The following is a 64,612-nucleotide window of genomic DNA, read 5'->3' on the forward strand; positions in this document are numbered from 1 at the left end:
ATACAGTATATGTATATTTTGATTGCTCCACTGATTGACATACATCACACAATGACATACTGTTGTAAACTTGCAAATGCATTTTGAAAGTTTAAATCATTTGATGCCGTGTTCATGTTCTGATGCCAAATTTACACCTATTTGTTGTATGCAGGGATCAGGATTCTCCTTCAGTCCTGCTTATAATAATGTGGATGAATTTGATTCAAAAAGAGCAGAGGCGCCAACAAACAAAAAGTTACTCTGGGTGTTGATTCAGAAGAAATGTCTTGAGCGCACATAGTATAAAGAAAACAAATACTTTAGACAGAAATGTTCACCTCAAAGTAATAATAATAAAAATAAAACAAGAGTAATAATGAGTTCGAAAATCTGAAATTATTATTAAGAACATACAGTATGAATTTGTAAACAAACAAAGGAAAAAAGTATATATTTATCTCTAAAATGCTACTTCTTTATGGTAGTGTGCTCAGTGCAGTGCTATCAAAACAATATATATATAACAGTCAGGAAAAGTCACACAGAATGCATGTTGATTATATTCTAGACAATGTGCATAGCTTGGGTAAATGTGTATACGACTTGGGTTGTATACACGTTAGCCTTTTACAATTATACAAACATTTTGCCAATCGATATTTTAAATAGCTTGTACTACCTCCAGATAAAAAAACAACAACATCTGGCACAACTTCTCATTTGTCTGAGCACTAGATGGATGTTCATGAATTTGCATATGCTTATTTGCATTTTGCAGATTTTAGACATCTTGGATGCTGCAGGAATGTGCACACTACTAGGTTTTGTGTTCAGAATCAGTGTTGTTCTGGTGATGTTATTTAACTGAAGACTGCTCACTGCTGCATACTGAGCAATCAATTCAGCCAACCCGTTTTAGCCAAATGAGTTGGTTTTGGAATAAAGTCATGTACAATAGCCTAAAAAATAATTGTCTTTTTGTCTAAAACCAAACATCTCCAAACAGGGGGAGAAGCAGGTCTTCATTTGACGCTACTTTAGTCTATTCTAGTAGGGTTCATATGTGTATATTATATTTCAAAGTTGTTTTACTTTACTTAGAAAGGACAGTATAGGGGCGCTCACTGGCCTTGAAGTCCAGGCGCATACCACATTATGCTGGTAATCCCCCATCTCTCTCACCATTTCCTGTCAGCCTACTATCCTATCAATAAAGGCAGAAAAAGCCCTACAAAATATTTTTTAAAAAAAGAAAAAAGGACAGTATCTAGAGACCCAGCAAACTGAGGGCAGAGAGGGCGAAGAACATGGAACACAAACCAGGGGGTCAGGGACGTCACGACTATTAATGCAAAAAATCCTCCGATGTCCCCCGGATGCATCCCAGGATGTAGGTAGGGTCACACATGCACCACTGAAAGAGACATCCCGCTCACTCCCACTCTATGACAGCAAATGGAGAAGAGCTTCCGGCTGTGAATCATTGTCAAGTCACGTGCCATCATGTGGCGTTCAACTTCGTTGAACTTTGACGTGTTTGACATCTCTGAATACGTTGGCCACTCCCCTTCAGTCGTGCATGTGTGATTCTCTTAAAGTTCAACCAAAGGTATTCAATACAGAAGGTCATTCCAAGCCCCGCCAATGGTATGAAATGGTATAATACTCCCTGGTGTCCTACAGTAAGTGAACATGGTCACCCTACATGACTACATTTGTTGTCAGATCTTGTGAGTGTGTTAAAAATGGTAAATGGTGCATTTATATAGCGCCTTTAAAATGTGCATTACATTCACCCATCGATGGCGGATGAAACTATGCAAGGCACCAACCTGCTCATCGGGAGCAATTAGGGGTTCAGCGTCTTGCTCAAGGACACTTCGACACTAACTCTGGGGAAGCCGGGGATCGAACTGGGAACTTTCTGGTTCCCAAGCAGCAGCTCTATATATATAGTTATATAGTTAATATTCTGAAGATATATGTGGCTTGTGAAGAATGGGTCCAACATTTACTTCTGTGAGTATGGAGCAAAATAATCGCTCATAATCGTTGCTCATGTTCACTTCTCAGTAAAGGGAGTAACGTTCTCCTAAAGCAGCGTTGTCAAACTGGTGTTTTGTGGGCCAATTGCGGCCCGCGACGTGGTTCAATGCGGCCCGCAACGTTTGCTTATTCATCCCTTTTTAGGACCTAAAGGGATGAAGCGCAGATATAGGAAATAAGTTCTATAAAACTATAATTGCCCAGCAGGGTCCGCAGAGAGGGACCGCGGTCCACCTATTGAGGACCTGCACTAAACCGATACCCGGCCTATTAATAATTAAGGAATGATGTAAGTCAGGAACGATGCAAGTTGGGAATGCATGCCCCACCCAGTTATGCAATATATGATATGCCCATGTATGTGCATATCAGTCAGATTGTCCGTTCTAGACAACCGCCTATCCGACTGACTTGACCCTGGGCACCTCACTACCTTGGGTCCTCAGCGATACACGTGACCCTAAGTTGAATGATTAGACAGTTCTTGAGATACGCAAAGGCCAGATACGCACACATGCACGTACACCCTTTTATTTATGAATGTTTTTGCTTTTAACCCCTTTTTCCCCCCAATTTAGTCGTCATGCCAATTGATTCTTCCCCACACACAGTCTGTGTTGTCACTGCAGTTGTATCCTACTGACTCACATGCCTGGTAGGAACCCCCACCGGGAGGACGTAGAGTATTCGTCCTACTCCTCCCACTCAACACTCCCTGCTGACAGGTGCTGACACTGTGCACACACACTCCCTGGAAGCCACACCTCTGCCCCGCATTTTTTAGTTTGGCCGGTTAGAGCGCCACCAGGAGGCAGATTCTTGCACCTCCAGGAGGCAGATTTTAGCATTTTTTTGTATTACTCCTACAGATTTAGTCAAAACTGTGTTCATCATGCAAATCGGTACACAGTATCTCTATAGTCATGTGATCAACACGGATCTGTCCTATTTTCCATATTCCATCCTGATTGGCTAAGATTGGCTTCCAACGTTTGCAGGATTGGTTCGTTTTGAACAAAATGCCTCAAATCATGAACGCAGCATGCGATTTCCTTGACATTTTGCACGCACATTCCCACTAGGCCGAGGAAGAAATGCCACCTGAAAATGTACAAATCAGCCTCATGGTGGCGCCATAACAGGCCGATTTACCTATAACTGCACCGATCTGCGTGAAACTTTGCACACAAAACCTTTGCCCTGCATTTTTCATTTTTCACATTTGCCTTTTAGAGCGCCACCAAGAGGCTGACTTTTGTAAAAAAAAAAAAAGTGCTAATACTCCTTCAGATTCTGTCCAAAAATCACGCAAATCGGTACACAGTATCTCTATAGTCATATGATCAAGTCGGATGTGTCCGATATTTCCTCGTAATTGGCTAACATTGGCTTCCAAAGTTTGCAGGATAGGTCCGTTTTGAACAAAATGCCTCAAATCATGAACGCAGCGTGCGATTTCCGTGAATTTTGCACGCACATTCCCACTAGGGACTAGGCCAAGGAGAAAATACCACCCTTTTCACATTGGCCTGTTATAGTGCCACCAGCAGGTCTAATTTAGCAAAACACATTTTTGGAACAAAATGCCTCAAATCATGAATGCAGTGTCCGATTGCCATGAAAGGCCTAAGAAGAAATGGCACCCTTTTCACATTGGCCTATTATAGCGCCACCAGGAGGCCACAATAACCTACCTGACCTGGCGGAGACCTGTGCTCCAAGGACCACTTTTTCTAGTTCATTCTGTGACCGCGTGCATATACTGTATGCGCGCGTGGCACATGCCGTGCGTGAGGTAATAATTATGGTAGGGCCTATACCTTCTGAAAAAACCTAGACTACAGCACTGGATAGGAACCCATGTGTGGGTGCTCTGTGTTTCTTGATCTGAAGAGGACGTTTGACACGTCAAGTAACCATGACGTCCTCCTAACAAAAAGCAATACAATGGTTTCAATCCTATTTAATAAACAGAAAACAGTGTGTCATGGTCAACAGAGTTTCTGGCTTTCTGGATCATTGTAGCATTTTGGAAATGGTCATTTTAAAAGTCTCTGTTTTGTCTATAAAGTGTTTACATGGACTGGCTCCTCCTCCAGTGTGTAATTTTATCCACAGGAAGAGATACACTGGACGCACTAGGTCAGACACCAGAGGGGACTGTGAGGTCCATCATAGGCAGACCACTTTTGGACAGAATGTCCTTATAGTAACTCTAAGGGAAAGCCCTGCCTTGTGTACTTTTAAAACACAACTAAAACAGTGGTTAAAAATGCCTCAAACAAGTGACCATTGATACTTTTTAAATGTTAGATAGATGAGTCAAAATATGCTTTGATTTTTGATTGGCTTGGTATTAGACTACTATACAGTAGGTATTTAGGTTGTTACCAGGCTTAAATTACCGTAGGTAAGTTAAGTGAACCCTGAGCTGAAGTACTGGCAAATACTAACTGTGAATACTGTGTAGACACTTCAACAAAACACTGGAATTAACCATGATGTTTTCAACTTGACTACCATAGGCTCCATTCCCATCTGACCTCTACTAAAAACAACCAAAGATTCATAGTACTCTGCTAACAATGTCGAACAATTGCCATGAGACCGATTGCCATGACACGATTACATCACAGTCCATCAGATAAATGCAAATTATTTTTCAGATGACAGAAAGTGATCTATAAAAGTAGAGACAAAGGAAGAGGTCTTTAGTGTTGAAGTGAAGGTATTGTGCTGTAGGCTTTTGAATATTTGGAGATTGTTGATGTAAAGATTAAGGGAACAGAAGCAAGTAAACCAGGTATTATTACAACAAATTATACATTCCTCCTAAATTTGTCTTTTACAAACTTTGAATGAAATCATAATATACCTGTTCTGCAGCAGTATAATTCCAGCTTGATGTATAATATGGCTTCCTTAGCTGAATGGTCAAAGCTTAAATTAACTATTTTGCATTTGAATAATTGTCTTATTTTTTACAGATTGACTGCATATTGTTTGTGTAGAGTCATGCATCATCTCTCTTGTTGATGGAAAACTACACTTACAACAACCCCACACTCCAAATTGAGGCGTTAAAGGTCACAGAGAAATCCATGTACCCTGTTTTTCTCTTCTTCTTGATTTCCTACTTGTTTATTATGATTGTCAACGTGGGGATTATAGTGGTGATTGGCATAGAAAAGAGCCTTCACCAGCCCATGTACCTTCTCTTTTGCAACCTGCCATTCACCGACATCATTGGTAACACTATTATGGTGCCTCGTTTGCTTAAAGACATTCTGGTGCCTCCCTCTAGGCGCCTCATCAGTTACAATGAGTGTGTGATCCAGGCGTTCTTTTCTCACATGTATGGTACAAGCTGTCACACAGTGCTCATGATAATGGCTTTCGACAGGTATGTGGCCATCTGCAATCCCTTGCGCTATGCCACCATCATGAGTGGTAAAATGTTGATTAAGCTGACTGTGTTTGCGTGGGGTGCAGCCTTTGTTTTGGTGGGCATTCTCCTTGGCTTAACCATTCGGCTGAACAGATGCAGGACCGTGATCAGTAACCCTTACTGCGACAATGCTTCACTGTTCAAACTCTCTTGTGAGAGCGTATTTATTAATAATGTCTACGGCCTCACTTTCACTGTGGTACTCTTTGCATCCTCCATAGGCAGTGTGGCTCTCACCTACACTAAGATCACTGCTGTTTGTCTGACTAGTAAGAGCAAGACTTTGAACACTAAAGCCCTGCAGACATGCAGCACTCACCTGTCCTCATACATGATAATGCTTTTATGTGGAATGCTTACCATTGCTCTTCATCGTTTCCCACAGCTGTCAGACTATAGGAAGCTCTCAGCCATTATGTTTCATATCATCCCTGGTTGCCTAAACCCCATCATTTATGGAGTGCAGTCTAAAGAAATCCGTAAATTCTTGTCAAATGTATTTATGTCCAAACAAGTTTTTCCATAAGTTTAAGCTGCAAATGTTATTTATGTATTTAATTATTTATTGTAATTACAGTGATTGTGATGAATTACATATAAACACAATGCACCTTCAGTGTTTTGTATTTGTCTTTTGTCGGCATGCATGCATTGAATACCTATTATGGTTGCAGATAAGTGAATTTCAATTTTTGTTTGTTTGTTGTTTGTAAATCATGTGTTTTATGGATTAGTGCCAAATAGACATCCAACACACAACCATAAACCTGACTAAATCCTTGGTTTGATTCACATGTTTCGATAATAACATATACTGTACAGTATGAAGAAGAAATACAAGAAAATAAACAAATTGTCATCTGTTGACACTAGTGTTTACCTCAAAATAATAATAATAAGAGGAGCTCTGCAGAGCGGATATCTCCGCCAGGCTAGGTGGCCTCCCCGAGGCTGTGTACTTTGTGGTTTGCAGCCATAATAATAATACTATAACTTTATTTATATAGCACCTTTTTAAACAAAGTTACAAAGTGCTTAACAACTTAAAATCAAACAGTAAATCATAAATCATACACAATTTTTTAATAATTTTTTTAATTTAATTTAGATTTTAAAATGGTTATGGAGCTAGCAAGCCTGAGGTCCAATGGAAGGCTGTTCCAGAGTCTAGGGGCCCAATCTCGACAGAAACAGTTCTTGCTGTGAGATAAGAGCGCATCAGCTGGAGAGCACTGCCACCAAGACCCACCCATGACTCCAGTCGGCTCAACAGAGTGGCATGGTCGACTGTGTCGAAAGCCGCGCTCAGGTCAAGGAGGACCATGTATTGCAGCATCCCCAGCATCCAGTGTCATCAGTAGGTCGTTGGTGACCTTAACCAAGGCTGTCTCAGTACTGTGGAGTGCTCTAAAACTAGAGGTTACGAATGTAACCACGGTTTTAGTAGGTTCGGAGTTTACTACTCACTATGGGATATCAGCGCCCTCAGGCGATGAGACAGAGCAACACACACGCTCCCGGTGCCAATACTGATTGGCTAAGGGTATGTCACGAGTCCGGAAGACCCGGGAGTATAAAGCTCCCTCGTGACGTAGGCTCTTCCTCTTAACATTCTCCTCTCTGCATGCCAAATGCGCACAGAAAGGGGTGTCTGGTGAGTAGTAAACTCCGAACCTACTAAAACCGGGGTTATATTCGTAACCTCTAGTTTTACCACGGTTCTCCGTTTACTACTCACTATGGGATTCATAAACCCCCCTTGAGGTAATGAGCCACACAACCCTGATAACCCCGCACGCCCCTCAGCTCCTAGGTCACGTCCCCCCCGGACGTGACCTAAGACCCCCAGGCCATAGGTCCACGACCTCACGGCCCCTGGGCGCCCCCCCAGCCCACCGGGCTGGGGTGCGGGATAGATAACAAGAGTAGGCCCTGACAGACTCTAGAGTCTGCCTTATTCACTAACAGGCAGACACAGTCCGCCTCATAATAATGAGGAGCAGGGCCCTATCCCCAAGACACAGCCCTGCTGGTCCCAAGGAAACCTAAAGAGGAAGTCGGAAGATATGGAGAAAAGGCCCCAAGCCTACTCCCTATCCTCCACTGACCTGGAGGCAGCAGCCACACCCAGGACAGCGTGCGCCATTGATGACGCCGCCACGTCCAGACTGTAAAAAGCCGCAAAAGTCGACGGTGACGACCAATTTGCAGCCGCACAAATCTCCTGGATCGAAGCTCCCTTGTAGAGAGCCCAGGACGTAGCCATGCCTCTAGTAGAGTGGGCCCTCAGACCCCCCGGGACAGGGACACCACTACTCACATAAGCCAGCTTAATGGCATCACGGATCCATCTAGAAAGCGTCGCTTTGGTGACCGCCTTCCTCTGAACCCCCACGCCAAAAGAGACAAAGAGTTGTGTCGATGAGCGACTGGCCGCCGTCCTCTGGCAATAGAGCTTCAAAGCTCTCACCGGGCAGAGGCAATGTAACCGCCTGTCCTCCGCCGAAGCGAAGGGAGGCGGATGAAAAGCCACCAATTCAACCGGATCTGGGGCCACCACCCCGGTCTTTGTAACGAACGCCAGGTTTGGTTTAAGCAAAACCCTCCTGTCGTTGTTCAGAAAATTCATGCACTCCGGGCTCACCGAGAGCGCATGCAAGTCACTGACCCGTTTAGCCGTGGACAGGGCCACCAAAAGGACCGTTTTTAGACTAATGACCTTCAGGTCCATAGACTCAAAAGGCTCGAACGGGTGACGGCACAGTGCCTCCAGCACCACCGTCAAATCCCAGACTGGGAACAGTGGCCTGTTGACCGGTCTAGCTCTTCTGGCGCCGTTCATAAATCGGCGCACGAAGTTATGCTGACCCACCGTCTTGCCATCGTCGAAACCTAGGTGGCAAGCCGAAATGGCAGCCAAATACACTTTCACCGTCGAGAAGGATAAACCCTGATTTAGTCTTCCCTGTAGAAAAGTAAGAATGCTGCCCACCGGGGCCTGGACAGCCACCACCACTGGTGACTGCTCCAGACACCAAGATGCGAACATATTCCATCTGACCTCGTAAGCTTCCCTCGTGGACATGGCCCTCGCACCCTGGATGGTAGCCACCACGTCAGGGGGGAGGCCACATGAATTCAAATTCGCCCTCTCACGGGCCAATGTCGTGTCCACGGGCATGTCGACACGTTGTGGACCCTCCAGGGCAGATCCTTTTGTCTATGTTTATTCTATATATCTTGTATAACCCCGATATCATTCTCAGGGGTGTACGGTGTGTGGTTTGGATGTGATAAGTTAGCAGATCCCCTGGGCTAGTCCACACGTGGTAAACATGGTGAAAATATATTACTAAGGTGTAATATTACTAAGTGAAAATATATTACTAAGGTGTAATATTGACAATTGTGTGAAGATATATTACTAAGGTACACAAGGTACACATGTAATATTGGCAATTGTGTGAAGTGTGGATATTTCTTTAGCTGTGTTGTAGAGGACAGTGGCCACTACATTTAAGTTATATCCATTTGTGTTGTAGTTGTGTAGTGGCGAGGGCCACTGCATTTTACTGCATTTTACTGCTTTTATTTTATTTTATTTTATTTTTGTTTGCTTTATTGTTAAATTGGTTCTAACTGTAATTGTATCCTTGCTCTGTAAAGCACTTTGAGCTGCATTTCATGTCATGAAAGGTGCTATACAAATAAAGTTTATTATTATTATTAAACCCATAGGTCTAGGTCCTGAGGGCGCTCGTGGAACAGCTCGTTCCCTCCCTGCCTCACCAGGTCTGCCCTGGGAGGGAGGGGTAGAGGCGTATCGTAAAGGAGCGGAGCTATCTCCGACCTCCACGTGCCCCATGCTGGAGCCACCAGCAACACCGACAACCCCTGGAGCTTGACCCTCTCCAAGGTGGGGAGGATCAACTCCATTGGCGGGAAGGCATAAAGCAGTTCGCTCGGCCAACTGTGTGCCAAGGCGTCCATGCCCATGGAACGGTCCCCCCTCTTCACTGAGAAGAACCGATAACACTTCGCGTTCTCTTCGGAGGCAAACAAATCGACCCGTGGGCGACCGAATCTGCGCCAGATATCCTTCGCCACTACCGGGTGGAGTGACCATTCCCCGTACCGGAGACCGCCCCTGGACAGCAAGTCCGCTCCGAAGTTCAGGAGGCCCGGTACATGAGACGCCCGTATGGACGCGAGCCGTGACTCGCACCAAAGCGTTATCTCGCGTGCTAGACCATCCAACACCAGGGAGATCAAGCCTCCCTGCTTGTTGATAAAACACATGGTTGTCGTATTGTCCGTTCTGACCGCGACATGACAACCCAAGATCTGTGCCTCGAAATGTTTCAGAGCGAGGAAAACCGCCAGCAGTTCCAGGTAGTTGATGTGAGCCGACTGCAGTGTCGGATCCCACAGTCCCCTGGTCCACCTGCCCTTGTGGACGGCACCCCACCCAGTCAAACTGGCGTCCGTGGTGATGACCTTCCACGAAATCACAGCTCCTATACTGACCCCCTGGGACAGAAAGGCTGCTAGTGACCATGGTCTGAGTGCCTCCACACACCATGGAGACACCATCACAAGCCGACGACCTGAGGTGGGTGGGATCCGAAGGGCCCTCAGCCACCTCTGAGCGGGTCTCATGTAGAGCCTGCCTAAGCGGATTAAGTGAATGGCTGAGGCCATGAGACCTACTGCTTGCATGCATTGTTTGTAAGTAACATTCCGCCCCAGGCGGAAAGATCTCACACAAGCCAAAACGCTGTCTATCCTCTCCTTGGATAGACGTGCTCTGAGCGTGTTCGAGTCCAGCGAGATTCCCAGGAAGGTGGCCCGCTGGGACGGAACCAAAACGCTCTTCTTGACGTTGATTGTGAAACCCAGTGACGTCAGATGGGAGATGGCCACGGCCGTGTGCCGTGCCACCTCCTCCTCCGAGCCTGCGGCTATCAACCAGTCGTCGATGTAGGTCGACAGACGGATTCCCTGTCTCCGTAGTGGAGCAATGGCCGCGTTGGTACACTTCACAAACACCCGTGGGCTCAACGACATACCAAAAGGGAGAACCATGTACTCGTACACTTCCCCTTCGAAGCCGAAGCGCAGGAATTTTCTGTGCGGGGGATAAATTGGGATGTGGAAGTAAGCATCTTTCAGATCGATACTTGTCCACCAGTCGCCCTGACGCACCGTGCGTAATAACTTCACGGTCGTTAGCATTTGAAAATGAAAAACCCGCAGGAACCTGTTGAGTCCCTTCAGATTCAATATGGGTCTTACGCCCCCCCCTTTCTTTTTCACCAGAAAATATTCCGAATAGAACCCCAGACGGTTCTGATCCGGAGATAATTTCTTTATCGCGCCCTTGTCTAGAAGGGAGGCTACCTCCTCTCTTAAGGTTTTGGCCGCTTGGCCCGACGCTCGAGTGTACAATACCTTGTCTGTCATGGGCGGCTTCCTGGCAAACTGCAGTCTGTAACCCTTGTGAACGGTGCGCAGCACCCAAGGGGACGGCTTGCAAAGTTTCCATTGATCCAAGCATTGAGCGAGAGGCTTGTTGCTGGATGCTGCCGTCGTTAGTTTCACTGGTCGTGAAACCGTGACCATGGGAACCGGAGACGCTAAAACTCTGCTCAGCGGAGCTACAGCTGTGGAGCTCGCTAGAGACAAAGGAGGTCGCGTCGATCCTGACGTTCTGCGTGAAGAGATCACGTGGCCTAGTGCGGAAGTGTTCCACACTATTCCCTTGTTGCCTACAAGGTCCGCCGCCATCTTGTCTAGGCCCCTTGGCCTGACTAAAGGAAGCGACGGATCCGCCTCTACTGACGGAGGCACTCTGTTGCCCTCCAGAGGCTGGCGTGACACGGTACACGGCAGGCTGTAAACATTGGGGTGACCCTCGACCCGCGCCGCCATTTTGTAAACCTTCCTTCTCACAGTGGGCCTCTGGCGCCCTCTGCTGGATGGATGGTAAAAATGGAAATTTTGGCGTGACCCTTGTACATTGGCGTTTAGAATTAGCAATGGATTTAATACCTTTGTCTTGTTCATAGCATGCACAGTATTCATCCCAGCAGCGCTTGGACAGTCTCCAAAGGGACTGTCCAAGCGCTGTGGGCTTATGGTTGGAGGGCATTGATACGGAGGGGCCCCCCCAAGGGGGGTCCCTCCGCATCGCCGCTCTGAGGCGGGTGAAAGAATGAGAGGTTTATTTTCATTTATTTGAAACACACTTGACACACAAACACCCTGGCAAACAACATGTGGACAAGTTAAAACAGCGGAGGCCTGGCTCTGTAACACTGTTACTACTTTCTGTCGCTTGTTTTCCGTCGGGGCCATGAAAAGGCCAAGTCTTTTTCCCGAGGTGACCAGGGGGGCTAATCCCCCCCCACTCCATCCGTGTGGATGTGGGGGGGGCAGCCGAACAACCGGTAACACCGGGGGGCAAATGTCAAACACGCTGCCCGCGACCACGTCCTCTCCCGCCGCCGCGTCGAGTGGATCTGGGGGAAGAAGGGGGAGGGGGGGAGCGGGGGTCCTTGCGACGGACATCGCCGACTCCCAGCGACATGGGCCCTTCCACTCTGGTGGGACGGGCTGAGGAGTTGCGGGAGCTGCCGCTGGCGCTGGATTGGCGAGGCGAGGAGAGTCTCCCCCTTAAGGCAGACCTCTCCTGGCGGGGTCTGCCTGGTTGGGGAGACCTCGGGGCCAACAGACCCGCCGCTGCCTCTTTCCGGGCCCTCGCCGACTCCGTGGAGTCCTTCAGGTACTTTTCTGCCCCGCAGAAGAGGTTACCTGCTGTGAGTGGAAGGGCCAGCAGCTTTTTCTTTGCGTCGATTTTCTGCGCGACTTTTGTGAAGGTGGCGAGGTCGAGCCACCGCACCCTCTCGATGGTCGCGCAGTCGTCCAACACCCGGCCGGTCCAATTGATGGCGTGTTGGGTGCAGGAGATGGTGAGCTGGTTCAAGCGATGCAGCTCCTTCGCGTCATCGCCCCATTTTTCCTTCAGCTCCGCGAGCCGCACGGCAGAGGAGCCCTGGAGGATGGTGACGGCGTTGAGGGTCTTTGCGACCTGTCCGGCCGCGGCGTAATAAAAAGAGAAAACTTATTTTCGCAAGGATTTTCCCGTGGGGAAATACTCTGTATTCCGCGTTGGGTTTAAGTTGTAAAATTTCTTGCTTCTTGTGTGTGAATTTCTGCGCATTCGCTTGCAGAGTGGAGAAAAGAGGAAGAGCCTACGTCACGAGGGAGCTTTATACTCCCAGGTCTTCCGGACTCGTGACATACCCTTAGCCAATCAGTATTGGCACCGGGAGCGTGTGTGTTGCTCTGTCTCATCGCCTGAGGGCGCTGATATCCCATAGTGAGTAGTAAACGGAGAACCGTGGTAAAACCGGTTTGAAACTTTTCAAACAAATAGTAATTGGACAGGTGAGTAAGAAGCTGTGAGGAAATTATTACAATTTTGGAGGGTCATTCTCCGAAAACGTGCCCTTTTCCATTTTCAGTGTTTGATTTTTAAAGTACCATTTTAAAAGTCTTTGAGCGCTTTTTTGGATGTAGTAGATCCGTACCTAGCAGAAACATGAGCCGTGCCATCTCAGGCAGTTTTTTTTTCACACTTTTAATCAGCATGCATGTGTATTTACATACATCAACCCTGTGACCAACATTTAGATTCGTTTTTGAAAAACATATTTAGAACAAGTCTCATACAATATGAAAGATGAATTCCTCTTGTTACACTCAGTGTGTTTGTCAAGTGAACATATTGACAAGTTTAACTTTTTTCACACAGATCAACCTGCATATTTACAATTGATACCCTTACAGCACCTTATTTCTTCTAAACAAAATATATTATTGTAAGAGCCAAATGGGTGAAACATGTTTAATTGATTGGTGTGACCATGGGTGGCGCTGTTGTCTATATAGGCGTCAAGTTCACGGCCACGGGCAGGAGGTTTTGACCCGGAAGGGCAATGGTTTTTGACCGCAGGTTACTGCTATTTTGAATCACCACACCGCGAAATGTTTGTATGAAAAGTTTAGTCATTTGTCTATGTGTAGCCTGTGGGACCTCCCAGCGGCGTCAGTTCACAGCTGCAACCAATGCCTAATGATTAGTATAAAGGTATTGGGTAGGGAGCTGAGCGGGGCGGTAATGAGTGTCGAAATCACCTGCCGTCACGCTGAGCTGGGGAGGAACTGTGGTAGGCAAACATTTACATATGTGCTATTTTGTAACAGTTATTGATTTTATAGTGTGTATTTTAAATTGCATTTGTTTATATAGGACTTGGCAAAGGCTGTGAGCTGAGCTGCTGTGGTTATGATCAGTGGACCATAGTAGTAGGTAGGCACACGCCATGGCAATATTCTAATTCTTATTAATAATTATGGTATGTTATTGAAACTGATATTATGATACTTTACAGATTGCCGAGGCGTTGTCTGCCGCTGCCCTATGGTTTATTGTCCCTTTTAGTTTATATGGTTTTGTGTTTGTTTGATTTTTTTTGTTTATTGTTTATTCTGGCTACTTCCCATCTGAGCACAGTTTCATCAGGCAGAGCATTCAGTTATATTACATCAGTAGCCTATGTATACTACTATGTGCAGCTTGCTGTGACCCAACTGGGTTCTGTGTATCAACTTTATAAAGGGTTCGCTGGACTGCCCAGGTTCCTAGTGTTGCTCAATAATTGTCTTGCTATTTTATCTATTGCTCTTTTAACCTCATAGCTTTTCTAAATAAAGATCAGTACTATTGTACTATGATTTTATACACTGTGTTTGTCATTCATTTGACAGCCTGACTGGGGAAACCTTATATGGTGTTTATTGAGTTCCCTTTAACTCAGCCTAACTAAAGGGTGGCGTAGTCTATTTCACGCTGTGTTACATTTGGCGCAGTCGGCAGGCCGATGCTTGACTGGTGTGGAGAGCAATAGAATTGGGAAGTGGCCAGATTTCGTTTTGGTTATAATTTGTTTGGTGTAAATAAGGGACAGTAGGGGGCAGCGGTGGACTACCACCCCAGCCATCAGGAGGATCTAGGGCCTTTCAAATCTCTTCTGCTGAAGATTATCCACAGGCTTGGGAAATGGAGGAGCGCGTTCAGGAGTTGGAGATCCAGCTCAAGTATCTCCAGGAGGTGCGAGCAGGCAGTGCGCAGGGTACATCAGAACTATCTGAGCCCGGTCCGGTATCTAACACTATGGCTCTAGAAAGGGAGCGGGTTGTATACCTTCAGCAGGACCGTAAGTGCCACAAGTTTTATGGCAACTTGGACAGTGCTGATTCCCTTCCTATAGAAGAGTGGATAGAAGAAGTTGAAAATCATGTTCAAATTAAAAAGCTAGTTGGAAAAGAAAAGGCCCTCTTTGTGTTTAACCAGTTAGATGGTGAGGCACGTATTGAGATCAAATTCCAATCCTCTGTAGTGCGTGACGATGCTGATGAGATTTTTTATGTGTTAAGAGAATTGTATGGTTCATCTCATTCTCACATTTCTTTGCAAAGAAAGTTTTTTAACCGTAAACAACTTGAGGGAGAGTCTCTTTTGGAGTATTCACATGCCTTAATGATTCTCATGGACCAAGTGAAAAAGAGTAATGTGAACGCAGTCTCTAACCCCAAGGTGGTACTTCGGGACCAATTTTGTGAAGGGGTTCGGGACCGCTTATTGAGCAGAGAATTAAAGGGGTTGGTACGTCAACATGTAGATTGGTCATTGCTTGATGTACGTAAAGAGGCCATGCGGTGGGTAACCGAGGGTGACAGTCCCTCGTTTAAATCCAGGCTTAAACAACTACCTGTGTCTAGTGAAGCCAAAGTGGGGGTGGTATGTGAAACAGCAAGTGGGGCACACTCAGAATTGTCAGAGCTTAAAGCATTGATTGCTGCACAACAAAGTCAACTAGACACAATTACAAAAGCTTTAGTGTCACCGAGGACCATGTCTCATGTTGACAGATCAACTAGCCGGGCCCCTCGATTTAGAAGAACTTCAGATGGTAAACCTATTTGCATAAGGTGTAATGCTCCAGGCCATATTGCTCGTTATTGTCCGGCTACTGCCCCTACACCTAGGCCAGCCGAACAGTCGGAAAACTAGAGCCCCCCAGCGTGCAGAGCCACACACTGGGAGACGGGCCCCTGGGTTCTCTTTCAAGTAACGTGCCAAACGTAAGTAAACTTAAACGCCTTATTGGTAACTGTCATAATATGGAGGTTTCCATGGGAGGTGTTTCAGTCCAGTCATTAATTGATACCGGGTCTATGGTGACAACCATTACAGAGAGTTATTTCAATGCACATTTTGCACCACTGAGAGACGCTGGCATTCAAAAATGTGAATGGTTGGGTCTTAAAGCTGCTAATGGATTAGAGATCCCCTACCTAGGATATGTGGAGCTTGATGTCATAATCTTGGGTACATGCATGCCTGGTATGGGTATTTTGGTTGTCAAAGATCCTTTAGATTTGCAAATGAGAGATAAAAAGAGAACTACCCCTGGGGTCTTGGGAATGAATGTACTTAATGAGTATTATTATGCATTGTTTGCACAGTATGGTCCCAGTCTGTTCCAAGCCCCACATGTGCAATCGGCGGCCCCAGCCCTGCGACAAGCCCTCCGACACTGTCAGACAATGGAGGCAGTGGTGAACTCCACCGAAGCTCATAAGATCAGAGTTCAGGGTAAGGTCCCCTTCTGTGTTCCAGCGGGTAGTATAGCATGGGTTCCTGTTACTTGCCCCAAAATTCCCTCACAAGAACGGGTAGAATTTCTGCTTGAAGCTCTTGAGCCTGATAGGGGTTGCCTTCCGGATGGATTGCTTATTTCTCCATCCTTGGTGACGGCTGATAGGGGGTTGGTTTCTGTTCCCATCACTAATGTAGGCATCTCTGATGTGTGGTTGATCCCTCGACGAGTGGTTGGCACTGTACGGACAGTTAAACTATTAAGTAGCCCCGCTTCACATGTAGAGCTTTCTGTTAATGCCCTTACACAGGAATGCACAGCATATATCTCCTCTCAGGAAGTATGCCAGGCTGAAGATGGTGATTTTGAGAGTACTTTGTTTTCTGGTCTTAGCACCACAGAGAATGCACAGGCAAACTCTCTTTTAAAAGATTACTCTACACTTTTTGCAAAAAATGACACTGATGTTGGTTGTACTAACTTGATAACCCATGAAATTCCCGTACTAGACAATGCCCCCATGCGTCAACCCTACCGTCGTATTCCTCCCTCTCAATATGAAGTGGTTAGGGCCCATATTAAACAGCTGTTAGACGCACAGATCATCAGGGAAAGTAGCAGCCCCTACTCATCTCCTATTGTACTGGTGCAGAAGAAAGATGGAGGGATCAGGATGTGTGTCGATTATCGGCAACTAAACGCAAAGACACGTAAAGATGCTTTTCCTCTTCCCAGGATTGAGGAATCATTGGATGCCCTCACTGGATCTAAATGGTTTTCAACCTTGGATTTAGCCAGTGGGTATAGTCAGGTAGCCATGGCTGAGCAGGACCGGCACAAGACGGCGTTCTGTACTCCATTTGGCTTATATGAGTTTAATCGCATGCCCTTTGGGCTCTGCAATGCACCCGGTACATTCCAAAGACTGATGGAGCGCATGTTTGGAGATTGCCGCTATCAATCTGTGTTGTTATACCTTGACGATGTGGTGGTGTTTTCGTCCTCAGTTCAGCAACATCTCCAACGGCTGAAGGAAGTCTTCTCCCGACTGAAACAGCAAGGGTTAAAGATAAAGCGTTCCAAGTGTCATTTCTTTCAGAAAGAAGTGAAGTACCTGGGCCACATAATCTCTGCCCAGGGTGTCGGCACTGATCCAGAGAAGGTGGCTGCTGTAAGGGAATGGAAATGTCCAGAGAACCTTGCTGATCTCCGTTCCTTCCTGGGTTTTGCCTCCTTTTATCGTCGGTTTGTGAGGGGATTTGCAAAGATGGCCGCGCCCCTACATAGCCTGGTGGCACAACTAAGCCCTCCAGGGAAAAAGGGTAAGACACCAAAAACACCACTGTCGTCGGCATGGGATCAGAACTGTGACCAGAGTTTCCATCAGCTCAGAGAATCATTGATTTCTGCCCCTGTTCTAGCATATGCTGATTTCCAAAAACCCTTCATACTTGAAATAGATGCTAGCCATTTAGGACTGGGGGCAGTACTGTCCCAGGAACAAGGGGGAAGGGTTAGGCCAATAGCATTTGCTAGCCGAGGTCTCAGACGGACTGAAAGGAATATGGAAAATTATAGCTCCATGAAGCTCGAATTTGTGGGGCTAAAGTGGGCAGTGACGGAAAAATTTAGGGAATACTTGTTGGGATCTCAATGCACAGTATTTACAGATAACAACCCCTTGTGTCATTTAGACACCGCAAAATTAGGTGCAATTGAACAGCGCTGGGCTTCCCAGTTGGCTGCCTTTAACCTTGAGTACAAGTATCGCCCTGGGTCTAGGAATGGAAATGCAGATGCTCTATCCCGCCAGTATGCTGTGCCAAGTGAGCCAGAGGACGAGCCATCCAGTGGGGAGGAAGATCCGGTGAGATTCTTTAATGTCCACTCAGATGAAGCAAATGTCCTCCCTGGCTGTTCGCAAGCAGACCTAATTGTTTTGCAGAAAAAGGATTCAGTGATTGGACCATTTCTGAAGTTTTGGCAGAGACGGAAACTCCCTGGTCCAACAGAGAGAGAAGGCTTGGGCGAAGGCACCAAAGAGCTGACCCGACAGTGGAGCCGGCTGGAAGAGAAGGATTCCGTCTTATATCGACGGACGTATGCCCCGGATGGAGGTAAGCACACTTATCAGTTACTGCTTCCGCAGTGCCTCCAGAAGAATGTGCTCTCGCATCTTCATGATGACCATGGACACCAAGGTGTAGAGCGGACTCTGCAACTCATACGGTCCCGCTGCTACTGGCCAAAGATGTCCAGGGATGTAGAGAAGTGGTGCAGGGAGTGCGAAAGGTGCATCCTTGCCAAAGCAGTCTTGCCTAAGGTAAAACCATTCATGGGAAGTTTGCAAGCTTCACGCCCACATGAGATTTTAGCAATTGACTTTACAGTGCTTGAACCGGCTAGTGATGGAAGGGAGAATGTCCTCATTTTAACAGATGTGTTTTCTAAGTACACTCAGGCCATCCCCACAAAGGATCAGCGGGCCAGCACTGTTGCAGATGTTCTGGTCAAGCACTGGTTTCACCTTTTCTGTCCCCCTCTTCGCTTGCATTCAGATCAAGGACGAAACTTTGAAAGCAACCTGATTCAGCAGCTGTGTAAAACGTATAAGATCAAAAAAAGTCGCACTACCTCATACCATCCTCAAGGTAATGGACAATGTGAACGTTTTAATCGTACCCTGCATGACTTGCTACGAACCTTGCCCCCAGATCAGAAGAGACGCTGGCCGCGTCACCTCTCTCAGGTAACCTATGCCTACAATACTACAGTCCATCAGTCCACTGGTAAGAGCCCCTACTTTCTGATGTTTGGGCAAGAACCCCGCTTACCTGTTGACTTCTTGTTAGGTATAGGTGGTGAGGAGATGGCAGAAGACACCATAGATGAATGGGTGCAAGGCCACCGTGAATCCCTGGAGACGGCTTATGACCAGGTACAGCAGCGCCTAGCGACGAGGAGGAGGCAGCGTGACCAGAGGTATAGGAGCCAAGTGCATGACCCAGGGTTGAAAGAAGGCCAACTGGTCTACACCAGAAATCATTCGGTGAAGGGGCGAAACAAGATTCAGGACACCTGGGACTCTACTCCATATCGGGTAGTGCAACAGCCAGACCATCAGGGGGCGGTTTATTCCATTGTTCCGGCCAGCCATGATGGACCGGTACGCCGGGTGTATCGGACGGAGCTGAGGGGGATTCCAGGTGAGGAGGGAACCCAAGATCAACCAGGCCCAAACCATGACAGTAGTGAGGAGCTGGAGGAGGAGGATCCAGAGCTGCTCCTTTTGGAGACGGATGGAAGTGAAGATGAGGCCTCCAGTGGGGTAGGAGTGGATGCCCCAGAAGTGGATGTAGCCTTTGATGCCATGGAGGAAGCAGAGGAATGTGAGTCCCCGGAAAATAGGGGGCTTCGAAGATCTTCAAGGAAGACGGCGGGACAACACAGTAATCCACACAATCTACCCCAGCCCATAATGCCTCAAGAGGCACCAGTACAGGAGATGAGTTAGGAGGTGAGCTATGTGTAATACTGGGTTAAGTGCAGTTGTTTTAAATATGATTTCTTTTTCTTTTTCAGTCCATCGTCGGGTCGCCGATGCACTTGGAGGGGGTGTAATGTAGCCTGTGGGACCTCCCAGCGGCGTCAGTTCACAGCTGCAACCAATGCCTAATGATTAGTATAAAGGTATTGGGTAGGGAGCTGAGCGGGGCGGTAATGAGTGTCGAAATCACCTGCCGTCACGCTGAGCTGGGGAGGAACTGTGGTAGGCAAACATTTACATATGTGCTATTTTGTAACAGTTATTGATTTTATAGTGTGTATTTTAAATTGCATTTGTTTATATAGGACTTGGCAAAGGCTGTGAGCTGAGCTGCTGTGGTTATGATCAGTGGACCATAGTAGTAGGTAGGCACACGCCATGGCAATATTCTAATTCTTATTAATAATTATGGTATGTTATTGAAACTGATATTATGATACTTTACAGATTGCCGAGGCGTTGTCTGCCGCTGCCCTATGGTTTATTGTCCCTTTTAGTTTATATGGTTTTGTGTTTGTTTGATTTTTTTTGTTTATTGTTTATTCTGGCTACTTCCCATCTGAGCACAGTTTCATCAGGCAGAGCATTCAGTTATATTACATCAGTAGCCTATGTATACTACTATGTGCAGCTTGCTGTGACCCAACTGGGTTCTGTGTATCAACTTTATAAAGGGTTCGCTGGACTGCCCAGGTTCCTAGTGTTGCTCAATAATTGTCTTGCTATTTTATCTATTGCTCTTTTAACCTCATAGCTTTTCTAAATAAAGATCAGTACTATTGTACTATGATTTTATACACTGTGTTTGTCATTCATTTGACAGCCTGACTGGGGAAACCTTATATGGTGTTTATTGAGTTCCCTTTAACTCAGCCTAACTAAAGGGTGGCGTAGTCTATTTCACGCTGTGTTACATTTGGAACCCAAAAGATGCTATTGTGCACGGTGAAGTAAATAAATACATATTTCTATATGAAGAAATGCTTGCATCGTTTCATTGGAACACTGAGATACAGCGAGCGGGGTGTTATTATATTAAGCAAAGTATCGGCGCGTCAGCCAGGTCAAACTACGGGCTCATCTCCTCAGTAGCTCCGTAAAAGACGGGAGCTCCTTTAATATTAGTCAAAAACCTGGCTCCAGTTGGACCTTCGTCTGGAAGCTGCGGGAGCTTCGCTACGTTTGGGACGTGCAGAGGCGACGCGAGAGGACGGACGAGGGGAGCTGCTGTTGCCGTGGAGTTGAAGAGGATTCACGTTCACCTGTCCACTGCGTTCTGCTGCTGCGTCAGCCGTCGGGGGATCCATGGTGGTAATGAGGAGCTACGCTACGGTGCTAATCCGAGGCTTGGCTGTGGAGCAGTATTGGACCGCTATCGCACGGTGCCCACCGCACGGAGGTATGTTGTAGCGCTACATGTAATAGAATGGCCATTTAGATTGTGCGCGCACATAACTTGGGGGCGAGTGAGCGTAAATCCATGGTTGCTGAAGTGGAATGACAATTGACTTTTATTGATTTCGTGTTGACTTTCTTTGCACAGACTTTGTTGCGTGAGCTGCGAACTGACGTTTGATTCACTGACTATTTATTATGGAAACCCGCAGAGCGGCGTCAGACGTTGTCATGGAGATGGGCGTGCGCTCCGCTGCTAGCGGTGACGTCACGGTAGGGGTTGAAAAGCGAGTGGTTAAACTGACTCCAAAAGCGCTTGCTGAAAAATGTGAAAAGCTGCAAACGGGCAGAAAGGCTAAGTTTAACATAGCAGCCAACATAATAAATGCAATTCAAGGTTTCATGGTAAATAATGAAAAAACAAAGGTACAAAATGCTCTTACAGAATTGTGTCAGGTGTGTAATGAAGCAAAATATATGCATGACAATCTGCTGGGTTTTATGCCACTGGATGAAAAGGAAAAACAGGAAACGTGGTTTAAAGCAAAAATGTTGTCAAACAATGAGTGTATTTCAAATGCAAAACTGTGGGTTTCAAACAATGAAGGTAATGATGAAATTGAAATTGATGGTACAATTGCAAATGAAACTGATGGAACACATGAAGGCAATGAAAATGAGGGTATAACAACTGAAGGTGGTGTTCATTTTATTGATGATGGTATCAGTCCAAATGACAGTATTTCCAACGTTGCAAGTAAACACTCAAAAGGGAGTGGTAAAAGCAGCAGATCAAGTACAGCCTCTGCAAGGATAATGGCTGAAGCGGATAGAGCTGCACTTGTTGCCCGTGCAACAGCTTTAAAGGAAAAACATGTTTTGGAGGAGCAGGAGCAACAGCTGAGGAGAAAAAGAGAACAGCTTGAGTTGGATACTGAATTGGCGGCAACTACTGTAAAGCTGGATGTATTACAATCCTCTGGAATAAAAGGTTCCTCATGCACCTTCAAATGCAATGAATTCCTATTTGGAAAAGGAAACAAGGAAAAATGAAACTGTCAAGGTATTAAATCCTACGGCAAAAGAATATCAGCCTGGAAAATCAATGCAACAAAATAAAATAACACAACTGTCAATACCACCAAACAAACAAGTGGATGTGAGATCAAAGGAACGTGGTCAAGGGCATACCACTGCTACTAACAGTCAATCCAACCACAACCACAAGGAACAGGAAAGCAAAATGGGAACAAAACAGCATTTGCAAGGCCAATCAAATCACAAAATCAATCATGTTCAAATCAATCCAAATCAATCTGCAAATATACTTACCATCATGGAGAGGCAAAATGAAATAACTGCTACGCTGGTGCAGCAACAGCATTCCAGTTCGCTGCCACCAAGAGATATTCCAACATTTGAAGGTGACCCTCTCCAATACAGGGCATTTATTAAAGCATTTGAGCAAGGAGTGGAGGAAAAGGCAACAGAGGCTGATGCTTTGTACTATTTGGAGCAGTTCACAAGAGGACAGCCACAGGAACTGGTGCGTAGCTGCCAGCATATGGCTCCTGAGCGTGGCTATGCAGTGGCAAAGGGTCTTCTACATGAACATTTTGGAAACCAGTACAAAATAGCAACCGCTTACATGCAAAAGGCCTTGGCATGGCAAACAATAAAATCGGAGGATGTCAAGGCACTCCAAGCCTACTCATTATTCCTGCGTGGCTGCTGTAATGTAATGGAGGAGCTTCAGTACATGCAGGAATTGGACATGCCTGTGAACATGAGAGCCATTATAGCAAAATTGCCATTCAAGATGAGAGAGCATCATGGAAAACACCCATGAAAGGGCTCACTTCTGGGATATTGTTAGGTTTGTGGAGCGACGTGTCAGTATTCTTTCAGACCCTCTGTTTGGCGACATACAGGATCCAACATCTGGTGTGGTTGGCACAAAAACTCTCACAAGGTTTAAATCCTATCCATCCAACAGAGTGAAAGGAAATATTGTCGCCACCACAGTAACATCTATGGACTTGCCGGCGAGAGCCAAGGAGCTGACATCACCAACATCAGGAACAGTGAATGCTAGGAGATCTGGATGCCTTTGCTGCACTCGCAGTCACTCATTGGATGAGTGCAAACAGCTTAAGGAAAAGAAGCACAAGGAGAAAATACACTTTCTGAGGGAAAAGGGAGTTTGCTTTGCATGCTTATGTGTTGGTCACATGAGCCGAGATTGCGAAAAGCGCTTGACATGCAAAGTTTGTGGTAAAAGCCATCCCACTGTGCTTCACATCAAATGGCAACCATCATCTCCAGAACAGTTAAAGGAACCATCCAATGACCAACCAACTTCACTGCAAACTGTGGACATACAGGGGTTATCCATTCTCCCTGTACGTGTGAAAGCAGCAAAAGGAAACCACATCATACACACTTATGCCTTCTTAGATCCTGGTAGCTCAGCAACATTCTGCTCGGAACATCTAATGCAGAAGCTGAATATCACAGGCAGAAGAACCAACTTCCTGTTGAGCACCATGGGGCAAGAGGCAGTTGTTCCAGCCTACTCCTTAACTGGGTTGGAGGTAGCTGATTTGGACAGCAATGACTTCCATGTTCTGCCAGAAGTTCTCACCCAGAAGAAAATGCCAGTCACGGCTGAGAACATGGTGACACCTGAAGAGCTGGCTGAATGGCCATACTTGTCCAACGTACACATCCCACGCTTAAAGGCAAATGTCGACTTGTTGATTGGAACCAACGCTCCCAAGATATTGGAACCTTGGGAGGTCATCAACAGTCACGGGAATGGCCCGTATGCTATAAGGACAGTGTTGGGATGGGTTGTTAATGGTCCACTGAATGGAAACAGTGGTGTTGTGGATGAAGAGTTTCCCTCTGCTATGGTGAACAGGATCTCTGTGTGCAGACTGGAAGAAATGCTGGCCAATCAGTACAATCACGACTTCAACGAAGGAGTTGTGAAGGAGAGCGAAATGTCCAGAGAAGACCTAAGGTTTCTGGAAATTGTGGAAAGTTCAGCAGTGCTTCAGGAGGGGAGGTACTGTTTGAAATTGCCCTTTAAGAACAAGGATGCCTGTCTGCCCAACAATGTGGGAGTGGCAAGGCAAAGGATCCAGGGTTTGAGGAAAAGGTTCCTCAATAACAAAGGCTTGCACCAGGAGTATGCAGCGTACATGAACAAGCTTATTGAGAAGAACTATGCAGAGCAAGTACCACAGCAACAACTGCATGGTGAGAAAGGGAAAGTGTGGTACATCCCGCACCACGGTGTCCACCATCCGAGGAAAGGAAACCTCCGTGTGGTGTTTGACTGTGCGGCCACATTCCAAGGAGCATCACTGAACACTGAACTTCTGCAGGGTCCTAACCTTACCAGCTTGTTGCTTGGAGTTCTAACTCGCTTCAGAGAGGAACCGGTGGCATTCATGGGTGACATTCAAGCCATGTTCCACCAGGTGAAGGTTGCTGAGGAAGACAGGGATTTTCTGCGCTTTCTCTGGTGGCCAGATGGAGATGTCACTAGGGACCTTGTGGACTACAGGATGACTGTACACCTGTTCGGTGCTGCATCATCTCCTAGTTGCGCAAGCTACGCCCTGAGGAAAACTGCTGATGATAACCAGTCTGAGTTCTCAGCTGAAGTCACTGAATCTGTCAAGCAGAATTTCTACGTGGATGACTGTTTGAAGACCACAGCCACTGAAGGAGAAGCTATCCAGATGATAACCGATCTTATTGCTCTGTGTCGCAAGGGGGGCTTCATTCTGGAGAAGTGGATCAGCAATAGTCGTGGTGTCTTACAATCCATCGTAGCAGAGCAAAGAGCCAAGGATCTAAAGGAGTTGGATCTGGACAGGGACAAACTTCCAATGGAAAGGGCTCTGGGCCTACTATGGTGTGTGGAGACTTTCAGATTCAAGTTGGAGTTGAAACAACAGGCTCTCACCAGACGTGGTATGCTGTCCATTGCCAGCTCAGTATACGATCCTCTAGGTTTCCTGGCACCAGTCACTTTGCGTGCGAAAATAATGCAGCAGGAACTCTGCAGAAGAGGATGTGGGTGGGATGACGACTTACCACAGGACATCCTACACCAATGGAAAAGGTGGTTGGAGGAATTGGAGCAGCTGGCTGCATTCCATGCGAGTAGGTGCATCAAGCCAGTGGCCTTTGGAAAGGTCAAACATGCCCAACTACATCACTTTGCCGATGCCAGTGAAGGTGGATACGGAACTGTATCGTACGTCCGGATGTTGAATCAGGAAAAACACATCCAGGTCACCTTTCTGCTCGGCAAGGCCAGAGTAACACCACTGAAGGCTGTAACTATTCCCCGGTTGGAGTTAACAGCTGCCGTCCTTGCTGTCAAAGTGGACTCACTGTTGAAGGCAGAGCTGAAGTTCCAGTTGGAGGAGTCAGTATTTTGGACTGACAGCACTACAGTGTTGAAGTAGCTGAACAATGAGGACAGGCGCTTCCACACATTTGTGGCCAATAGAATCTCGACCATCAGAGAAACATCTGAACCCTCACAGTGGAGACATGTCGGATCTAAAGAAAATCCAGCTGATGACTCGTCAAGAGGAATGAGTGTCTTGGACTTCCTGAATTGCAGCAGGTGGCTTGAAGGTCCTGCATTTCTTTGGAAGCCAGAGGAGGATTGGCCCAAAACTGTGTTGGACGTCTCAATGGACTCGAATGACCAAGAGGTCAAAAAGGAGGCAACAGTAAATGCGATCAATGTGAGTGACATGGCCAGTCCTACTTACCAGCTCGTTTCCTACTTCTCAGACTGGAAGAGGCTGAAGACTGCAGTGGCCTGGTTCCTCAGGTTGAAGGTTGTGTTGTTGGAACAGAGCCGTCTGAGAAAGCAGGCTGATAGTCAAAGGCTCACATCAACAGCTAGGAGCGGTACTTTGACGCTGGATGACCTACAGGGAGCAGAGGTCGCCATCATTGGCTACTGTCAGCAACAGAGGTTCAATGAAGAGATTGCTGCTTTGACATCTGGGAAGGCAGCAGTGAGTCGACAGAGTCCCATATATAGGCTCGATCCAGTGTTTGAAGATGGACTCTTGAGGGTTGGAGGAAGATTGAGCAGAGGATCGATGCCAGAGGAAGCTAAACACCCACTCATTCTCTCCAAGGACCAGCATGTTTCTATGCTCATTCTTAAGCATGTACACCAGAATCTGGGACATGGTGGAAGGACTCACACACTGTCCAAAGTGAGGAAGAGATTTTGGATCACCAACGCCCATGCAGCTGTTAGGAAGATAATTGCTGAATGCAGCTTTTGCAAACGCTACAATGGCAGAGCAGTGGAGCAAAAGATGGCGGATCTTCCAGCAGATAGAATCCTTCCTGACCTACCACCTTTTACCAACACAGGGGTAGATTACTTTGGACCAGTCGAAGTGAAGAAAGGAAGATCAACCTGTAAGAGGTACGGAGTCATATTTACCTGTATGGCAAGCAGGGCCATCCATCTGGAGGTAGCAGTGTCATTGGACACAGACGCATGCATCAACGCTTTGAGGCGTTTTATCAGCAGAAGAGGACAAGTGGCACACTTACGGTCCGATAATGGTACCAATTTCGTGGGGACGGAAAGGGAACTGAGGGAGGCTCTGGCAACTTTGAATCAGGACAGGATTCATGGAGTTATGTCACAGGTTGGCATTCGTTGGAGCTTTAATCCACCAGCAGGATCACATCACGGTGGCGTCTGGGAACGGATGATCCGCCTGGTGAGAAGGGTTCTCAGTTCTGTCCTACGTCAGCAGAGGTTGGACGACGATGGACTTCACACAGTGTTCTGTGAAGTGGAGGCCATTTTGAATGACCGCCCAATAACCAAACTCTCAGATGATCCTAATGACTTGGAGCCACTTACACTGAACCATCTTCTTCTCTTGAAGGGTAAACCAGCTTTAACACCTGGAATGTTCGATCCACGTGACCAGTACGTAAAAAGAAGATGGAGGCAAGTACAGTATCTCTCGGATCTTTTCTGGAAAAGATGGGTACGGGAGTACTTGCCCTTGCTCCAAGAGAGGCAGAAGTGGAACCAGAGGAAAAGGAGTTTGGCAGCTGGAGATATTGTGGTCATCATGGATTCTTCAGCTCCTCGGGGGTCCTGGCCACTTGGCAGGGTGCTGGAGGTCTTTCCAGACAAGCAAGGTCTGGTGCGTTCTGTGAAATTGAAGACTAAAAGCAGCACCATTGAAAGGCCAGTGACAAAACTATGTCTGGTTCATGAAATGTAGATGCAATTGAATCCTCAACATGTTTTGGCTCATTTTTTGTTTTGTTTATTTGTTTTTTGAATTGTTATGTCTGCCTGCCTTAACAATTAGGGGCCGGTGTGTAAGAGCCAAATGGGTGAAACATGTTTAATTGATTGGTGTGACCATGGGTGGCGCTGTTGTCTATATAGGCGTCAAGTTCACGGCCACGGGCAGGAGGTTTTGACCCGGAAGGGCAATGGTTTTTGACCGCAGGTTACTGCTATTTTGAATCACCACACCGCGAAATGTTTGTATGAAAAGTTTAGTCATTTGTCTATGGAACCCAAAAGATGCTATTGTGCACGGTGAAGTAAATAAATACATATTTCTATATGAAGAAATGCTTGCATCGTTTCATTGGAACACTGAGATACAGCGAGCGGGGTGTTATTATATTAAGCAAAGTATCGGCGTGTCAGCCAGGTCAAACTACGGGCTCATCTCCTCAGTAGCTCCGTAAAAGACGGGAGCTCCTTTAATAATTATATTAAGTTATATTAGAATATTATACAAGTAACAGGGCTGACTACAGGAGACGACAATAAATGGAACAGAGCCTTAAAGGTTTCATGACGTTCAGTTTTACCACACATTAAAAGTCTTTGTCATGGTCCTTCAAACGTGCATAAAAAGTTTTAACAAAAAGTTCCACTCCATTGATCCATGGCAGGTGTTTTTCTCTCACATTTCTAAAGCCTTTTCAACTGCAATGAAAAAAGAAATCTTTGCCTGCGGGTGTCGCTGTTGAGGGATTTTGCCTGTCAATCATCGCCTCTGCTCCGCCCCCCCCCCCCCCCCAAAGGAAAGGATAGGGGAGTGGAGGGGCGAGGAGGAGAGTGGGCGGGATTAATGGCCTGTGACTTCACTGCCCAAGGGCCAAGCTCAGATTACTTTTCAGCCTAATTATTCAGAAAACCCCAGACCACAGAAAATCCACTGAATGTTCAAAGTTTAGATTTTTGGGGTGTAATTGAGGTCAAACATAAAAAATATAAAAAGTTAAAATTAATGTCATAGAACCTTTAATTCGTATCATTGGTAAAACCTGTACAGGATGTATAATTACCCTACTATTTATTGAAATATGTCTGCCATGAACAGGTCTATTGAGAGGTTTAGTATACTGTAGATGATGAGAAATGATGAGATGAGAAATGATGACGGTAAAACCACAGTTTTTATTGCATTTCAAAGTACAAAAAACTACCAAAGCCTACTGGGTCGGCCTGGAAGGGCTTGGGGTGAATGTGGCTCAGGGGCTTGCGTCCCTCCTCGGCTCAGGCCGGAGCGACTGTCGACCTGGATGGACTGTCCGCAATGCGTCCCTCCCTCGTACAGCGGGAGCCAAAGGTCGGCGACGATGTCTCTTCTGCCTCTCTTCTCTTTAGTGGTGAGATGTTGCGCAACACAGTGAGCGGTTACTCAATTAGTATTGAGTCTTGAGTGTGGCTGCTACAGTCCTGTCACTTTTTGTACACACTTGGGGCCCTATTATGCACGTCTTATTTCCAGGTCTTATGAGGTAATTAAGTCATAACGCCACCATCTTTTGCACAATCGCTATTTTACAAGTTGCGCTGAACGCAAACACTTAAGGCTTAAGACTCACCAGCATTTTAAACGTCTGGGGGAGTGTTCATAATTATGTTAATTAAGGGCGCTACGTGGTATCTGCTATTTTGCCCATTGACTCACCGCATAGCGCTAAGACGTGGTTAGGACCACATCTTTAGCGCAAAAATAAATCTTTGGTTGTTGTAGGACACCAGCAGTTTAACTCAGCCATACTCTGTCAATTCTCCAGCGATTGTTATGATTGTTATAATTATCTATAACCTGCGATGTTATACATTTGGTGTATCAATCATGTTTTAATTATCCCTTAATTATCCCTATCAAACGTTATCAAGCGAAAAGCAAGTGTCGGGCGCACATTACGCACGCATGCCTGATAGACAGCCAAAGCCCTATTCACCCTGGATCAATCCATCCGATCTGAAAGACTCATGTTCCACTCACAATTTAGGTGTTGTGGTATCTCTTCCACTGCCGACAACCCATATGTGGTATCTGAAAACCACAGACTTAAAGGTTCTATTGCACTTTTGTAGTTGCCAACAACGCCATATTGTAGTTAGTTTGTTGCTCCAGTGGTGTGTATGAATGGTTGAAGAATGGATTGAGTCATCACTCCAGTCAGTGAGGTTATACTTGCATCCGATTTATTTCAAAGTACAAACAGCTTTCTTTCCATGGACCCTGAGGTCCTCTCAGCAGCCTGACGGCCACTGAGTGACACACACAGATAGTTACAAATACATCCCATCTATATAGCATAGAATAAGGGGGGTGGGGGTCAGCCTCCAAAAGTAAGACCCCACCCAGACAAACAATAGATCACACTTTGAGCCCCTGATTCGATTTGCACCTGTATGAGGCAGGAAGGGGGGATGGAGACAGATGCATAGACCTCTGTCTCCCAGGTAAACAACAAAGAGAATGTTAATTGTAACCCCCACCCAGCTCAGACCAAAAGGCACCTCTGAATACACTCGCCTGTCTGTAGGCTACCTGTGAAGCAACCATATGGAAATATACAGCAGACCCCCCATGGGAGACATTAAACGTCTTCCACAAACACGTATATTTCAAAAGAACCACAAAGAACCGCCCCCCCCTGAAAAGCGACTGGAACCCCAACCAGGACAAAAATAAAACATCCAGGAAGACCAAAACAGCAAACAACATCATACAGATTAATGCACATACAAGAACCAAGATTACATAGTACAGCGACACGGTGAATTACAATAAATTTCAGAAAACACATTCCCTAAGCCCAATTAGCGTGCAGGATCCCTCTGATAAAACATTACACAGCCCACACCCAGTGGAAGCTGACAGCATACAGTCGATTACGCTCACCAACCGATAGCACCACCCCCCAAGATCAATGTCCCCCCCGCCGAGCCACCAAAATATACTCAAAGATAGCCTAATACTTATCCCTACAGTGGTAGTACCTTGATAATGTCAGGGGTGGTGCCCCTGTGGTACCACCTATTTTTGTGGTACCACTTTTTTCTATGTGGTGCCACTAGATGGCGGTAGAGAGCAACTAATGGCGGTAGAGACACACAGGCATGTTGTGTCTATTTGAGACAGGGCTGCTTTCAGTCAACAGATAGAAGCTGCAATTGAAGCTGAACTTGTTGAGAAGTGAAACAAATAATTGTATGTGTTATATTATCAAGATGTATTTTGGTAAATTGCAAAACAACTTATGTCATAAAGGTTGTAGCTTACACAATAAAGTCCTCATTATTAGTGGCATTTTGACACTCCTAAATGAACACTGAGGATTTTACTGTGTACACTGAGGCCTATACGGTAGGCTATCATATGATACACAGGCTAACAGTCTTTGTTTTTCATGGAGATCCTCATCTTGTAAAGTTCTGCAGATGGTTGATATGAAATCTTTCTCTATCTATCTGGTGTTTGGGTCAGGATATTCATTGTTGCCTAATAATCATGTATCGGTTGTGAAGACTCCAGCCACGTCTGTCTTCTCAGAATTGCAATGGATTTCATTGCAATGAAAGGACTCGGGAAAGAGGAGAGATTCTAAGCAGAATATATACCTAATATAGTTATACAAGTGAACGCTCTTATGTGGAGTTATCCGACCTATATCCAACGTAAACTCCATATATGGAGATAGCTTACATCAGTAAGATGTCGCAAGCATCCAGCCAAGCACTATATAAATGGTGAACTCAATGTTTCCGCTTCCAAGAGCAGAATTATTCAACTTAGTAACTAAGTAATTCACTCTTTGACTATCTCTAATTCTCAAGACGGTCTTGAGGATGGTCATGGCTCCGCCACTGGCTCGCCCTCGAACTAGCTGGTTCCGGCCACCAGACAAAAGAAGGGCCTTTTGTCTAATAGTCACAGGGATGTTGGCCTCCGCCGCGGTTATCCTAATCCACCGGTCTTTGAATTGGAAGAATGAGGACCCGGCTCCAGCTCCGACTGGACGCACCGACGTTGTCGCGATGACGCCCTGGTTAGCTCCGATCGTATGGGAATCCATATTCGAACCCGCGTTGTTGGATGGAATCTACAAACCCTGCAACATCACCGTGGCAGTTACAGTTTTTTCCGTTGGTGAATACATACAATTCCTCAAGGATTTCCTGGAAACCGCAGAGAGGTACTTCTTTGTGGGATTTAAAGTCCATTATTACGTCTTTACGGATAGGCCAGAGCAAGTCCCCTCCGTTAAGATGGCTGCAGGACGGGAGTTGTTTGTCAAGCCAGCGCCAAACTCAAAACGCTGGGAGGAGATAACAGCCAGCAGGTCAAAAATTATTGCCAATTTTATCGAAACGGAGCTGCGCGATGGCGCCGACTACATCTTCTGTTTTGACGTCGATTCGAAGTTCCATGACCGCTGGGGATCTGAAACTCTAGGTAAGCTGGTCGCCGTGTTGCACTTTAATCACTTCACCCATGAGCGCAGCCAGTTCATCTACGAACGCAGACCAGAGTCTAAAGCCTTCATGTCCGCCGACGAGGGCGACTTCTACTACGGCGGGGGCGTGTTCGGAGGGGAGCCGGCGTCCGTCCATCACATGCTGTCGACGTGCAGCGACAACTTTGAGCTGGACGCCCAGCGGGGCATCGAGGCAGCGTGGCAGGATGAGTCTCATCTGAACGCCTACCTTTGGCGCCACAAACCCACTAAGATTCTGTCTCCAGAGTATCAGTGGCATGACGTCTACGCCAGAAAGCCAGAGATCAAAATAATCAGATTCTCTGCAATCATTAAGGACTACCGTAAGGTACGTCCAGGATGGACCGGCGGCCCGATGTAGGAAGAGAGTCATCAGCAGGGCCGGCGCGTCCATACTAGAGCTGGGATACCCGACCGAAACTGTCGGGTACCGACGGGCCGTGCACGGGTCGGATGCATTTGCATAATTGGTGGTCGGAATTCAATTCGGATCGGTCATATTGTTGATTGTGAACGCAGCGGAAGGAGGCGCGCCGAAGGCGTCTCTGTGTGCACTGCCTGTGCACTGCCTGTGTGCAGCCAAGTAAATGTCCAATATAGACGTACCATACATCAAATGAAAGGTCTTTGAAAACTGAACACACCTGTCAAGGTTGCGTTTAAGCCCCTTATTATATTTTTTTATTGGTTACTTTTTATTTAAATACTTTTTTTTTTTTTGGCGTTCGCTTCCCGCGTTCGCGCGTCTTACTTGTATATAGAAAATAAAGTGTAAAAATACGGTCCGCCTGGGCGAAACACCAAAGAAAGAGGCTCATCCGTGTCTTTTCTACTTCCTGGTTTACGTGACAACTGTCATGTAAGAGACTAGCATGTTGGGGACTAGCATGTTGGAGACTAGCATGTTGGGGCCAGCGGAGGTAAAGGTTAACTTGTCTTCTGGCAAGATTATTACAACTGAAAACTTAAACGGGAAATCGCCGGTGTGGAAGCATTTCAGCTTAGTCGTTAATGCAGACACGAACGATGCCGTTGGCTTTGTGAAGTGCAAAGGTTGCGGCGACCTGATGCATTATGACAGCAAGCGGACTGGTAATACAGCCCTGAATCGACATCTGGATATAGTGTCATATATGTGAATATATAGTGAAAAAAAGCGTCGGTTCCGGGCCCCGGTTCGGACGCATATTAATCATTAATGGTCGGGCTCGATTCGGACACAAAGCTGTCGGTAACGGGTCGTAATCGGGCCGAAAAAATCAGCCCGTCCCAGCTCTAGTCCATACAGGCGACCTAGGTGACCGCCTAGAGGCTAGAGCGGCAGTTTGGAGAGGCGGAAAAAAGTGTTGGCAAAAAAACAACAACATATTGTTGAACAGTAAATAAAAATAACAATCACTTTGAAATGCAATCACCCTTCCCCTGTTGCTAATAATGTACTGTAGGGTTCATGGACTCACATGCGCCACATCGTGGCCGATCAGCCACACTACACCTAAAAAAGGTGTCAAATGTGGCACCACCAAGTAGTGGTGGTGCCTTTGTGGTACCACAGAGGCACTCAGATGGTATTACTGCCGTTATCAAGTGCTAACCACTGTAAGTTTTACACCGTACCATCAAGCACATATGACAACTACCAACGGAAGTGCCCACACGGATAAAAGAAGGCAGTGTACCCCCAATGAAACAATAACCCACAAAGTAAACTCACATTAAATACAAGAGACCAGAGAGTGAAACAACATCCCTACACCACTTCCCATGGCAGCCCTCGCCCCACAGGTTAAACCACCCTTATCACAAAAACACAATCCCAGGTCCCACATGCGCAGTGTCCCGCTCGATAATGTCTCTCTCGCAGTCCCCCCAATGTCATCTTCTCACCCCAGCTGTGCTGTCCAGCGCCGTGCACGAGGTCCTCTCCTTGTAGATCCTCGAAAAGTTGTCGTCATTTCGTGCCGATGTCCACAATGAACCTTCACGGTGGTCCCCCCACGTCTCAGGAAGAGAACACGAACCGTCCACCCACCGCAAGGCAAAAAGTCAGACATCACCGCCCGCCGCATGTTCTTTCGACGCCTGGCTCAGTATCCCTGGAGACTTGCGCCCCCAAAAAAACAAACCAACGTGACTGCCGACTTAAACGCCATATGTGGTATCTCTTCCACTGCCGACAACCCATATGTGGTATCTGAAAACCACAGACTTAAAGGTTCTATTGCACTTTTGTAGTTGCCAACAACGCCATATTGTAGTTAGTTTGTTGCTCCAGTGGTGTGTATGAATGGTTGAAGAATGGATTGAGTCATCACTCCAGTCAGTGAGGTTATACTTGCATCCGATTTATTTCAAAGTACAAACAGCTTTCTTTCCATGGACCCTGAGGTCCTCTCAGCAGCCTGACGGCCACTGAGTGACACACACAGATAGTTACAAATACATCCCATCTATATAGCATAGAATAAGGGGGGTGGGGGTCAGCCTCCAAAAGTAAGACCCCACCCAGACAAACAATAGATCACACTTTGAGCCCCTGATTCGATTTGCACCTGTATGAGGCAGGAAGGGGGGATGGAGACAGATGCATAGACCTCTGTCTCCCAGGTAAACAACAAAGAGAATGTTAATTGTAACCCCCACCCAGCTCAGACCAAAAGGCACCTCTGAATACACTCGCCTGTCTGTAGGCTACCTGTGAAGCAACCATATGGAAATATACAGCAGTGGCATTTCATAGGCTTATTCCTTTATTAATCCAATTAAATTAAATAAAACTAGAAAAAGCACAGGTCTCCGCCAGGTCAGGTAGTTTATTGTGGGCCAGCAATGTTCGGAATTCACCAAACAGAATGGAATATGATAAATCGGACGGAACCGTCACTTGACTATAGAGATAATGTGTACCGATTTGCGTGATGTTTGGACACAATTTGTAGTAACATAAAAAAAATGGTGCAAAAATCGGCCTCCTGGTGGCACTATAATAGGGCAATGTTAAAATTGTGGCATTTGTTCCTCAACGTAGTGTGAATCTACGTGCAAAGTTTCGCCGCAATCAGACGTTCATGATTTGCGGCATTTTGTTCAAATCAGGCCACCAAACTTTAGGTCAATCTTAGACAATCAGGATGGAATATTAAAAATGAAACAGAGCAGTCTTGATCACATGACTATAGAGATCAAGTGTACCGATTTGCGTGAGATTTGGATAAAAAAACATTGTTTTACAATGTAAAACAGTGTTTTTTTATCCAAATCTCACGCAAATTATAATTTGGCCTCCTGGTGGCGCTATAAAAGGCAGATGTGAAAAATGAAGGGCAAACGTTTTTCTTTGGCCTCTGGGGAGTAAAAACGCAAATCGGCCTGTTATAGCGCCACCCTGAGGCTGATTTGAAAATGTTCAAGTGGCATTAAGAGGATTAAGCCGTTTAACTCACACCGTCCAGAAAATCATAAATAAGGATTCATCCAGACCAGAGTACGAATATTTTTTACCCAGAAGCCCTCTCTTCAGAAACGACACAAGACATTCCAATCATTAATCATTAGGTTTAAGGTTGAAGTTCATTGTTAAACACTTACAGCCATGGCTTTCTCAGCCATTAAATCTATATAAAACCAAATAAATGATCAACAAAAGATGGGGAAAAAAAAGACTAGAATAAATAAGAAATGAGAAAAACCTAAAACCTTCGTTTCAGATCAAGTTAGTAGGGTGCTTCCAGTTCAGCCTGAGGGTAAAAACTGTCTTCTGGCCCTGATGTCTGTGGGAATCTCTGCTTAAAGAAATGAATTTGTCAGTGCAGCAGTGTAAATCTGTTTAAATAACTGGCTTCATGACAGTTTCTGCAATACATTTTTAAACATCATCATTATGATTGCTTGGCTGGTGCACACTATGTGTAATGGTGACATGTTTGTGCATAAGAATGATTAAATAGAGTAGTACTACTACTGCCTGTAACAGATAGCCACATTCAGTGACAGATAGCCCATATAGCGTATGGATTGTGCAGCTGTTCCACAATGACAATTAATACAGTACCAGAACTCATTACTACTCTCATATGACTGGTGTGATTGTGGTGAATCTCAGCAGCATATTGAGAGAAGCGATTAACTGAATGGTCCCTATGCTTTCAATTTCCGTGTAATCTTATTAGCTATATGAGCTAGAATTGTAATCATAATGCCTCAAAGGGAGCTGCTTTTCTAAATATGTAAATAAGTAAATAACAACAAAAGACCGGTACAATTCAAAAAGATACTCCAGATGCAAAGTTTACAGGATTAATCACATGTAATTCCAAAAAGATTTGTAGAATTTGCATATTAAGATGATGGAAAAACCTTTTTGGACCAAAATGCATTTGACAAGAATTTGCGAATTTCTTTAGACTGCACTCCATAAATGATGGGGTTTAGGCTGCCAGGGATGATGTGAAACATAATGGCTGAGAGCTTCCTATAGTCTGACAACTGTGGGAAACGATGAAGAGCAATAATAAGCATTCCAGATAAAAGCATAATCATGTATACAGACAGGTGGGTGCTGCATGTCTTCAGGGCTTTAGTGTTCAAAGTCTTGTTGTTACTGGTCAGACAAACAACAGTGATCTTAGTGTAGGTGAGAGCCACACTGCCTATGGAGGATGCAAACAGCACCACAGTGAAAGTGAGGCCGTAGATATTATTGATAAACACGCTCTCACAAGAGAGTTTGAACAGTGAAGCATTGTCACAGTAAGGGTTCATGATCATAGTCCTGCATCTGTTCAGCCGAACGGATAAACCAATAAGGATGCCCACCAAAACAAAGGCTGCACCCCACGCAAACACAGTCAGCTTAATCAGCATTTTACCACTCATGATGGTGGCATAGCGCAAGGGATTGCAGATGGCCACATACCTGTCGAAAGCCATTATCATTAGTATTGTGTGACAGGATGTAGCATACATGTGTGAGGTAAATGCCTGGATCACACACTCATAGTAACCGATGAGGCGCTCAGATGGAGGCACCAGAATGTCTCTAAGCAAACGAGGCACCATGATAGTGTTACCAACGATATCATTGATTGGCAGGTTGCAAAAGAGCATATACATGGGCTGGTGAAGGCTCTTTTCGATGCCAATCAGAACTACAATCCCCACATTGGCAAACATGATAAACAGGTAGGAACTAAAGAAGAAGAGAAACACAGGGTACATAGATTTCTCTGTGACCTTTAACCCCTCCACCTGGAGTATGGGGCTGTTGTAAGTGTAGTTTTCCATCGACCTAAAACAAGAGAGATGATGAAGTTATGACTCACACAATAATATCCATAATCTGTAAGCAAATTGCCAGAGTAGCTGCAAAACAGTTCCTTTCTTTTTTTTTCTTAAATAGACATACATTTTGTGTTACATAGGTAGTTATATCCCCGTAGCAATTATTGCTATTAAGAGTTTGTTCAGTAACAGGGGTCTCCCCAGCTACCATCCATGGGAAACAATGGTTCCCGAGCCATGTGGCACACATAGAGCAGCAGCCTATCTCCTGTTTCTGTAGCGTGAGGGAGTTTGTTGTACAAGTACACTCCCTGGCAGTGGTGGAAAAAGTACTAAAATGTTTTACGTAAGTAAAAGTATCAATACTGCAATGTAGAAATACCGTGTAACAATTACAATTCCGGAATTCAAAATGTACTTGAGTAGTATAAAAGTATTGGCATCAAAATGTTCTTACAGTACCAAAATAGAAAGTACTCATTATGCAGAATGTCCCATTTCACAGCTTTTCAAATCTTTTAAAAAACTTGTAGATCGGCTGAAGTGGGTAATGTATGTTTTGTAATAATAATCTAAATCTACAAAGTAGCTAGTAACTAAAGTTTTCAAATAATTTGTAATAATAATACCTGCTTCACTTGCTCCCTTAATCTTTGTCTCAACAATCTCCAAATATTCACACAAGCCTGCCTTCACATCTAAACTAAAGACCTTTTCCTCTGTCCCTACTTTTATAGATCACTTTCAGTCATCTGAATAATGACTTGCATTTACCTGATGTAATATTTAGTTACATTAGTTTAGTAGGGTGCGTCCCATGGCAATTGTTCCCATGACACATCATTGTCAAAAACATGTTCTTGGATGGGAATGCAGCTATAGTACTCATGTTGAAAACGTTGCAGACGAATTCCAGTATTTTTTTAAAAATTATTTAGTTTACACCAGCCAGACATGGGCAGTATTTTAAACACAGGTATTTGAAATACGTATTTCAAATAGTTTTTTGTATTTTTTTTCCCATTCATTCAGCTTTTATTAAAAAATGTTGGCCCTTGTTACTGCCAAATCTGGGTTGGACGTGATCAGTGGAGCTACCTCTGGTGTTCATTTGCGTTTTTGAAGTACTTTGGGTATCTTAATGTTGTGGTGTATCTTGTGTGGTATCTGAGTCATAAGGGAACCGGCAGAAATACGGATCCATTTCCGGAGGCGGGGAATAAATAATCATCGCTCAGAGACCGGAGCTTTTCTTTCTTAACAATTCCATTTTATTGTCAGAGTTCTCAGCATCCCATACATACAAGTCAATTCGACGTACAGTGCATAGTCCATAGATCCATTTTATCCTGTTGGACGCGACATCTGTGTGTTAGCCCAAACACAGAGTCCTGTTTGCTTCCAATGCGAGCCATTATATACAGACAGTTTAGTATAAATAAACTACCTGCTGTCTGTGACCGTCAATCACAAATAGGCTCCTTGTCTAAACAATGCTTGGCCCGCCTCCTCCAGGGCACTGATTTAACATCTGACTCCTTTTACTTTTACCACATGAAATCTTTCTTTATCCCTATCCATGAAACCGTACTTTCCCATATGTTCATATTATGACATTATTCTACAACATTTTATTAGCTTCGAAATAAGTCTAAACAGTAATATATCCGACGTTGTATGAATGGCCTTTATAGTTAAAGTTATTTAAAAGAAAGGCGCTCTGCTCCAACTGTCGGAGATCTCTGGAAAGAGCGTCAAAATCCCTTTAACAATGATGCCGTCATTAACCTCGGACTTAGACACAGAGTGATCATTCTATCCCACTAAAGGGTTTTCCCTCGGCCCTATTTTACTAAAACTTAGTCCTATCTATCTGTGAATTTAGAAAAGATTAGTATACGTTTTATAAGTTTGTTTTAACTTATCTCGGCTGGCTTGACTGAAAAGGGCAACTGTTCTAGCGTCAAACAGGCACTCTTGCCTAATATTAGAATGCGCTTTGTGAGAACCAAGAGTTCAGCCGGATCCTATGTCTAGATTCACAGCTAAGACAATAGACAGGATTGTTAGCAGTGTTATCTTGATCAATTCACTGCAGCTGGCAGTCACCACCAGAATCTTCCCAGATAGCCTAGTGACGTTTTGGTCTCCTCTTGTTATTAGACACTTTAACGGTTTGTGTTTATAATATATTAATATCATAATAACTTCATATTCATCAGTCTTGAATACTGATACACCACACTTGTAGACCAGGCCTATTGCAAGTTGCTGTACTCTATCCTCAACCCTGAGCCATCCGACCCTAGCAAAATGAGCAGGGGTTAGATGGGTTGTAGGTGTAAGGCCAAAAGCTAGCCTTACCAGTTTGTTTTGGGATGTCTGGAGCCTTGTTTTTAAGGCCTTAGTGGTGTTGTGGTACCACGAGGTGCATGCATTAGTCGAAGTAACCTTGGATGAGGGCTCGTGTTACTTCTACTCTGCCTCTGATTGGTAACCCTCAGAACAAATTCAACCACAAATGAGAGGCAGAGTGGGGTGGTTCTTGAGACAGACTTCATATCACCTTGCCTCAACTATTGAATGAACCCTCGTGGAAATTTCCTTTACATTAAAGATTTACTTTTGTGATAAATACATAACTGCATAACCCCTAAATAGTCAGACAAGCCTAATATTTGATTATTTGTGATGCTATGTGTCAGTATCCTGGTGTCAGTATCATGGTCCTGGTGTCAGTATCCTGGTATCAGTATCCTGGTGTCAGTATAGGTGCGTCCACACATACGCGTCGAGTCACCGGACGTTCCATCCACTCCCATTATATGGGGAAAAAACGGAAAGACCGTCCCGATGCGGCAAGTTGACGCGTTGATGCGCGTATCGGGGTTCCGCTATGGTAAACTATCACCCGGAAGTGATAGGCACCAACCAATAGGACAGATACGTCCTGTGTTCTCTCCACTGGGAGGGTTTGTCTCTTATTTTAGTTTTCTTGCAGGGGGAATGCAAAGCAGACGTTCCAGCAGAAACACATATCACATGAACTCGTATTTCAATAAATGTAAACGTCCTTATTTATTTGTGGTGAATGACCTGAATACTTTGCACGGTTTAGTTTACCCCATCTGAATAGCTTATGTGAGCATGAGAAAGAATAGCAGAATAATACATCAAATTACTATCCAAAATACATTATAATGAGCATTAGTGAGGACCAGTTATATGAAGATAAGATATAATATAATATTATGAGCATTAGTGAGGACCAATTGTAGATACGATATCGCTGCATAATATGGATAATATGAATCTTTTATATTGCACGTGCATAATGTTTTCATGTTGAGTAGTGTTATTCCTCTGTCCTCACTTGTACTAGTCAAAGAACTACACGTCCGGAAAAACGTCACTGCCCACCAGCTGCTCAAAGCCCCGGAAGATATCGAGGGAACGGCCATGAAATGGCCGGAAGTGCTGCAAGGGCTTGCAACAACAAGTGTCAACTTGACGCGTGTGTCTGAACACACCTTATCCTGGTGTCAGTATCCTGGTCAGTATCCTGGTCAGTATCCTGGTATCAGTATCCTGGTCAGTATCCTGGTGTCAGTATAGGTACGGGCACACATATGGGACAAGTGGCCGGAAGTTCCATCCACTCCCATTATATGGGGAAAAAAATGAAAGACCGCCCCGATACGACAAAGTTGACGGAGCTGATGCTCGTGCACTAGCATAAAGTCCGACGCATCGGGTTCAGCATTGGTGAACTATGACCCGGCAGTGATATGCACTAACCAATGGGACAGATGCTTCCTGCGTTCACTCCACTGGGCATTTTTTTCACTTTCACAGTTTTCTTTCAGTTATCCAGCCTCCAAATGCAAGGAAGATAACCCAAAACAAAAGGCCAGACACATGCACTCACGTTTCAATAAATGTAAAGATCCGTATTTGTGGCGAATGGCCTGAATAATTTGGACTGTGTACCCCCGGTCCCCATGTCCCCATCTGAATAGCTTATGTGAGCATAATAGAGAATAGCAGAATAATAAATTACTATCCAAAATAAATGAGAAGTTTTTTACACGACAGTGCTTTTTCTTTTCCTTACTCTTTACCTGTAACTCTGTAACCATTAACTGCTGAATTTCCCCCGCAGGATAAATAAAGGTATTTATCATACTTACGGTGTTTTTGCGTCCACATACTGGGGAAACATATTACGCAACTTACATTTACCTGATATGTTTAGTAACACCATGGTGAGCCAATAGTTCAACTTTATCAGCAAGGGAATAGTTGCTATGAGACCCTCATGACTTAATGGTACATCACTGTCTATCCTTCAGATGGGAAAGACATCTACAGTATAAAAATGGACACAGAGCTCATCACTGAATCTGTGAAAGCAGACGTATCAGGTGACTGCATGCTGAGGCAAATCAAGGGAACAAAATGCAGCAAACCAGGTATTACTACTATGCATTTATTAGACTTTCCTCACATAAATGTCATCATTATTTTTACTTACTTTTTTTGCATTTGAAATCCTAATAGCTACTGTGCAAAAGGCCATATTTTTATATCTTCCGGATAGCCAGTATACAGTATGTCACAACTACATCTTCTCTCACATGCATCTTGTTTTAGGTTGAAGGAAAACTACACTTTCAACAGCCTTACGCTCCAGATCGAGGGGTTAAAGGTCACAGAGGATTATTCGCACCCTGTGTTTGCCGCCTTCTTTTTTTGCTACCTGTTTATTATGTTTACCAACGTGGGGATTGTAGTTCTGATTGGCCTTGAGAGGAGCCTTCACCAGCCCATGTACATGCTCTTTTGCAACCTGCCAATCAATGACATCATTGGTAACTCTATTATGTTGCCTCGTTTGCTTAAAGACATGCTGTTGCCTCCGTCTGAGCGCCTCATCAGCTACTATGAGTGTGTGGTGCAGGCGTTCTGTACGCACATGTTCGGTACAACCTCTCACACAATACTAATGATAATGGCTTTCGATAGGTATGTGGCCATCTGCAATCCCTTGCGCTATGCCACCATCATGACTGGTAAAATGGTAATCAAGTTAATTGTGTCTGCGTGGGGTGTAGCCTTTGTTTTGGTGGCCGTTCTTCTTGGCTTAACCATACGGCTGAACAGATGCAGGACAATGATCATGAGCCCTTTCTGTGACAATGCATCTCTGTTCAAGCTCTCTTGCGAGAGCGTGTTTATCAATAATGTCTACGGCGTTTCCTTTACTGTGGTGCTGTACATTGTCTCCATAGGCAGTATTGTTCTCACCTATTCAAAGATCTTTGCTGTGTGCCTGACCAGTAACAACAAGACTTTAAACAGTAAAGCCCTGAAGACATGCAGCACTCACCTGTCTATATACCTCATTATGGTTTTTAGTGGAATGGTTAATATTGCTCTTCATCGCTACCCACAGTACTCAGACTATAGGAAGCTCGCAGGCATTTTGTTTCACATCGTCCCTGGGGGCCTAAACCCCGTCATTTATGGAGTGCAGTCTAAGGAAATTCGCAAATTCTTGTCAAATGTATTTCAATCCAAAAAGGTTTTGCCTTCAACTTAAGATGCTAATTGTACAGCTTTTTGTAATTAATTGTGATGAATCACAAAACTATATTATACTATATTGAACTGGAATGCCCACGTTTTTATTGGCCTGTGTATTTAACTTGTAAATAACTCTATAGATGGGTATAGAATATAATCCAAGGTCATATGCACTGCCTTGCCATAGCTTGCAGTTGTAAGACTTTTCAGTCTTCATTCATTCTTGGTATATTTTTAACCTGTGCATTGTTTATGGTATTTTGTATTGTACATTTAAATACAATTAAATCAATTATGTTTATAAACAGATTTGCAAAACTATTGGTACACTAGTGTTGAATGTATTTTACTGTAGTACCAACCTGCTTAACTTGTACATCATGATGATCATACTAAGTGTAATGGATCTTTGTGTATGTCAACAATTTAACAACACAATGCCAAAGAAATCAAATGAGATAACAAAGTAAAACACTTCAAGTATTAGGGCTGTATTTGAGACCAGTCTCGATCTCAAGTCCGTTTCAAGACTCTTTTTTCTAGTTTCTCTACTGCAGCTTTAAGAGATTTACCATCAATATAAGGGTGCTGTTTTGTTTTTGGTTTATTCTCAGATTTATTCTTGAATGAATTACTTACACTGCTTGAGTAAGTTTAGCATAAAGGCTTTACTTACACTAGCCTACTAAGTCATTAAAGATTTCAATTAGATATTTTGTTATAATCTTCTATCTATAAATTCACAAAACCTCTGACCATTTGACCGATGACATTGGAAATGGTAACCCCTCTGAACGTTTATTTCTGTTTATTAAAGAGCTGGGAAGACTCCTGAACAAACACTATTACATCGGTTAATCACGCAAATGGCAATGTCAGAGGCTGCCACTTATACAGCATGGACAATTCACAACAAAAGACATGGCAGGATTTAAAGGAATGCAGTGTTAGGGCGCGCTCCCACCAAGAGTTGGCTGGCCGCTGTTTGCAGAATCTGCCAATGCATTGTCAATGCAAATGCGTTGATTCACGTAAGAGCAGATTTTTCCGCTAGTCGCGCAGACCTTGCGTTTATCTGCTCTCCGCGACTAAGCATAAAAGTGCTGGAGGCAGGAGCCGATTTTCTCCCTCTGTCCAATCGGGTGAGTCGAAGGCGGACTGTCTCAAGACTCAGGAAGCAACATGGTGCTCAAGGCAGCAGGCAGTGGGTCCTGAAAGTGAGTGACAGGCGCCACACTCCCGTTTTTTAGAATCCGCTGGCTGCAAAAAACTGTGGCCGCGCACAACCTGCGTTTAACAGCGGCCAGCCAACTCTTGGTGGGAGCGCGCCCTTACAACTAGTTTGATACTATTTCTTCTTGAATGAATTATGTTGATGAGGAAATACTGCTGGAAAGAACACATCGACCAGGTAACAAAGAAAGTTTCAAAATCAGTGAGGATTATCAGGAAAACCAGTCCATTTCTAAATGGAGCCTGTTTAATAACCCTTACTACAGCCTAGTTGTATATACCTACCTAACCTACTGTAATATTGTGAGAGCTAGCACCTATCCTTCTTCCCTCCATAAATTATATGCTACAAAAAAGGTTTGTCAGGATAGCTACAAATTCTAGTCCCCGGGATCCGTCCTCACCTTTTGATCACTCAATTTAGGCTACTACGTAACTATCTTTAATATAAATATACTCCAAACATGTATATTCACCTACAAAACAAAATACCAGTATATCCACCTCCCATATCATTTCAAACAGTAGCCTACTTCCAGACAAATTCCAGCATTCATTCCTACCCAACCAGGCAAGCGAATCAATTACATGTCACACTAAGTACCACCAACAGGGGGCAGTTCGCCATTAAATATAGAGGTGTTTTGCTGTGGAATATTTGAATTGTTGTTCTGTTGTTTTCATGTTTATTTTCATGTATGTTTTCATACTCTGCACCAGACGCAGAAATTACGTAGGTACGGGGGGAGATTTGTCTCCCCTAGCTTCAGATTGGACCCCCCCAAGTCATTTAGAATAATAAAAATAGTTGAAATAGTTAAAAAATACTTATTTAATAGAATCTGAACCCACTTATTAATAATGAAGAATTAACATAACATAGTGTCAAATTAGCTAGATTAGAGGAAAATGAAAAATTTTGGCGCGCGCTTCACGTGCGGGGGATCCCCTCTAGCCTCAACCCAGATTTGTGCCGCTGCTCTGCACCCCAGTTTTAGTAAGTTGGTTGGTTGGGAGGGGATCCGATTTGATAAGCTTGGCTCGATTGACCGACTTAAAAAAACAGACCTTTGCCTTATTCAAAAAATGATTTGTGGACCCTCATAGATTTGTAGTTGAGTACCCCTGCCCTAGATGATAGGCACCCATAATATTGCATGGACCTTCTAAAATGTCTTATCTTTATTATTTTCACATGGCTATATAGCAGTATCATGCCTTTGCTTTGTCCTAATGATTTTTACCAGGTGCTCGAAGAGCGCCGGGTCTATAGACAGGCTGGAACACTTGACACCTATCCGACACCTATTTGTCATTGGCTGTCCTGGCTTTGTGTCTGTCCTTTAAGCCAATGGGGAGACGGGCCGTACTCCCACGCTATGGGATCATACGCCCCCTCCCCTGTCTAGCACAAGCAACACAAATGAGCTGACCTACAAGCCCACACCGCTTCCATCAGCGACGCGTTGTGGTCTTGCAGATCGTCTGAACAGCTCCGCTCGTCTACCCCTCTCCGTAGTTCCTCACACACACACACACGCAGTCACGCACACACTAATCTCTCAAGAACAGCTTCTGCACTGCGTTGGAATCTGTCGGGGAGGTTCGTCATAACGAGTGCGCATTCAGATCAGGAAGTAGGCCGCGCTTTACCCAATCACATGTAGTGGGCGGGATTCACATGTCCGTCGATCTTTCCCCCTCGAAACAAACCGAAACTAATTTAACAATAGCGTCCGCGGAGCAGACAAAACCACGGAAATATATTCACATTTTTACTTACTCTGTCATCATAGAAACAAGTGGGCTTATAACCAAAACGATCCATGTTCTCTGGGAGAAGTGGTGTTAGTGTTCCGTGTAGAAATATTGTTAGTGGGAATGAAAACATAGTCGCACCAACCGGAAGTGATGCGCTGAAGGCGCATCACAAACACCGGTTTCCTTGTGCTCTGGTGTTACGTTATCGTCCGCCCAGAGCCAACAGACATAGAACAAACAGCAGAGGGCGCTGTTTTTCATTTTCAGTTGGCGATGGGTTCCCAGATTGCGCACACACCAGCTCAGTTGAAAACAGCTTATCTACAAGCTCACAACGGTTGCATGCATCCCATCCGCAATTATAGCCTATATGTTTGTTGTTGTTTTCCTTCTGAAGGCAACGTTGCATTCAACTGTCTGTGCTGATGCGTTAGCTACATGCTAACAACACAACACAGTGCCATTCCTTCTGCCTCTAAGGGACAGATCGAGGGGCTGAGAGTCATACAGTCATTTAGTCATAAAAAGTAGGCCAGTTTGATCGCGCAGCATCTACTAATCATCTGTGATTTACAACAGCCGTTCTACACGCTCATCACAATAGACACTTGTCAACTCTCAATAAGCTCAGTGTTAATTTAACTCTGAAGTGCCCTTCTCTACATGCCTGTCTAAGACAAGTCCCTTATTAGAGCAGGGGTCTTCAACAGGGGGTCCGGGACCCCTAGGGGGTCCTCAGAGTACAGAGTTTTACAATAACCACTAGCATCCTATTTCTGTGGAGAACTTTAGCCAAAAATAGCAGATCCACAAACACAACTGAGCTTGTAGATATGGCTATTTTTGCCAGCGCAGACCAAGTTGGAACAAAAAAAGTTTAATCTGCAAGCACAATTTCATACAATATAGAGGGGGTCCCTGCTTCATCTCTCTCTCAGCTAGGGGGTCCTTGGCCTGAACACGTTGAAGACCCCTGTATTAGAGTATTCCTAAAACTGTATATCTGTAGGCTAATTTTATTTATTTATTATTGTCCATTTCATTTTCTTGCTTAATATTTTATTTTCTCCATTAGATCATTTACTGTGTATGTAGAACAATCTGTGGTACAAGTTCCAACAACATTTTGCTGCTTGCATCTTTATAAGTCAGTAACAACAAAAACTTCTTCAATCTTGCATTCAGCACAATTCTAATATTGTAATTCACTGCAGAAGGATTTATGTTTTGTACCACAATAGGTAGGCTATAGTCCTATACATTTTTGCTTGCATGACAGTGATTAGGCTAGCACTTTATTAATAAAATTAATTGTCTCATTGAGGTCTGCCATTTTTCTTCGTACAGCCCCAGAATTCGCAAGTAGCAAGTAAAAAATACACGTTAAATTGAACCGTTAAAAAAATGTTGCTTATCCTTTCATAATGGATGATTTACTCTTCGGGCAAGTGGGCAAGACCTGTGGGCAAGTACAACATGACCTGTACTTGTGCCTCAGAGACCCACACACACACACACACACACACACACACACACACACACACACACACACACACACACACACACACACACACACACACACACACACACACACACACACACACACACACACACACACACACACACACAGCACCTGGTAGAATATGACTTCAAGTCATTTCTTTCTTGTTTTTGTTTTTGTCTCTTCTGCCCAGTCTCTACTTTTCTTTTTCTTTATGTTTATAGATCACAGACGTTTTTGTCTGTTTTGTTTTTTTTCTGTTCGTTTTTTCTGTTTTGTTTTTAATATTAAATAAATCAAATTATACGTAATGTTAACGGTGAGGTACTCGCATAAGCCCCCGTAGGGTTTCTTACCTCACCGGCACAACAACTAATAATAATAATAATAATAATAATAAACTTTATTTGTATAGCACCTTTCATGACATGAAATGCAGCTCAAAGTGCTTTACATCAGCATACAGCAAGAATACAATTACAGTTAGAACCAATTTAACAATAAAGCAAACAAAAATAAAATAAAAGCAAAGGCAAAAGCAAAGGCATAGAACAACATTAAAATAGGGAATACAGTGAGGAATTAAAAATCAACCAAAGAATCAGCTAAAAGCAAGAGTGAAGTAATAGGTCTTGAGCTGTGCTTTAAAGCTATCGACAGAGGCTGCCTGTCTTAAGTGTAATGGGAGTTTATTCCACACTGTCGGTCCGTAAAAGCAGAATGCTGCTTCACCGTATTTTTTATATGTCATTGTAGGCACCTCGAGCAGGTCAGCACTTGAAGACCTGAGGGCCCGGTTTGGAACATATCTCTCTAGGCAGTCAGAGAGGTAGGAGGGTGCCAGACCATTTAGAGCTTTACTGTCAACTTTCCCTTGGAAAGAACTATCATGTTATCCATATGTATATATAAACTGTTGTGCAAATCAAATAAATCAAATGTTTTGTGTCTATGTTTTTAACCGGTATGTTTATGTTATCCCTTTTAAAATACGAAACAGCCCAGAAACACCATGCAGTCAGCCATTCAAGAGAAATGGAGTGTGGAGAAAGTCTATGTAATAACATATGTTTCATATAGATTGTTTCATGTCTTCATATTTCCATTGTTGCTGTGTATCATTGTTTTCTCCCTTAAGACAGCCCAGAAACCCCAGTAATCAGGTCCAGTATTAAAGTCAGCACCTCCAGTCACAGAACCGTGGTAAATGCTTGCATCCATGCAGGTGTAACAGGGGGGTAAAATGCTGGTAGCCAACCACGCCAATATTTCGAACTATCTACAATAGACTTACTTCAACTAAGAACCATATGATTACACACAGTTTGTTGTACTGTTAAATAATAAAGGCAGAAATGTGTATTAGTAACAAAAGTAACCAAATAACATCAACTTTATCAGTTTTCTTTATCAGATTGTTGACTTTATTCAGTCTAATATCATCATCATCATCATCATTAGAAAAAGAGAATGCATCCAGTGGGATAAAAGTACAAATTACTACTGTGGGTCAACAATACAATATACTGTGCACACATATGGACCAGTGCTGGGGGCAGGCTAACCTGCCCAGGGCAGCGGCACCCCAATAAGCCACAGCACACAAAAACACAAAAGAAAACTAGAAAAAGTACTCCTCGGAGCACAGGTCTCCGCCAGGTCAGGTAGGTTATTGTGGGCCAGCAAAGTTGGGAATTCGGCAATCAGGATGGAATATAAAAAATCGGACGGAACCATCTTGATCACTTGAGATAATGTGTACCGATTTGCATGATGTTTGGACAAAATGTGTAGGAGTAATATAAAAAAGAAAGGTGTTGCAAAAATCGGCCTCCTATGGTGGTACTATAATAGGGCAATGTTAAAAGGGTGGCATTTGTTCCTCAACATAGTGCGAATGTGCGTGCAAAGATTCACCGCAATCGTACGCTGCGTTCATGATTTGCGGCATTTTGTTCAAAAAAGGCCCCTCCTGCAAACTTTAGATGTTAATTTTAGCCAATCAGGATAGAATATGAAAAATCAAACAGATCCGTCTTGATCACATGACTATAGAGATCAAGTGTACCGATTTGCGTGAAATTTTGATAAAATCTGAAGGCTTATCCAAAAATGTGTTTTACAGAAGTCGGCCTCCTGGTGGCGCTATAAAAGGCAAATGTGAAAAATGCAGGGCAAAGGTTTTCCTTGGCCTCTAGAGAGTGTGCATACAAAGTTTTACACAGATCGGTGCAGTTATAGGTAAAAGCACCAATCGGCAAGTTATAGCGCCACCATGAGGCCGATTTAAAAACATTCAAGTGGCATTTCTTCTTCGGTCTAGTGGGAATGTGCGTGCAAAGACTAAAGAGATACAGTGTACCGATTTGCGTGATGTTTGGACAAAATCTGTGTGTTTTGCACAAATCGGCCTCCTGGTGGCGCTATAACAGGCCCATGTGAATAATTTGGGGCAGAGGTTCTGCTCTGGCATCCAGGGAGTGTGTGTGCACAGTTTTGCTGCGAGCAAGCCAACGGTGCAGGAGATTAGCTGTACACACGGACACACGGACGGACGGACAGGGGGTAAATCATACTCTCTCGCCATGCCTTTCGGCCTGGCGGAGACAATAATTAGCAAAACAAAAGAAAAAGGGGGTTTACCCCTGCCACTGGAGCAGGATCGATCGTCACCTGTTCCCAACCTGGATCCCCAGCACAGTCTTAGACAGAGACGATAATTCATTAGTAAGGCTAGGCACAGTGCAATATCTTAAAAGTTCATCTGCCACCAGCAATAGGCCTATGGTAGATAAACACATTTTATTTATTTTTATTTATTTATCCTACGATTTTGTAACCAATTTTTTCCACCCAGTGCCAATTACCTATGTAATACTGGGTGCTACTCTCCCTCTGCCAGCCTAGGTAGAGCCCAGAACTGAGCTCATGCCTCCTTCAATGCATGAGGAGCTAGCAAGCCGAGAAACACATTTTAAACTAGAAAAAGTGCTCCTCGGAGCACAGGTCTCCGCCAGGTCAGGTAAGTTATTGTGGAATATGAAATATCGGACAGATGCGTCTTGATCACATGACTATAGAGATACAGTGTACCGATGTGCGTGATGTTTGGATAAAATCTGAAGGATTAATATCCAAAAATGTATTTGACATAAGTCGGCCTCCTGGTGGCGCTGTAAAAAGCAGATGTGAAAAATGCAGTGCAGATGTTTTTCCTTGGCCTCTAGGGAGTAGGCGTGCAAAGTGTCACGCAGATCTGTGCAGTTATAGTTAAAAATGCAAATCGGCCTGTTATAGCGCCACCATGAGGCTGATGTGAAAAGTTTTAAGTGCCATTTCTTCCTCGGCCTAGTGGGAATGTGCGTGTGCAATTTTATGGCAATGGCAAGCTGCGTTCATGATTTGAGGCAGTTTGTTCAAAACGGACCAATCCTGCAAACTTTGGATGGTAACCTTAGCCAATGAGGATGGAATATGGGAAATCGGACAGATCAGGGTTGATCACATGACTATAGAGATACTGTGTACCGATTTGCATGAGGTTTGGTTAAAAACTGTAGGAGTAATGGGGAAAAATGGGTTTTGCACAAATCGGCCTCCTGGTGGCGCTATGACAGGCCTATGTGAAAAATTTGAGGCAGAGGTTCTGAATTGGCATCCAGGGAGTGTGTGTGCACAGTTTCGCAGCGACCGGGCCAACAGTGCCTGAGATTTGGTGCTAACACACAGACAGGACACACGGACGGACGGACACACGGACGGACACACGGACGGACGGACGGACAGGGGCGAAAACATACTCTCTCGCCATGCCTTTCGGCCTGGCGGAGACAACCAGCTTGGCTATCAGCCCACGGTGATCCCCAAACAAATAGCAGTACAGACAATCACAGGAGTTAAACATACAATCAATACTGAGCGCACAAGCGTGCATCAGCGGTGGGAGTATAGTAGGCCTCTACAATAGGTCTGACTCCCCACCGCGTTGCAGACGGGTGAAAGCCAAGATGCGGTTACTAAACCGGAACCCTACAGAGCAGCAGCATTGTCTGTCCCCTTTCATCAACCCCTGGAAACACAAGCACAATCATCCTATAATTCTACAAAGCTCTGTGCTCTGTCTGTCTGTCTGTGCGTGTGTCTGTCTGTGCGTGCGTCCCCAAAATTTCTTCTGCCCGGTTCTCCTCAGTGGCTGGAGCAATTGTTCTGCATTTGCACACAGCAATTGACCATTGACCACGGAACACCGAAGCCCGTTTTTCGCTTTCCCCAAATGTCAGCTGTTTATTAGCGTTTTTGTGTTCGCTGGCTCCCGGGTTGCCAAATCATGTCCGTGATCGTGTGTATTGCCATATCCGTGAAACAAGCGGACCGTCCGTGAAAAAAGCAGACCATGATGCACTTTGGGTGCTCATATCCCCTGACGGGTATGGTCTAGTTTTAATAATTCTGTGATGTTTGGACAAATTCTGTACAACAAAGCCCAAGTTTAAGTTCACTGTAGTGTCACAAGACACCAAATGAACTTTATGCTGCTGAGAGGGAGGATAACCAACATACCTGTTCTACGTTCACAAGTTCACACACACAAGTAGAATTGGTTAACCCAAAGGAGGAAGGGCGCTCTCTGAATTGACGGAGCAGTAGCACACAGGGGCTAAAATGAGACAAACCGTCAAGTTCATGACCATAAAACATACTATAATGCAGCAGGCAATTGCTCAAATGGCAAGATGGAGAGACATACCTTTGCTGATGCGTAAATAAACAAAACTTCAGCCCAACAGGCAAGATATGTTCAAGGAAACAACAGGTGAGGACATCCACACGCTGAAAGCGTGGCGACATGCACGCACAAACGGGAGGAGGCGCATAACGCGGGCACCCGGGCAGAAGGTGCACCGCCTTAATACTGCATGTAACAATCAACCCACTGATGAGTGGGAGGAGGGTGGGCCGTGGGCAGAGTGGGAGATAACACCCATCCTGGTACACAGGCAATGTCACAGCTATATCATACTCTTTATATGCATTGACTTAAAGAAATCTGCCCCCCAATGCCCTAAATGTGCTAAGCATGCACATTGCCAGTAGCCTGGTAAACCACGCCAGTAGCCTGGTAAACCATCCCATCCCATGTGTCTTCTGTAGACCAGACACAGGAAAATGTGAATTCACGCGACCGGGCTACACTGCCAGGGGCCAAGGGTTTGCCTAGGGCTCCCAAAACAGTAAGACAGTCTGTTACGAAACCCTTTAGGGTCTAGGTTTGGGTTTGTAACACAATGATGGTAAACGGGTTGTTGGGCATAGGTAGTGCAAATAATGGAGGCCACACAAGGGTTTGAGCAAAAGGTGCTGTGTGCTTTTACTCTTCAAGCAGTGTTATTTACAATATGTACATTTCAATATGCGCAGGGCATAAGGTTTAACCAAAACAAAAGTAAGCCACTACCAGGGGACTCGGGTGTTGCCAAAATAACAAACAAAACAGCTAAGGAACAAAAGACAGCTTAACTACCTAACTAAATTGTAACTAGTACAAAACAAAAGACTGCCTACCTAACTACACTAACAATGACCAGTGTCAAAATACATAGGTGGCAAACACCCCTTACCTAGTGTGCTTAACAATGTTCTTCCTACGTGATGGCTATGTACAGAGGCCTCTGTCTTTCCTGTCCCGACTCCCAAGGCAGCGGCATACACAAAGCAGGTTTAACTGTAGAACACTTTCTGTGCTGCTAAGGTTTAATCTGAGTTCCCAGAAGTTTTCGCCAGCTCTGGCGAGGAACTTCTGGGCCAGAGCCCTGGTATTTGTGGGCGGGATGTAGCTTACGCTCAGAATCTGAGCGGACACGCCTCTTACCGGTCTGAGAGCTGTGCAACTCGTCTAAAAAGTCTGACGAGAGGCAAACAGCAGTACACAACAATGGCGGCCGCAATTTCTCAAGTGGAAATTGCTTCCCGTCGATCCTATTTTGATGCAACACCCACTGCATGTGGATCCCGCCCCCTTTTCTTCATTGGCTGTTGATTTGAATCACAACGCAGTGGCCGCGCCCCTGCTGTCCAAGCTCCGACGCAATAGACCATATTCACACGGCGGCCATGTTGCTATTAAGTCAATGAAGTGCCACCCCGTTTCCACGGCAACGGGGTGGCACTTTCAATGTTAAATTCAAATATGGCCGCCGTGTGAATATGGTCTATGCCTCCCAGACTAGCTAAGGTTAGCTCTGGGAAGATAGATGCATTCAGGTGAAATGTTGGTGAGAGAGTGAGCTGAGGTGGAACCAGAGAGAGTGAGCTTCTTCTTCTTCTTTGGTTTTATGGTGGGTCGCAACCGTTTGCTTTTAGGTGCATACCGCCACCTACTGTACCGGAGTATGTAGTCTGACTCCCTACACTTCTCTATTCCATTCACTGTTATTCTAATTTAGTGTGGCTATCTTTTTAGTGATAGCACTGCACCCTGCCTACACCCTGTGAAACACCCCTATCTCCTTCAAAAATTCCACTACTGCTTTTTGTGTGTCCTTTACCCCGTCTCCTTTTGTTCCTAGTATACCTAATAGGCTCCACTGTCTTCCTGCCTCAACTACGCTATTCATTAATGTATTCCTCTCTTCCCTGTATTTCCTAGCCTGGTAAACCCCCTCCCTCCGGAAATCTAATTTGCATTTGATTTCAGGGAGGTCTGGGATTGCGAAGGGAGTAGAGATGGCCGAACACTGCGTGTCCGAACCAATCAGCGGCTGCTAGGGGCGGGATCATCCAATCACCTGCCTAGTAGCTTGAAAAAAATAAAAACTGTCTGTCATCGATTCTGCGCCCGGAGTCTCAGATGCAAGTACGCTGTGAAACAAAATGTGTGTCGCAAGCTTTCTTCCATTTGACGGTGTCAGGTTATGTATTTCCTACATTGCATTAAAATATGTTCTGCGTTTTCTGTCTCATAGAGACACACGGCCGGAAGCGGAAGGCCTACAAATCCACGCCCACTTTTGACACTCGGGGTCCGTTAGAACGATGAACTGCAGCTCTCAATGCAATCTCTATGAGAGGCATTGTAAAATACCGTCATTTCACTGGTTAACTACTGAGGCTGTAGCGATTTTTTTTGTGTTCTAATAATCTGTCCCATTTGTTTAATTTGTCCTTTTTAATGTCCCATATCTTTCATCTCGATATACTACCCACAATATACTATAATATACTCCATCAGTATGTCAAAATCGCTAGCATCGGAGATCTAGAGTTTAAGCGATCGCATGGTATATACGTCACGGACGCATCCCTTGAGGTTTTCAATACCCAGAAAACTGGCGAAAGTGGCCGTTTTCAATAGGTTTTGGTCATTATCTCTGGAACAGAAGGTCCAATCTGCTCAGTTCAAAGCTTGTTGGATGCGTGACTTTGAGGACATTAAGCACACAATGACACATTTTCGTTTTTTTGTTTTTTTTTTAGGGGAGGCGAGATCTTAGTTGGGCAGGCGACCGCCTCTCCTGCCTCTACAGTGGGTACGCCACTGGTCGGCGCTCGGCACTCGTAAAGACAGTAATGTCACTGAAATGCCCGTCTGCTGTCTACCCTCTGCTGTGTTAGCATTATGGGTAACTCGTTAAAGTGGCAAATTAAATGTGAAACACATCAACTATTAAGAAGATATGTTGACAAAGACACTCCATACATTTGGAAACATATTTTTATTTAAATCAATATCGTCTTCAGTTAATGCAGGATAATTTTAAAAGTAGGCTAACTCTCATATCCTCTCATAGGGAATGCATTGGCAGCTGCAGTTCATCGTTCTAACGGACCTCGAGTAGCGGCGCTGTCTCAAAAGTGGGCGTGAATTTTGTAGTCCCCGTGTGTCTCTATGGCACTCTGCAGAGCGTAAGCTGAGGTGGAACCCAGCCTTTTATAGGCAGCAGATGGTGGTGATTGGATGAAGGTGGGGCCAGGTAACAGTTTGATTGACAGCTGATGGGTTGGTGACTTCAGACCTGTAGTGAGTGACAGAGGGGAGAGATAGACAGGACAAAACCACAGTAGCAACCATAGTGGAACGTAACACAGTCAGACAGACCGACAGACCTTTATTTATCCCACAGGGGAGATGTAGCTGTCATGGCAGTACTGGAGTTATGCAACACAAGACTGATACAGAAATATACATATTACAACTAAAAGACATACAACTAAAGTGAGAAAATGATAAAATAAGAGTAAACGTAACACACAGGGAATAGGAATAAAGTATCAACAACCAAGGGAGATTTATGGTCTTGCTTGTCGACTTAATAGGATATTCTCCACCCCCCACGCCCCACCCCCAAAAAAGCCTAGTTACAGTTGCCCTTCAGCGTCAGTATGTATAATTTATGTGTAATTTATGATGTAAGTTAAAGGGCTTCACAACCTTATAAAAGTCTTATTTGACCTCATGTCTGGGGTGGAGGGTGGTTCATGGCCAACAAGGTAAAACTGACAGACATATTGACTCTCTTACACCACACACAAACACATTGGTTCCGATAACAAAATGAGAAAATATGAGAAATGATGTAATCCATATTGTTTAATATGTGTGGTATAGTTTTTGTTAAAAACATAAAAATACAAATCTTTGAGCTGGGAATACTGATAAAGTTTTAAAACCTGCGTTTGATCTCATGACAAATTACTGTAGTCACTTTGTGAAGGACTTACAATAAGGTTTTGGTGAACTGACATGGGTCTCCAGGCAAGAAACATTATGACTTCATGTTTTGAAGCTGTATATTATTTGCTTATTATTATATTTAATCTACTGGATGTTGAGTTATGGTTGCACAGACATTTTGAAACTGCATTTCTTACCATTATGTCTATATTTCACTACATATGTAATTATATGGGAAAGGGAATGTTTTCTGTTTAGTGGAAGCTTTCCTGTCTTTTAAGCAATGATGGCTTAAGTTTGCCATTTCAATAGTTTGTGCTGAAGTAAGGTCACTAAGTACACATGTAATCCAACTTGTGATGAAAACATTCTCAAACCATTTAAAAATATTTCACAAATAATATAACTTATTGAGTCCAGCATGCTACTGTACAGTATTATAGCCTTACATCAATGTTGCTCGCCATCTGCATGATTCACTGTGGTTCTATACACAGTTACTTATCCTGAGATTTTTGGAAGGGTGAAGGTGAAGACCCACAGCAGCTTTCGCTTATGTCGCGAGTGCCTTGATTTGCACTGGTTCATAATATTTAAACACGTACTGTATGCACTTATCATACAGTAAGATGAGATCTTATGACACAGGCTTATTTTCATGAGATCTGATCAGTGATTAATATATCAAATATGATTGAGCAATGTGTATGTAGTTTAAAAATGTAACATTTTAACTGTGTTGGAGCAGTGCAGTAGGATCAGGAATTAATTAAGAGCTATTTTCCACCTGTGAAAGGTTAGCGATACATTATCATAGTGTTTTCCATCAGGTAAGTTTTTTAAGGGTTAGTGTTTATACATTTTCATTTTCTCCTAATTTAGCCATTGCCAATTGCCCCCATGTGTACTGTGGGAGGAAGTATAGATATCACATGCCTTCTCTGATACACATGCATACTTTACACACAGTGAGGAGTTTCACCAGGACAGTGTACTGTGGGCACGGAGGTTCACGCTATCTTCCCCAGACCCCCCAGTAGGATTCTTGAAGCGCCTGGCCAAGTGTATTAGACCACTGCTGTGGTGGGAGAATGTGTGATTCCTTAACTGCTGAGTGGGCTTAAAAAGTATTTCCTCAGACTCCTCAGAGGTTAGTATAGTATTGATATTTCTCTGCTTATGAATAGCATTATTTTACAGTACTGTACTCTTTTTATGCAATAGAGAATGTACAAATGTAATCAAATGGACCCAGAACACTTTGACAGTGTAGTCATCATCTCTATTTCCTGTTGTATACAGTATATTGAATACTATATTCTCTATCTCTACCATCCCCCCCGTTTTATGAGGTCAATATGGAGAAAACAAATGACAGTGTGGACCTGCTCTACCTGGAAGGACTGAAGGTCACCCATAGCTCCTCTTTTCCTGCCTTCATCTTCCTCCTCGTCATCTACATCTTCATCGTGGTGTCCAACATCAGCCTTCTCGTTGTGATCTTTAAAGAGAGGAGCCTCCACCAGCCCATGTACCTGCTCTTCTGCACGATGATACTTAATGATGTTTTGGGGGCCACAGCCATTATACCGCGCATGCTTAGTGACATTTTCATACCAATTCGATACATCAGTTACATAGAGTGTGTAGCTCAAGCGTTTTGCTTTCATTTTTACGGAGGCACAGCTCATGCTATACTCATGGCTATGGCCTTTGACAGGTATGTGGCCATCTGCAAACCCCTGCACTACTCTACCATTATGACCAACAAGATGGTGGTCAACCTGACGGTTTGTGTCTGGGGAGTGATATTGGTCTTGGTGGCGATCCTCCTAGGACTCTCAATCCGTCTGTCACGCTGCAGGCATGTAATATTACACCCATTCTGCGACAACGCTTCCTTGTTCAAGCTTTCGTGCCAGAGTGTCCTCATCAATCAAATCTATGGGCTCGGCTACACCATAGTCCTGATAGGCTCTTCCATCGGGAGCATAACACTCACCTACCTTAAGATCGCCATTGTGTGTGTGAGCAGTAAGAACAGGGTGCTAACAGTCGTGCCCTACAGACCTGTACCACTCACCTAGCTGTGAATGTCATACTGCTTGTGTCGGGCTTTACCTTCATCTTTCTTCACCGCTTTCCTCAGTGGGCAGACCATAGAAAAGTGGCAGCTATTATGGTTGTGGTTGTCCCTCCTGCTCTCAATAGTATCATCTATGGGCTGCAGATCAAAGCCATCAGACAGAAGATAATTGGCATATTTTATGGTAATAAAGTTGGTTTGTTGGACTTGCCATGAGGACATGCAATGTTGCACCCCCCTCTGCCACCTGGGTGGCAGAGGGGGTTATGATAAGATAGATTGTGAGCAGATGACAGAGCCAAGAGAGTGTACAGGGAGAGAAGGAGGGGGCCAAATAAAGATCCCTGGGGGACCCCTGTTAGGAGGGTGCAGGGGGATGAAAGAAAACCTTTCCAAGAAATCTGGTAGGTCCAGTCAGTCAGGTTGGAGGAGAACCACTTTAGTGCCGTCCCTGAGATGCCTAGGTCAGCAAGGGTGTCCAGGAGCAGCTGGTGATTCACTGTGTCAAATGCTGCTGATAGGTCTAATAGAATCAGTGATGCAGAGTGGGAGCTGGGAGGCAGCCTGGGTAGCATGTAGTGCTTCTGATATCTGCACGTCGCACATCGCTGCTTGTCTGGCTGACATCTCACAGGGGATGTCTTCTCAACACCTCAAGCTGAACGCAGACAAGACTGAGCTTCTCTTCTTCCCAGTTAATTCCTGCCCCATGCAGGATCTAACTATTTCCATAGACCACATCCTGGTGACTTCTGTTCCAACGGCCAAGAACCTCTTGTTCTGGACAGCTCTCATTCAAGGCACACATTGCAGCGGTCACTCGATCCTGTAGATTTACACTCTATAATATCCGAAGGATCAGACCCCAGGAGTCAGCACAGCTCCTTATCCAGACCTCAGTGATGTCAAAACTCGCTCCTTACTGGCCTCCCGGCATGTGCACTTAAGCCCCTCCAAATGATCCAGAATGCCGCAGTACGCTTAGTCTTCAACCCGACAAAATGTTCTTATGTCTCCCCCTTTCTCTGCTCCCTCCATTGGCTCCCGCAGTTACTGCCCGCACAGAGTAAAAAACACTGATGTTGGCCTACAAAGCAACCAAAGGTATGGTACCCCTATATCTTCAAAGCCTGATCCAACACTACAACCCCTCCTGCTCACTCAGATCAGCTAACGCAGGGAACCTTCCCTAAAACATCTGGGACAACGCTCCACACATACCAGACTCTTCTCCCTCCTGGCTCCCAATCTGTGGAACGAACCCCCAATTGCAGTTAGAACTGCAGACTTGACGACCTTGCAGGCTTATGCAAAGGTTAAAATGAAATTTAGATAGCATGTTATTAGACAGACGGCAGGTTCATTTGTTGACCTAGAAAGCATCCTATTGTTTGTATAGTTTCAATGTACAGATTATACATTTTTTGATATTATACTGTTTATACAAATGGTTGGTTTACCTATGATCCTAGATTACTATCTCTATGGACTTGCTTGTGTTTACCTTGCTTACTGTAAATCGCTCTGGATTAAGAGTGTCTGCTAAATGCAGTAAATTGTAAATCGTAGCACAACAAGTATTTGAATTGCCTGCTGATTTGTATTGTTGAATTTGATTGATATGATGTATTTCGTTTATTGGTAATATAAAAGCCCAAATAATGCCAGATTCCTGTGTTGTGTCTGGATACATTGAGGAAACTGCAGAAAGGAGTTGTAGCCTACTGTATGTGCTATCATCAATTTCCATCAAAAATGGCGCCATGGTGGAAATGCACACTGTAAGATTGCTACTCAGAGGGATCTGAATAATGGGGTCTATTGTTCATATTCATTTTACAGTCTTTACAGTATTTTATGCCAGAACTGTTTTTAAGTCTTTAGCTGCAAGTCAACATCAATTCTCAATTTTCATGACCTACGCTTGACAATATTTGTAGTAATCTAGAGTTTTGGATTAAGTTGGAGTAAAATAGTGGCAGTCTTAATTTAGCGCCATGCACCACATCATGTCACTCGAAAAAAGAAAAACAAACTTAGTGAGAGCTGTCTTATTACAATCTTTTTCTCGAGTTGACTTTTCCCAACTAAATGTTCATAATTATTTTAAGTCTTAATCTCGCCTCAATGGTTTGTGATGAATGACACTGTAAACAGCCAATAGGTATTCAGTGTATACCACTGACAATTTCAACTCAAAACACCTTCCAGTGTCCATAGAGAGAAAAATGTTGTGAATGAGGGGTTGTCCATGTGGCAATGAAATGAGAGTAAAGGTGATGCACTTTAAAAAGAGCCTAAAAACTATGAAGGGTTATATCATCCTGTTGGCGTGTGGTGTGTGCGACAACCCGGTCATTTACGACCCGACACGGAATGTGGAGAAAGTGAAAAACGGGCTTCATGCGCTAATGGTCAATTTATATAGCGCTTTTATCCAAAGCGCTTTACATAACATTCACCCATTCATACACCAATGGCGGAGGAAACCAGGCAAGGCACCAATCTGCTCATCGGGCAATTAGGGGTTTAGTGTCTTGTTCAAGGACACTGCGATACTAACTCAGGGGGAGCCCGGGATCGAACTGGGAACCTCGCGGTTGTCATTCGGCCACTCTACCGGCCACTCTGAGCCACTGCCACCCCAATGGTAATGTGCAAGTTCAGATCAGTTGCTCAACCCATTGAGGGAGAAAAATTAGGATTAGACAGACTGACTGATGAACAAAGGTTTCCTTAATATATAATATGATTGTTTGGAGACTTTAGTTATCCAAATATCCTGTAGTGTAAGGGTAGCTCACCCTACTTTGGGGCAGGTAGACTGACATGAGGCACGCAGCGAACAGGTGAATTGACATTTTCCGGAGGTGAAGTGGTGTGTTTTTCTCTGTCTGCTTGTGTTTGGTATTTTGGTGACTGGCTGTGCACCGATGTTGAAGGAGCGGTGCAGCAATGGGTGTATCGCTTGCAAATCAGCAGCACAATGCAATTTTGGTATCGAGGACCAGGATTTGTGCCGTCTGCCGCTGGCCTGCTTGAATCAGGTTTACCAGGGTAGTGATTTCCTCACTCTAAACTTTAGTTGGTAGAGGCACATCCACACCCAAATAGATGTCTTGAAAATCACACAAACCTGCTTTATATATATGATATGCTTGTCTGTGGTATGAATCCCTCAAGCTCAAGCTGAAAAAAACATTTTAACATGTTTTTATTTTTTATTTTATCGCTATGAATTCAAGGCATAATATCCCTATCGGTTTTAAGTTCTTTAAAGGACGACTTCACCACTTTTCAACATATCTTCATATAATAGGTCCTCACTAATGCTCATGATAAAATGATACAATTTTTTTATACTTGGTCTGTGTCTCATAGGAGGGCTGTGGACAGTCCAGAAACCCGTCTACCAGTGACATCATCGTTAGGCAGGATTTTTTTTTCAAAAAAGATTATTTTTTTTTAATTCAGATTTTTATTAAGGCGAGAACAATGGGATCTATTATTGCATTGCAACTTTCCAGGAATACAAAGCCTGCCGTTTCTATTAGCTTGGATTCCCCATCGATGATGTCACTGGTAGACGGGTTTCTGAACTGTCTACAGCCCTCCTCTGAGACACAGACTGATTTGAAAAAAATTGTACCATTTTATCATGAGCATTAGTGAGGACCTATTATATAAAGATATGTTGAAAAGTGGTGAAGTCGTCCTTTAAGTGTTTAAAACAGGGAGCAGATTATATACAGATAGAGTCCAGTGGACTGTGCACAGACTTTTGCCTTTTATAATCCAGTGTACTCAAAGCATACTCAGAGTGTACCAACCCCACTTCATAGGCTCAGTGTCAGACATATTAACCTAATTTTCTTATTTCCACCCAAGATAATTTTGCATCATCTGCTCTTGACTGTCTGTTTGAGGTGTGTAGATTTGTTGTTGATGACTCTGCACCTCCGGCACAAGGACATCAGTTGCTCTTGGGAGGAATTACATTTCCAAGGTTTTTTTTCCATGACACTGTGGAAATGAGTCAAATGACCAATACTTCATTGCGCTGAGTGCAGTGCACTGCTCTCGGAGTAATGCTATCATTTCATTGTTCTTCTAGATTGAATCCACCACACAATCGCTGATAATATATTCAGCGTAATCCAACTCATCTTGCCACTTCAACACGGGTATTCCAGCCTTCTCCAGTCTGGAAAATACTGAGCACCCTGGTGGTTGCTTAAGTGGCTAGTGTGTGTGTTATTGTTCTGTTATTGTGTATTTGTGTTATTTTGCCATGGATAATGCCTTGGAGGAATGTATGTGAACATTGAGATTAATGTCGACTCTAAGCTCCTTCCAAGATTTGAGGCCCTCTACCTGCTGCTCTCATTGTTCACCACCTCCCATGCTTTCCCCCTATGTCAGAATATCCAGTGCAAGATAGATGACTGGTAATAGTTGGGTTTGTCTCGCTATCTGAGAACCCATTCATTTAAAATAAATAAATAAATGAATCAAATCTGTCTTTCTTGAAATATTAGATAGATAGGTAGGCCGCAGCTCACATTGTCAATAGGTAGAGGCCCACACAATGGAGCATTAATACTGTAGACATTATTTATTTATTAAGAGTAGGCTAATATAAAGGCTTCTCAAAGTCCAGCTTTTCACACTTTAGAAGGGACATTCGTTAAACAGCTATGTATTGATATATTAATTTATTGTAGTATCATTAGCCTTGCATGTATAATACTTCTGGAATGAGTTTTTAATTGTTCTTTTGATGTATTATAATCAGAAAATGTTTTCCTTAATTATTTGATGTAATAGGCCTATTGTGATTTATATATTTTATTTAGGCAGAGGCCATGAATAAGCCCCTTGGGTGTTTTTGTATTTGCATGCACTCTATACTGCCTTCCTTTTTTTCTAAATCATGCAAATAAATGTATATACATTTCTCAAAAACAAATCTAAAAACTATTTGAATCAAACATGAAACAACTTTAAAACAGATGCATTTTTTTATATTTATGTAATGAAAATAAATACAGAAATATACAGTATATTGTGTCAAATATATGCATGAACTAAATGAGAGCAGCTCCTCTGATATACCAACAATCAAACAATCTGATCAGCTTGCATATGATTAGATTGATCCGCTGGGAGATGACTATGTACTAACAGCAGTATACAAGTACTGCTAAAACATGTATTCAGGAAGTGCAAGCATCTGAGTAAACATTTCCATCAGATATTTGACAGATGCCCCATGCTCTCATTTCATAGCCGCTGCAGCCACTCTGTTATTACAAAACATGCCGGTAATCTTGAGTCTAATTTCTTTAATCTGCAACCCATAGATAACAGGATTGAGGGCAGGGGGGACCACATGACCCATGATGCCTGCCAGTTTCCTATGATCAGCCCAGTGAGGGTAACGGTGGAGAAAAACAATGGTGAAACCCGAAATCAGCAGTATGATGTACACAGCAAGATGGGTGGTGCAGGTCTGCAGCGCCCGACTGTTGATGGCTTTGTTCTTGCCGCTCAAGCACACGATAGCGATCTTCAGATAAGTGAGCGCCGTGCTCCCTATGGAGGAGCCTAAGAGGAGCACAGTGTAGCACAGACCATAGATGTTATTGACAAAGACATTCTGGCAGGAGAGCTTGAACAGGGAGGCATTGTCACAGTAGGGGTTGAATATCATCCACCTGCAGCGCGACAGGCGGATGGTCAGGGCTAGGAGGATGCCCACTAAGACCAGAGTCACCCCCCAGGCGAACACCGTCAGCTTGACCACCATTTTGTTGTCCATGATGGTAGCGTAGCGCAGGGGGTTGCAGATGGCCACGTATCTGTCAAAGGCCATGACCATGAGCACCGTGTAAGCGGTGCTCCCGTATAAATGCGCAAAGAATGCTTGGATGACACACTCTATGTAGCTGATGAACCGCTCCGTGTTCACTATGAAAACGTCGCTCAATAATGGAGGAATGACGACGGTGGCCCCCAGGATGTCGTTTACGCTCATGTTGCAGCGGAGCAGGTACATGGGCTGGTGGAGGCTCCTCTCCTTGAAGATCAGAGCCATCAGGGTGAGGTTGGAAATGATGATGATGATGTAGATGATGAGTAGGATAATGAAGGCAGGAAGGGACGACTCATTGGTGACCTTTAACCCCTCCAGATATAAGACATCCTCTCTGAAAGTCTGGTTTTCCATATTGTGGAGGGCCCATAAAACCTGGTGAAAATAGTCAAACACATGGTGTAGTAACTAGATTAGATAAGTAACTTTATTGTCCCAGAGGAATATTTGGGTTCACAGCCTGTTCAGCATGGAACACATAAGAACAATATACAACACAACATAGCATACAGAAAAGACAGTACATCCACACAAACAACATGTCAGCGAGGCAGTTTAATGCTGCAAAGGCTAAGTGGACATAACTCGAAAGCTAACTTTTTCCCATCTCAAAGTTATATATCCCCTTT

General features: G+C 44.4%; 4 protein-coding genes and 1 pseudogene across 5 annotated transcripts; 3 read left to right on the forward strand and 2 right to left on the reverse strand.

Annotated features, from left to right (window-relative positions):
• Positions 1-5,063: 5,063 nt before the first annotated feature.
• On the forward strand, positions 5,064-6,002 carry LOC308090681 (olfactory receptor 52N2-like; the record flags this gene model as incomplete). The annotated part of the gene is made up of 1 exon (XM_080435947.1): positions 5,064-6,002. The coding sequence occupies one exon, from the start codon at positions 5,064-5,066 to the stop codon at positions 6,000-6,002; it is 939 nt and encodes a 312-aa protein (XP_080292073.1).
• A 25,428-nt stretch (positions 6,003-31,430) lies between these two features.
• Positions 31,431-32,351, forward strand: LOC308090682 (globoside alpha-1,3-N-acetylgalactosaminyltransferase 1-like; the record flags this gene model as incomplete). The annotated part of the gene is made up of 1 exon (XM_080435948.1): positions 31,431-32,351. One exon carries the CDS (start codon positions 31,431-31,433, stop codon positions 32,349-32,351), a length of 921 nt encoding a protein of 306 aa, XP_080292074.1.
• A 3,977-nt stretch (positions 32,352-36,328) lies between these two features.
• LOC308090186 (olfactory receptor 8G17-like) lies at positions 36,329-37,282 on the reverse strand (the record flags this gene model as incomplete). The annotated part of the gene is made up of 1 exon (XM_080435246.1): positions 36,329-37,282. The coding sequence occupies exon 1, from the start codon at positions 37,271-37,273 to the stop codon at positions 36,329-36,331; it is 945 nt and encodes a 314-aa protein (XP_080291372.1). The 5' UTR covers positions 37,274-37,282.
• Positions 37,283-41,648: 4,366 nt separating this feature from the next.
• On the forward strand, positions 41,649-58,324 carry LOC308090683 (olfactory receptor 1500-like; annotated as a pseudogene). The gene is made up of 3 exons: positions 41,649-41,710; positions 41,924-42,295; positions 57,743-58,324. The product of its transcript is annotated as an olfactory receptor 1500-like (transcript).
• A 5,062-nt stretch (positions 58,325-63,386) lies between these two features.
• LOC308090684 (olfactory receptor 8G17-like) lies at positions 63,387-64,337 on the reverse strand (the record flags this gene model as incomplete). The annotated part of the gene is made up of 1 exon (XM_080435949.1): positions 63,387-64,337. The coding sequence occupies one exon, from the start codon at positions 64,335-64,337 to the stop codon at positions 63,387-63,389; it is 951 nt and encodes a 316-aa protein (XP_080292075.1).
• Positions 64,338-64,612: the final 275 nt, after the last annotated feature.

This window comes from Gymnoscopelus braueri (assembly GCF_963280865.1).
Source record: "Gymnoscopelus braueri genome assembly, chromosome: 8".
NCBI lineage: Eukaryota > Metazoa > Chordata > Actinopteri > Myctophiformes > Myctophidae > Gymnoscopelus > Gymnoscopelus braueri.